This window comes from Choristoneura fumiferana, chromosome 2 (assembly GCF_025370935.1).
Source record: "Choristoneura fumiferana chromosome 2, NRCan_CFum_1, whole genome shotgun sequence".
In the NCBI taxonomy this organism is placed as follows: Eukaryota; Metazoa; Arthropoda; class Insecta; order Lepidoptera; family Tortricidae; genus Choristoneura; species Choristoneura fumiferana.
Genome location: NC_133473.1, coordinates 4664077 through 4736165, shown reverse-complemented (window position 1 = coordinate 4736165; position 72089 = coordinate 4664077). Strand labels below are relative to the sequence as shown.

At 37.9% G+C, this 72089-nt stretch overlaps 2 protein-coding genes across 2 annotated transcripts in view; both read right to left on the bottom strand.

Annotated features, from left to right (window-relative positions):
* LOC141445455 (nose resistant to fluoxetine protein 6-like) overlaps positions 1-10220 on the bottom strand; it is a gene marked incomplete at its 3' end in the record, with an annotated part of 36161 nt that extends 25941 nt beyond the window's left edge. The window contains 1 exon segment of the mRNA XM_074111300.1: positions 9664-10220. Coding sequence (XP_073967401.1) covers positions 9664-10174 — 511 coding nt within the window.
* A 7755-nt stretch (positions 10221-17975) lies between these two features.
* On the bottom strand, positions 17976-59510 carry LOC141441294 (uncharacterized). Its single transcript, XM_074105980.1, has 12 exons — positions 57713-59510; positions 46854-47092; positions 45064-45284; positions 41952-42124; positions 39960-40141; positions 37020-37165; positions 26923-27091; positions 24922-25115; positions 21063-21183; positions 20251-20440; positions 19146-19288; positions 17976-18595 (listed from the first exon to the last, which is right to left on the bottom strand). The coding sequence occupies exons 1-12, from the start codon at positions 59304-59306 to the stop codon at positions 18020-18022; spliced, it is 3948 nt and encodes a 1315-aa protein (XP_073962081.1). The 5' UTR covers positions 59307-59510; the 3' UTR covers positions 17976-18019.
* Positions 59511-72089: the final 12579 nt, after the last annotated feature.

Here is a 72089-nt window from a genome sequence, read left to right as displayed (position 1 = left end):
TAAACGAACTTTGAATTTTTTCTTCGAACGTAAAAAAGTTAAGTGACAAAAAATCGTTGACCATACAGCACAAATGTTTTTTAGAAATCGTTTAGGGTTCCGTAGCCAAAACGGTAAAACTGGAACCCTTATAACTACAAAAGGTGGCGAAACTTCGCCATGTCCATCTTTCCATCTGTTTCTGGCTTACTTTAAAGACCCTTAATACTATAAAACATTTCGCATGCGTATTGAAAAAAACCTTATAAAAGTTTCTGTAGACATCCCGTAGAAATATATATTATATTTTTTAATTGATAACACTGCCTCTTGTTTACTAGCCAGTTTTAATGTAAATCACTATTTACCTTCTGTGGTTGTCTTATTATTATCAAGATATTGTAGCGCCGTCTTTATACACATTTATTTATTTTTATTAAAAATACAAATTCGAAATTTAACAATAATCAAATGGCTAGCACAGTTAACATTAAATTAACGATCAACGTTAATTAATAACTTTTTAATTATTTGACTAACCTTGTATTTAGTATTACTACCTACGCTTTGTGCCTTTTAGCACAGTAACTAAACACAACAATTCTAATTATAATTACATTCTACGTCGTTACCAGCTAGATTTTCCTGAAAATCATCACTAGAAAAGTAAACTTCTATTCAATACATCCGAGAAGTTTGAAACTGGAAACGTCCTTTGTCTAGATCTTGTGCTTTGTATTTAGACGTCATCATTGGATTTCTATTGACTATTAATTAAGATAAGTCACAGAATTTCGTTTCATCAGGTGATTGCCTTTGATTTCCTATTTAAAATTAACCTTATCATTTCCAATTCATTAGAAATATAAGACATTTTGTCTTCGTTAGAATATACGAGTATAACTGCTCCAATTCTTAACGCCAATCTTTTTACATAAGACGTGTAGCCACATCAACACGTTTGTCTTAACTTTTCCTTAACACACTCATACACACGCACACAAACATCACGCCTATATTCAGTAGCAGAGCACACGAAACGTTACCGCTTCGGAGCCAATTTTAGCAATTTTAGGTTTTAAGTTTGACAAAAATGGTAGTATAATAGTGACAGGTTGCTACCCTGTCGCCCAAGGTATACCTTAACCTATACATATATATCCTCGGTCTTACGATATCCACGAAAGAAATCGAGAGGTGTATTTCTAACCCGACACCACACGGGTTTCCTTATCGGTTGGGCTTTAACATATCCTGAATAATATTTAAACTTCTCTTCCCCAAAATTCAAGGTCACAAATTCTTATGGTCAAAGATTTAAGCAACAGGTATGTATTTCATAATTAGAGCATTCAACAAAGCAGTTGGCCTTATCAATAAATCACCCGTCAATTCTAATTTAATAAATTAGGTTATGTAGTTGTCAAACCAACTTTGGAGGAGAAAAGTACAACTTACTAGCCTTGCGTTTATTTCAAATTCACTTTTGACCCCATTAAATCTAGCCATTTACGTTACTTATTTGCATATCTACCCATTTATTCTCTTGACAAAGTAGCCAGCCAATGACAATTCTAGCCAGCCAGTAAAATGTTAAAAAAACCTATCGAAGTATTGTTAAATATATTTGTAACTACTTTTTAAGTCGCGACGTTTCAAATAAAAAAACGAAGGACCTTTCGATTATTCCTTGCAAAAAAGTATCGAGTTTAGAAACTACAGTAAACTAAGTTTTTGTTAAAAAAATACATCTTGGACGCATTCGTGTCAACGCGTTAAATACTGACAAATTGGTAACGCCTTATTTGACACTATATTTAACACTAATTCTAACGTGTTCGGGACATTTATTTCGACAAAACTTACACTAATACTCTTACCACAAAGAACTAAAACATCCTCACCCTAATTAATACTATAAATGTAATTTAGTTGTTCGTTTGTTACACTTTAATGCTTCAAGTGCTCAACTGACCGCTTTGAAATTTGTTATGGGGACAATTTGAGACTCTGAAAAGGACATAGGATAGTTTGGAAAATCGGTAAGTTCTCGCGAATGTGCAGTAAACGAATTCTTCGCAGACCAAGTTGCTGGACACGGTCAGTCTTTACTTTGAAAGGAACTTTGGAAGGGTTCAGCCATTCATTGATAATGCAAGGTTACCGTATTTACAATATTTATCTTGTTGACATTTCTTCGTTAGCTTTAAAGGTCTGTGAAACATGTTCTTGTTGCATCACTTTGAACCAATTAAAGTCAAGACCAAAGTCAGCGTCCATACCTTTCTCATTGGGTCAGTTCATTACTCTACCTTGAAAGATTCGGCCAACAGGCGTATATCATTCTCGATTCTATCGGCCCACATACAACCTTGATCGCTGACTTGTTCACATCCTACTTCCGAATCGGAATAACTTTGTATATTATTGATGTGTTGTTTATATTTTAAACTATATTTATGTCACTTTATCATGGTTAGGTAGGTACTTACTAGGCCCGTGTATGTGTTGTGGGGTCAAGTTATCTGCGCTAATACACTATTGTTTGTAAAGGTGCAATAAATAATATGACTGTGTGAACTATACGTCAGAATAGGCAATGGAAGTAGTATTATGGCTTATGATGCATTTGGGTAAAAAGAAACGGAAGGCTGAAACCTCAGAATTAGATGGCTTGGGTGTAGTAAACTGCGAGTACTGCCAAATAATACTAACAACAAAATTATACTTCGTTTTACCGCGACTGTTTTTGTAACGATTAATACTATTTTACACCTATTGTAATTGTAACTTACTTACGTCACTATGTCACACATACGTATTTTAATATACTTTATACCTATCTATATGATATATGACAATGTACATCACATCTTATAATATAGGCATAATATACCGCATAACAACATTACGATGCGCGTAGACGCGTATTACGTAATATGTCTAGAATCTGGTTTCAAATTCCTGAGCTCGATTGAGACACAATTTGCACCATACCTAGATTAGATAGGGCTTACTGACCATTCTCTATAATCATAGCAATTTGAGTCACGTGGGGTAATTTTAAAAAGGAACCCTTTTAATTTCGGAATGTCCGCAATTCGCGACTCAGCTTAAAGACTCTTAGTACTAGAAAGGAGAAGGAGTCATCCATAAATTACATCACATACTTAGGGGTCAGGCGGTTTGAGAAACAGGAATAAAATAACTGCAATTTTCATAGCAATACATTTGATTGACAAGGGGGGAGGTTATATTAAAAATTATAAATATTGGTGTGACATACTTCACGTGTGGTAGTATACTATACTTCAGGCGTGGTATGGTATACATATTAATGACGCGGACAAAGTGGTAGAACCAAATTAAATAAGTATAAACAGCGTGTATTTTTGATACAACCTCAAACTTTAAGGGTAGTTAGTGAAGTTCCTAATAATCTCACTTTATTATGTTTTACAATACAATACAAATAATACAATACAATACAAAGACTCTTTATTGTACACCAGACGTAGTAAGCGATACAGAAAACAGACACGCAGAGAAAAAAAATTACAAGGTGAGCAATAGGCGACCTTATCGCTTAAGAGCGATCTCTTCCAGGCACCCTGTTTGTCTGTTGTTTGTTTGTTGTTGTGTCTGTTTTAGTGAAAAATTTAAACTTATTATTTTCCTTATAAAATAAAATAGCACGCAATGTATCTTTACGTGCTACTACTTTGTTTTTATACAAAACGTTGCACTTGTTGACTTGACAGCTGTCACAGAACGCTTCTCTCTCGTATCAAAAGTACGCATTACGTATTACGTTGCTGCTCGAAAAAAATTCAAAAGTTAATCACGCTCTGGTAGGTATGTTGTTAATTCTAAATGAATAATTTGTTTTAATATCGGTTCAACGCAGTTACGCCTGGTTATAATTTGAGGTTATATCAACAATTCATATTTTAAGGTACAACGTCTACATACAAAGCGAAGTCTAATTTTATATCTATCTCATATTTAGTGTGTGTGTGTGTGTGTGTGTGTGTGTGTGTGTGTGTGTGTGTGTGTTGTTTAACATGGCTGTTAAAAATGTAGTAACTCGGCTGAACACGCTGCTGCGTGTCTAGATACATGACAGGTTAAACTATGCCCGCTTACATTATTTACAAAATTATCTTTATATAAAATTATCTTTATATATTATAGTAATAAAATTATTAATCTCCTCGGATGCTATAAATTACATAAATTAAGGGCCACATAATAATTGCGGAAAAGCTAGTTTCAATCACGTTTCTACATTCGCAATTCGACAAATTCTGGAAATTATTAAAATGTGGCAATTAAATATTAAAACTATGATAATGTTACAATGAACATCACTCTTATTTGGCCCTAAACCTGCGGTGGTACTTAGAAGAGGACATTTTCATTAATTACTATGCATGAAACCATATCAGAAACCGAGTATAAAATATCAAGAACCAAAAAAAGTTCACCTCTTCATTTGTTATTACTATTTTTTAGGTCATAACACGAAGTAATAGTATTTTTATAATCTATAATATAGTAAAGATATAGTATATGTAGATAAATATTCAAGTTACTAAACTTTGGTTCCGTGGAGCCCGGACGCACACAAACTTAAATCAAAAAATATTTGAAATTACCAATGACCATAGGGCGTGCATTTCTTGTCTAACGCATTGGGATCACAATCCAGCGCGGAAATGCAGCCAGCCTTATGGGCACTTTTTCGAAGGGATAAGACGTGGGCGAATGTATAATATAGTATGTATGTAAACTCGTTATTGTACAAAAGAAAAGAAACAAAATACAATTGACATATATCGAAAATAAAAACTGAAATATAGATGCACAGAAAAACCAGAAAAATAAGACCAGCGCTGGGAATCGAACCCAGGTCCTCGGCATTCCGTGCCGTGTGCTATACCGCTACACCACCGCTGGACAATAAACATGCTGGTGCATCTATATTTCAGTTTGTATTTTCGATACAGGTTTTACGGGATGACCGTAAAAGTAACACAAAATTTTTGGAATCGAAATAAAAAATACAAAAAGATTCCAATAAAACAATCTTAATACAATTGACATACTTAGCTTACAGTTGCTGAAAATTGCTTTATATTCTTGAAGCTATAAGTAATCCAAAAGTGTAACTAACCAAGCGTCCACTATAAGCAGCTCGTATTGACATTCAAGTCGGTCCAAAAGTCAAGATTTATTTACATTAGAAAACTGACATGGCGTCCTCTAGATCTCTTTAAATACACGTTTTGCAAAATACTTCCTGAACGCGCCGACATTCGCAGCAATCTTTCTCATGAGCGATTTCCGAGGCTCGCGGCCAATGTCATAATTTTGTTTGATGTAATAAATAATTATTCAATATTTAATCACTGTACGTGGTTCGCGTTAATCTTTATTTTTGCATGATCAGATTTGGACCGCGGCTATGCAAATCAAGAAAAACTTTGGTGCTATGACCTTTGTCATAGTTTTTGAAACAACTCTTGTTTTGTAGCGTCTAATCGTATATTACAAAAGGAACCCTTATAGTTAAATCCTTTCCAATATCCTTTCGTTCGTCTGTGGGTTAGCTTAGAGATTGTTAATATTAAAAAGTTGTTATTTTGCATGAGTATTATGTTAACTATGCCGGCAAAGTAGTCAAATAAAACATACGTGGAGAGGGGATGAAATTTTCTTTTCTAAATCCATAGTGTGGGATATCGTTAAATAGATCTTTAAGAAACGTTATAACTTTCCATTTTGGGATGCGATCCAATCAGAAAAAATGAGGCAAAATCATGATGAGTCTACTCGTGACCACGGCCACTGTAATGTTGCCGAAACGTCGAGGTAAATATTACTGGTGTGTGTTAGCGTGATAAGTCCTGTGCGTGGTACTTTGACTATATATTATTATATATCACAGTTTAGTAGGCTTTACAAGTTAACAAGTAATAGTCCATCAAAACTTAACATTGAATGTTTTCCGCTTACTAGGTTCTTAACCCGTTTTCGACATGGTTTCTATAAATATATGAATAGAAATACATTTTAAAATAAAAGTTATTCATAACCCATATAATATAACCATAGTTGCAAGAAATAACCTGTAACACTGCTGCAACTATCTTTATATTATCTTATCGAATTATATCTTTAAAGAAAAAATACTTCGCTCTATCTAGCTTACTGGTTACTCAAACCTTGTTTAATCCTTTTGGCTCTTGGCACTTTGAGTAAACCAAAAAGTCAAGAATTTTCAAGGAGAATATAAATAAAAATGTATAGTGTTGACATGAAAATTAAATCAGTTTGGATAGTTTGCATTTGCAAACACTGGAAAACACATAAAAACATTATGACAATTTACGGATGAATATTTTTATAAAAACAAAAACGTTTACTGACGTATTTATGGCCAGGATTAAAGCTAAAAATAAATACATTTAAAATGCCCATAGGAAACACCAACCTTGCCAAATTGTCTGATTCATACTCGTAGTGACTTGTCGTTTATTTACTTAGGTGGGTATTCAAATCATAAATTATATCTGAATGATTCGTTTTCATTTTAATAGGCAGTTTGTGGTTTACAATTTGATACTTTTAGAATAATTAACATAGATTATGGGTTTTTTGATGACGACCAAAATATTGTTGTACAAATTTGAGCCATTGACATCAGAATTCTATGTTCCTTACGGCACTAGACCGGCTGTTTGGAACAAAACGCGCGGCGCATAAATCATCCATATTGCTTTGACACAACCCCTGTCACAGACGTCAATAAACTATAGTAAAGGTTTACAAATCTGCGCTGGATTCGATTTGTAGCAATCGAACATGGCGGATGTAGACAGTATCTAATTTTGGTATTTCTGATTTCTTTGGCTTCATTGCATGCATGCATTTCTGGCTTCAAGTATAATTTTGATAGTGTTTTATGCGGCGATTTACCTTAACAGTGAACAGTGATCACAAAATTATATATTGCTCTCGTGTCTGACATTATTTAATGCGCAAGTAGTCTCCACGTGTTTTCTGGAATTTTACTATCAAGTTGCAAAAACTACAATCACCGTACAATTTCCCTCTCAAAGAGTTTACTTTGACACTGGCTAAATTGTCCTATTAATTAGGACAGAAAAGCCTTATTTTAAAAGAGAAGAAGAAGAGTCCTGCATGATACCAAACGGGGTACAACTAAAGTTTTTCAATACAACTGTCGGTTTTTAAAATCTTAGATCAGTCAGGTGCACCAAGGTCTGCCTAGAAAATAGTAATGTGACTGACTGACTGGGCATGCACAGTCTAAATCACTGGAAGCACTTGGAAGATTTGAAATTTGGCAGACCTATTCGTTAAGAAACATGAAGGAGCTGAGAGACTTTTCTGAATTGCCACGCAACAGCGCTAGCTACCTTTTTAATTCACGAGTTTTAATATACTTGGTCACTATAACAATCTTATACAATGACACTTTGAGTCATCAACCGATCAGTTGGTTGCATTAAATCTTCCATATCAGCATTGATAGGTCATGTTCTATCAACGTCATCAATAAAATTATATATCTGTTTTAATTTTATCAAGGTAGGAATAGAGTTAAAAAGTGGTGATCTTCGTAGTATTTAGAATTAAGTAACTTCAGAGTCAGTTCCCAATATCCGACAGAACAAAGCGTGCATTTTTTTAGGGCATATTTTTAGGGCCGGTAGGACGTGTCAGATGTTTTCGCGCGCTCCGCTGTGGCAGATATTTATGCAGGTGACTGTACAAAGTATGTTTAATAAATAATCTACAGAAATGAAACAAGTTTTGAGCCAAACCTTACTACTTTCCTGTCTAAGGAAAGGAATGATACTTATATGATTCATACAAGTGTTTTTGGATAAGCTCAAGTGTTTTATGTGACTCGTTCTTGAAGGAAAGTTTGTACTAATTATTAGATGAAAGTGGATCAATGCCCCAGTTTTAGCAGTATGGTGATATGGCAATGAGTCTTAAGATTACAAAGACTCCTTGTAGAACTACGGAATCCTAAAAATCATTGTATGGGAACAGTGAAATCGATAATTCAACGTAATTCATCGTACTAATATCATAAGTAAATGCAAAAGTTTGTGAGTGCTTGTGTGTTTTATCCGGATTAGCACATAATAACCTGAAATAAAACATATGAAATTGTTATCCTGTTATTCCCACAGAATTGCGGTTTGTAAATAAACAGACCGCTAAAACAAGAGACATTACATTTTTCAAGGCTTTTTGCTTCAAACAGCCTTAACGAAGACCGTTTTGGAAATTCCCGTGGGAATTTTGTACAATTCCTCAATTTTAATTCACCTGCCAAATCTAATGTTTTATGCCAGTGAGTATAATCTAGTTCCTCAATATTTTAAACGTACTCATAGCAATAAACAACACGGAAATCCTTCCTTGGACCAAGTTGAATTAAATACTGTTTAGTCTCCATGACTCGACGTCGATTGACCTCTAATTTAGACGTTAAACATGGAGAATTATACACGATACAAACAAAGTGGTTTTGTTTACTTAACGTGTCACGTTTTGTTATTATTTTATTATATTTTTGCATGTCAATGAAACGTTGGCTGAACTAATTTTTGACAAATAAATAGGTAGAAGTTTTTTTGTGCAAGCCCTTAATATCTTGTTCGCTTTTGTTTAGTCTGCTGTTGCTGCTGTCTTTTTGAGTCTAAAAAAACAAATATTACTTTCTACTTCTGGGATCACTAAAGACAAATTATCGCATAATTTTATTGTCTTACAACTTAGTTTCTTTACTTTAGTTTCTTTATTCGTAGATATAACGGCGTCAGGTTATTTTCCGCAAATCGACGTCTTATAGCGCGTTTTTTGCTGGTTTGCGTAGATATACATAATTACTATGTATACCTCCTTCTTATTAAATATTTTTTTTCTGACATTAAATTAAGTATAACTTATTTTTAATGAGGTTTAATGTAATACATAGGTATTGTTTTGTTATAACTAGATGTCTACTACTACTTCACTTGCCTTATTGTCATTTAATAAACAATAAATTGCTTGATAAGCAATTTGAAATTTTCTGACATTCGTTTCGTACTTAATACCTACTTTATCGCACGTATGACTTACCGTTAGGTACTGTATTAATAAAAAAACGGCCAAGTGCGAATCGGACTCGCGCATCGAGAGTTCCGTACAAATTAGTAAAAATATTTTTATTATATGATGTAACTAAAAATGTACGCTTTTCGCAATTTTTCCTTTATCTTTGCTATAAGACGTTGCTTCGTACCAAATTTCAAGATTCTGAGTTCACGGGAACCTGTAGGTTTTGATTCCCTTGCGAGTGTCGAAAATTTGCAGCATAAATGGCTGTATCTTTTGATTGCGTTGGCTTAGAAGTTTGATTTTTTCATAGCTCCAAGACCTGAGTATTTGATATGAATTTCGGCTTGATACCTCCACGTGTTCCTGAGAAAAAGGGTCTTGACAGATAGACAGACAGACAGACAGCCGGACAAAAAGTGATCCTATAGGTAAGGGTTCCGTTTTTTCCTTTTTGAGGTACGGAACCCTAAAAATCACATAATTATGGCTCAATTTTGAGACATAATTTATAAAATACCTTAATATTTCAACACTTACTTCGTAGCGCCCATCGTTTGTTTAGAAGTAGTCCATCCAGAAACCGGTAGCCTTGCTCCCTGCAGATTTTCTCATTAACGCTAGACACAGCACTGGTAAGGGAGAGCAAATCGCTCGCTAGCACTACAGAAGACGCGTAATCAGGGGACACCTGAATAGGTCCAAGTTCCTCAGCCGTCCCTGCTTCATCCTCATAAACATTGTAAGAAGTATCCTTAGCATCTTCTGACAACCTGGTCAGAATACCAGACTGAACCGTATCGTTCTTCTTCAACAAATCGCTTAATTTATCAACTAGGCCTTTTTCTATGCCAAAATTTTGCGCGGTTTTGTTGAGTATCGCCAAATCTCTGCTATCGAGAGTTTTGTTAGTATCGAATAGGGAAGATAGTCTGTTGATGACCCTTTTGTCTATGTTTGTGGTATTGAGGATGTCGTCTTTGTATTCGGCGAAGGATTTGTCCGCCGACGCGAACGCGCACGCGAGCACGAATAGAGCTGCGAGCTGCATAACGAATACGTGCGCTCGCGCCGGTCCTAGGCACAACACTGTCTGAATCCGTCTGTCTTTGTCCAGACCACTACTGCCTTCCTCATTTAAATTCAGATGACATTTCGATCATAATAATCTGATTTGTATTGTTTCTAAGCTCGCGGTCAAGTTTGAAAAGTTTATGTTAATTTATTTAACTTTATCTTTGTCAAGCATTGTCATCGTGTCAGCCGAAAAACGTCCATTGCTGGACATAGGCCTCCCCCAAAGCATTCTCATAGACAGATAACAATATTTACTAAGGTATGGTTCCACAGTTGCCCAGGAACCAAATTATTAATTTTTAAATTTATGTTTGAAGAAACATTAAATATCAGTAATAATAAATGTTCCGAGTTGTGACCGGAGGGTGTGGTGTTCCGTCGTTTTATGGTAGCCACGTATATAGACAACATCCAAAAATCCTTAAATACTTTGTTTTATTTTTGTACTTACGTCTTTTTTGTGTTTTTATGTCTATTTTGCTTTTTTTGTATAATTTCTATTTTACAGCGCATTGGTTTTTAATGCTGTAATTTTTAAGTGACCAATAAATAAATAATAAATTAATAATGTCATATCTGCACAAAAGTGTTAGAGATGATAATGATGAAATGTAAAACTTTATTGCTAGAGCTTTTTATTCCTAAGAGTGAAGTATTTCTGTGATATGAAATAATTGGTCAACAATATCCGAAATTATAGACCCTAAGACTAAGAACTTTATAGCTCTATAATCATTCTAAAAAAAACTGTGTCATTGAAATTTGAATGGAGATACCTTGTGCTCACATTTATCACCTCGAGTGTCTTAAAAGTTGAAAAAATTGTTAGCAAATTACTGCTTCCACGCAGACAAAGTCGTGGGCAAAAGCAATGGGTGTTGTTTATTTGTAGACCATAGCATTGTAACTATACTGCGAGAGATCATGTCAATTTGATTATTTTGAAAATTAAATTGGTGTTTTCATCGTGCTAGAACAGGTACATACCACACATCACATAAATCACATAAGTAGTTTTAGTGTTTGCGCTAAAACTATGTGTTAGGCAAGTACATACAATTGTTATAAATTATAATTGAGAATTAATCGTATTTTGGATGACCCGATCTTGATCCTGGATCTAGTTTCCTCGACGACTCAGAGCGGTACGGGAACTTCACACTTACTGTTCAACTGTTTCGCACTTAAACTTCAAAACTAAGTTTCGGGGCCCATCACTAGGGATCTTTGAGCTGATCACGATTTTGGTTGGGTCCCGATTGTTGAAGTTTAAGCTTAAGGTTTACTTACTTAGCAGAGTTCTAGACTACTAAACTGGTTTTTTTTTAGTTTTAATTCAAAGACTAGCCAATACCCGCGACTCCGTCCGCGCAGAATTAGTTTGCCGCTATCCCGCGGGAACTATGCAGTTTTCCGGGATATAAACTATCCTATGTCCTTCTCCGAGACTCAAATATCGGTATACCGAATTTCATATAAATAGCTTCAGTAGTTTAGACGTGATGAAGTAACAAACAAACAAACAGACTTACAAACTTTCGCATTTATAATATTAGTGGGATTTTTATTTGTCAGTCAGGTGTTTTGAACTTTAATTTGATACCCATATTGCTGCAATTAAAAAAAAACTCCCTCCTTGTTTTTTTCATGGATGCAATTTTATAGTATTAGAACCTATTTATATTACCTATATTTTATAGTATTAGAACCTATTTATTATAGTATTATAGTATTAAAGCTATTAACCAATCTAGATAGATTGTTCGTCCTCAAAAGCCCCCACAAAGAAAAGTTCGTCAAAATCGTTAGAGCCGTTTCTGGCATCATCGATGTATTATGTCGGCGGCCGATCGTAAAATCCGCCAGATCACGAAATTCCTAGCATATCGTGAAACGCCGCCATTTCATGATATGCCTAAACGTTTGGCCAGGCATATCACGATTTGCCTGAGAAATAATACGGCAGATCGATTAGAGCAACGCATTCGTCGATATTCCTAGCTCTATACCGGGCACATCGTAAAATAGTTTCTATTTGGCCACTGGTGGCGCTGCTATGCAATGGCGGCCGTGACCAGCTGACCGCCCGTGTTTGTTTAGCGCTTGGAAAATGTCGGGTCGCAACAAAATGATCTTAAACCGAAAATTAGTGATTGAATTCAAATAGAAGTGCAAAAGAAGCTTTTGAACATCAGCTCCGTTCTTTTTATGTGAATCAAACGGATTCTGTGCACAATGTGAAAAAACCATGGACGTCTGCCCGTATTTTAGAGGTTAGAATTTTGTTGGTAAATAAAGTAAGTATTCACTAGTTGTTATTTATTTATATAGAAAAATGTAGGTAGACGACGAGCGAAGCGAGAGTGGTTAGTATAATTGTGATCACGACGCACGAGCGAGCGAGCGAAGCGAGCGAGGTGCCGCGGCAGCGGCCGGCGAAGTGCCAGAAACCGATATGGCGGCGTTTCATGATATGCCTAGGAATTTCATGATCTGCCTAAACTGGCCAAATCATGAAATGGCGCGCTTCATGATATATGCTACCTAAATTCATGATCTGCCTAAACGTCACTAGGCAAATCGCTAAAACGGTGAGTTATGAACGAATATGGCGGATGTCCCTTAGCCAATTCATGAAATGGCTGCATTTCACGAATGCCTAGGATTTCGTGATCTGGCGGATTTACGATCGGCCGCCGACATATATAAATAAATACAAGAATTGCTCGTTTAGTACTTTATCCTACGTCACTAAGACAGTTTTGATGAATCTAATGATACCTCTTACGTTGAAAATAATCCACCCGTTTATGCTACAGAGACATGACATACATACAAGACGCTCAAAAAACATAACCCTCCTTCGGACAATCGAGTGCACACAATTTTTAAGTTAAATTTTTCTCGTAAATACTGAAAAACTCCGCCGTGCGAGATAAGCTTGAAACCCACCAACCACTGGAGGGCAGACCGCATGAGTCAGATTTACTATGGCATGTCATCTACTCTTATCCAATGTTGGAGTCAAGTACCCAATCATACATCTCTATAGACGACCAGATGGTCCCGGGTTCGATTCCCGTGTCGGGGCAGATATTTGTATGAAAAATACGAATGTTTGTTCTGGGGTCTTGGGTATGTGTGTATCAATCAATATATTTATAATTATCCGTTGCGAGTACCCATAACACAAGCTTTGCTAAGCTTACTTTGGGACTAGGTCAATGGGTGTGTATTGTCCCGTGATATTTATTTATTTATTTCTGGCGTAACGCAAAATCAAAGCTCCTGGCACTTACGCAATTAGAGGAAACAGTAGCTCAGTTAAAACCGCACGCCTCCACGAGTGTGAAATGCATGCTTAATTATTCATCGCTCCAAAAAGCACGAAACCTCAGTACTGCCTTATTTTAACACTCCATAAACGTTTCGCATTTCGGGGCAAGCGCTAAGTCACATGTTAATACACACTTTTGGTTACAATCATCAATATTAGCATACTCGTATCAGACAGCGGGATGTCTGCTATGTTTAACAATTTTTATAGTCTTATTAAAAATTCTAATTCTAATAAAATTTCAATTTTATCTTCCTATATATACGATCGTCGATCACATCTTAGGTTGCTCAGTAAATATTTTAGAATATACTCGACAGCGCTGGTTTTTTTTTGAGCAGTTTCAAGCTTGTTCATTTCAACTGTCAAAATCCTGATACACAACACAACTACGATCTGTCTTAATATTGACAATGTGATCCGTAGAAAAAAATGCTATACTCGTACTTACTATTATTTCACTTATAGCAAATAAGTATTTTTGTACGGTTCACTTTGTCAATATTTGATGCGATGTTTTACAGTCTCAGGATTTAATTCTAAACTGCCATTGGCTGTAGTTCTTGTTTCCTCTTGTTAGACATGAACACTGTCATTTTATTTCCTCCGCCAATTTTCTTTTAAATCTTTTTTTTATTTTCTGTCGTCTATTATCACACATTGCAGTGGCAGCGGTGTACTCGTAACCACAGCCACTGCAATGTGACCAAAGCGCCATAATACTACGTTTTATTAGGCGTGATAAGTCTCGGGTATTGTAATGGTTAAGTACGACTGAAAATCACGAAACTTTAAAAGTTAATTTTTATGTCAGTAACAACAACAACACCACTGGACAACTGTTACTCGCGTCCGCAGGATTTACCTACCACAGCCCTGCACGTGTCCCCTGGGTGGTGCTAAAGAGTGACAAAACTTAAGGCGAATTGAACGTTCTTATAAATAGAGAAACGCATAATTATGAGCGGTATCCACATGAAAGGAAATGTTGTTCTGGGAATCCTGTTCGGGAACCCTGACTAGAGATGTTGGACCATCAGTTCGCATCCTGCAAATCAATATTGAAGGCATTAGCTCAGACAAAAGTGACTACCTGCAAAGGCTCCTGCATGAGAATGAACATTGACGTAGTCCACATTCAGGAAACCCACACGAAGGATGACTCTGATCTCGAAAGGAGGGGCAAATGCCCGGGTACACCTTAGTTAAAGCTGTGCACCACCCTAAGTATGGTATAGCCACTTACGCGAGGTCAAGCCTGAACGACATCCAGTTGATAGACTCCAGCGATGTTGATCTCATTTTCACAGTCACGATCCAAGTCAATAATCTCACAGTAACTAACGTGTACAAGCCGCCGAAAGTGAAATGGCCACCGGGTGTTTTACCTAACTTTCAACATCCTTTACATGGAGATTTTAACAGCCATCACACAATCTGGCGCTATCGAGACATAGACGAGAATGGAGAAGCGCTTGCTCTTTGGGCGGACCTCTGTGATCTCCACTGTTGTTTGATGCCAAAGACAAGGGTAGCTTTCGCTCTGCAAGATGGAACAGGGACTATAATCCCGACTTGACCTTTGTCTCCAGAGACCACCTTGACCAGCCTCTACCTGCAACCTGTACAGTGCTCGGCAATTTTCCAAATAGCCAACATAGACCGATCGTCACAGATATAGGCCTCAAAATACCTCTAGCTAATTCGATGCCTGTGCCTAGTGGAATTTTGGTCGCGCGGACTGGGATGGTTTCCGGGTGAGCTTGGACACAGAACTTGCAGCAGCAAACTTAGAACCTATCGCCTCGAACTACAGTAAATTTGTTGAACTAGTCATCAAAGCAGCTAAAGTTAACATACCTAGGGGCTATAGGAAAGAATATGTACCTGGCTGGAATTCAGATAGCGAAAAGTTATACCACGAATACCAGGAATCGGAGGATCAGAGTGCTGGAGCAGCATTGCTTCATTCTTTGGACCGAAGCAGGAAGGAAAAGTGGAGTCTGCGGTTGGCAACATGGATTTCAAGAGGTCAAGCAAAAAAGCCTGGAAAGTCTTGCACCGCCTGTCAGGGAAACAACACCCGCAAAAACTTAGCCTGAAAGTCAACCCTGATGCTATTGCCAACCGAATGGTAGACGTAACCAGAGCAAAAGAGGGATAAGATGTTTTACTAAACGAGTAAAACAAGCGCTGAGAACTGACAGAAGGAGTGCTCCGACTGGGCAGCATCTCTCAAGACCCTTTAGTATTGGTGAAGTCGTGGATGGCATTAAGCTTTTAAAATACGCAAAGCAGCGGGGCCAGACAACATCTTTAATGAATTCATTCGAGCCATGGGCCCGGTGAGCGTAGGCTGGCTTGCTGCGCTTTTTGACTATATTCTACTTAACAACCGGTTGCCTAAGGAATTCAAGCTGGCAAAGGTCATAGCGGTACTGAAGCCTGGCAAGAGACGACCGACCTGAAAATTTCCGCCCCATCTCCCTCCTCAGCTGCATCTATAAGCTTCTGGAACGCCTTATCCTGCTAGAATAACTCCATACGTAGAGGCTGTCATACCACTCGAGCAGGCTGGTTTCAGGGGTGGCAGAAGTTGTACGGATCAGGTCCTAGCCCTAACCACACATATCGAAGCTGGGTTTCAGAGGCAACTAAAATCCACTGCAGTCTTCGTGGACTTAACTGCTGCTTATGATACGGTATGGAAACAAGGGCTGCTATTTAAAATTATTAAAACGATCCAAGCAGGGAAATAGCAGATATCATCATGAGCATGCTTAGTGAGAGGGAGTTTGAGGTCTACCTGGTAACGCCAAAAGCCGCAAGAGAAAACTTAATAATGGCCTGCACAGGGCTCTGTACTTGCCCGACTCTTTTCAATCTATATATCCACGACTTACCACCACTGAGGCCACCAAATTCTTTATGCTGAGATATAGCACTTGTATTTCAAGGTAGAGACTTCAAGTCTGGCGAGGAAGTTTTATCATCCGACTTATCAAGGCTCAATGAATATTTTGTTCCTGGCGTGCTGATACAAGCCAAGCAAGACAGAAGTGGCGTGCTTCCACCTTAATAACCGTATGGCAAACTACCAACCAGCTGTCTCTTTCAAAGGGGAATTACTTAAGTACAATCCCTGCCCAAAATACATTGGAGTGACACTGGATAGGACTCTGACGTACAAGGAGCACCTCCAAAAGGTATCCTTGAAGGTTGCCTCACGGAACAACATCCTCCATAAACTCTGTGGCACTACCTGGGGTGCCTCCGCTGATTGCCTGCGTACGTCAGCTGCAGCGCTCGTCTTTTCGGCAGCCGAATACTGTGCTCCGGTATGGCTTGAGAGTGCGCACGTACAAAAAGTGGACACTAAATTGAATGAGGCCATGCGATGTGTCTCGGGCACAATCAAGTCTACTCCCCTCACTGGCTCCCAGTTCTCAGCCATATTGCTCCGCCACATCTCCGCAGGATGCAAGCGCTAAAAAGAGAAGCGGAAAAAATACAGGCGGACCAGTCTCTGCCTGTTCACCAGCCTTTCTGTCACCCTCCACCCCAACGGCTTAAATCTCGGCACCCTGCTTGTGTAACAGCCCAACCTAGGGGATTTTGACATCAAACAGAGGTGGAAGGACGAGTGGAATGCACAAACTACTGGAACTGCCCTGCAAACTATAGACCCCACGGTTAAACAGATGGTTTCAGTCTACCACGCAAGCTCTGGTGCCGCTTAAACAGACTGAGAACAGGACACGGACGCTGTCACTACTTTCGGTACAAGTGGGTTGGCGGGACTCGGCCCTCTGCGAATGCGGCGAGGAGGCTCAACTATGGAGCACATTGTACAGCGCTGCCCTCTACACTCATACTCGGGCTCCCCTGGAGATCTGTTACAATCTGACACCTGACTTAATGTCGTGGCTTGGGACCCTGAATGTGGATTTATAGCTAGTTTGTAATTTGCTTTCTTTAGTGTAATTGTTTAATGTTTTACGCCATAACGATTAAATAAATATGTCAGTAACCATCTCAAATGACCCAACACAACACTGCGTTCATTTTGCTTAGGAGATGGGCTCTGCTAACACTTACCTACAATTTTGTAAGAAACTTTCAATGCACGAGTCCGACACGCACTTGGCCGGTGTTCTTAGTCAAATCTTCATCATGGTTAAACTATAGTGGAAACACAATCTCGTCACAGGGATTCCAAAAAAACATCATAGTTTTTAGTCACAAATACCGTTCACAACTACATATTGACAGACAAAACCGTGACTTGTAGAAATTACGCGGATGTGTGTCCTCTTTATGTCATAGACGAAGTATAGACTTTTTTATAATTATCTTCCTAGTAATATGAATCACGTTTCTTCCGGTTTCTTACAGTCAATTTACTTTATGATACATTTTGGCCTTCCAATGAAACAAATTTGGCGAATTCGTTTGATTTAATTTACATAAAGGTTAAAATTGTTATCTGGTGTATCGGTAGTGTTGAGCTCCATTTCGACTTCCGTTTGCCGTCCACTCCCACTCGTCTATATCTCCATCATCATTATCTTCTGGATACGCTCTTCGTGGGACATAATCTTCGTCTCTGCCTCCCCAAAAATCATCCTCGCCTCCCTGTTCTTCCTCAATCACTTCCATATCTTCCTCATCAAGATGATTTCCTCTAACGTCTTCATCTTCCCCATCTTCTTCCTCTTCCTCTAAAATTTCTTCTAAGCCTTCAATTTTCTCCCGCTGCGATTCATATTCAATTTCAACTTCAGGTATTTCTTCCAACGTTTCTCTGTGTGCTACGAGAACTTGCCTACTTTTAACTTGCGGAATTTCTATTTCTTCTTCTTCAATATCATTAGGTGTGATATCTGAATCTTTATGATTTTCTACGGTTGATTTCTCTACTGTTTCTGTTTTTTCCTCTTCCTTGTCTGAACTCGAAGAGAAAGTGAACACTTTATGAAGCGATTGCATTGGTATAATTAATGTCAGCGTAAGTATAGTAGATGAGAGAATTATAAGTGACATTTCTTGTAAATCAATCTGAAAACAAAACAAAATGTATATTTTACCATTACTTAAAATTGAGGGTTTTCACAGAGGCGAAATATCGCTAGATGGCGTTAGTATCGTGAGGTCCATTTGTCGTTTGCTCGTGATTGGTTAAATAAATAATTAAATGAGCCAATCGCAAGCAAACGTCAAACGTCAAATGGACCTCACGATGCTAACGCTTTCTAGCAATATTTCACCTCTGTGAAAACCCTCATTACATAAAAAAAATTCATAAGACATCAACTGGGGAATAAAACAAGAAATATTGATTAAAAGACGAAATTATTGTGCATCTTCAGTATCAGGAGTAAAATAGAGAAAATATGCCTACCCTCCTGGGGTTCAAAGTGATAATACTAGTACATATTGTTAACAAAATATTTTTTTGAAAAAGGAATAAAGTGTCATTTTCTCTGTATCATTCAAATTAACAAAAATATAAATTCAACTTTATCTATGAGACATTAAGATTTAAATTTCGATGTTAATTTTTGTTGTATGGTGGGTTGCGAAGGCTATAAAAAGTAACATTCCCTACCAAAGACATTAAGCTGAATTCACTGGTAGTCCGAACAGTAGCAGCAGTTGTGAGGAACACAATGAACTGGCAAAGATAGAGAGCGTAGGATAGTCGACTTATCAGCACTAAGGGACGGCAACACAGAAAATTGTTCAGGAACTCTGAAACAAAATAAGTTAATTAAAATTTTCATTTTGGTATAAACTTATGGCGTACGTTCAGATTATTTAATTCAGTGGTAAGTCATAGTACTTTGTGAGCTCTACATTTTGAGATTAAAATCTCAATTTAAAAAATGGTGACGACATGTTCTTTCCGTGAACCCTTCACATGATGTCTAATAAATAAATCTTTCTATCTATCTAACCAATCGCACTAGTCATATCCATATTAAACTTGTAATCGCTACTTCAAATCCGCTCTCTACTGATCATTGTAGGAAGGTGATACTCGTACCTACATAAAAATAACTTTTAATTACTACAATTATTTTGGTTAACTTGTATCGAGATTAAGAAAAAAAAATTGCTTCGTGGAATCCAATGACGCAGATATTGGCGGTTAGCTAAAGCTTTGTTATTAAACGTTCAGTACTTTTCCTATAATTTTTCTATTATATTGAAGCGGATGTAAAATATTTACCAAAGCTTGTCATTTATGGGAGAACTGTAAAAGGAACTTCATTTGATTAGAATGTCTGAGTTTGCCTATTAGAGTAATAAATAATGCAGATGAGTGCGTATAAACAATTTACTAGTCTAGTATGCACAATATTAGTATTAGTTACTATTTACTAACTTTAACCCGTGGCTTCACTTGCGTGAACCAATTGAATTTAAATTCCCGCATTTCGCAAAAAATCCGTGGGGATTGCCAAACATTTAGTGGTCTTCATTTACATTGTATGAAAATAACATTAGCAAATGGTCAACCTAGCTATTAAAATTTTGGGATTTTATCTCAATTTTAGCGTGAAGAAGTAACGAACACACATACGCGCACAAGAGGTATGTACCCAAGACCTCTAGCTCCGTAGTCAGGGTCACTAATCTCTAAGCTGTCCTGTCTTCCCTATCGTCGAACCGTCTGTGTATAGGTAGTATGGATCTTACTGTAAACTCACCGCTATGTCCATTGTGTATAGCATAGATAGCCCAAGCTATAGCCACTGCAGCGGCTATGGGTGCTAACGCAGCATATTGGGCAGCAAAGGTGACGTTATATCGGTACTGTATGTGACCTGAGTCCATGCCTGCCCACAACACCAGACCCCATAGCGCAATGCTGGCCACCCAGCCCAGGGTTAGAAGGATCTATGGATAGATAAAAACATGACATGTATTATGATACACTTCAATTAACACACATTACTTCATGGGGAGGTGCGAGTTGGATAATATTCTCGTGTGCTTGGCCGTTACCTGTTCCCTTCTGCCAGAGAACTTTAAGGGGGAAGAGTAGAGTTTAGATAGTATCCTGGACAACAGCGGCTACAAATTTATATTCAAATAGTTTATGCCTGCGACTTTGTTCGCGTAGGTAGTAAAATTAACGATTACAATAAAGTAAATGGTTGATACCATTAATCAACAATCCTGAGACACGACTCTAGTAAAAAAATCCAAGTCCATGACGGGCCAGAGTCAAAAATAATAATCCCTTTTATTCCCTTTCCATGAAAGAAGTTCGAGAAATCCTCTTCTTAGAGCACATTTATGACCCTCAAGGAATATATCTGCCAAATTTCAAGTATCTAGACTAGAGCCAGTGATTTGGCGTGTGCTGAATCTGTTTTTCAGTCAGTCGCATCACTCTTTTGTTTAATGCTCTCTGAAAAACACCGTAGGTACTATAGTCGGTATATTATACAAAAGATCTCTGTTGGTCGTAGTGTATCCCTAGATTTAAGATAATATGATAGGATTATTTAAATACCTTATTGAGCTGTGAACGCTTTTGTAAAACGAGTCCTAGACCGAGTCCAATGATGTATGGAGTGCAGCGGTGGTAAGCCGACGTGTAGCTCAAGCGTGCTGTTCTGTAGAGCTGGCTGACACTAGAAAGAGACAATTGGGTATCTAATGAACACGTCATGAAATTAAAATCACTTTTGAGTTCAATCATTTAAAATTTTGTCTAAACGGGCTAATATGTATATGTAATGTACCACTTTTTAGAGTACGCCAAAGTGACAAACCAAAGGTTCTATTGTCTAACTAACGCGTCTCTTCTACTCATATATTTTTTATCGTTTGACGGAACGAAGAAGGAAAAGGTTGGAAAACCCCCAACTTAGTCACTTCAAAGTTCAATATCTCAAAAACAGCTAACCCGATTTTGAAATGAAATGAAATGAAATATATTTATTTGAAATAACATATTATATTTTGATGAAACATATCTAAGAACCATCGCTAGAGAACCTGTTTTCAAATAAAAATACCGCATTCTAATCGGTCCACCCGTTTATGAGCTACGGTGCCACAGACAGACACACTCAGTGGTCAAACTTATTACACCCCCCTTATTGCGTCGGGGGTTAAAAATGGATTGTGATTTCGGGCGCATTAATATTTTCTGATAATCTACGGACTAAGTATTTAAATTATTTTAGGAAACTATCCCATGGACGATCACAAATCATCCAGAATAATGTCTCGTGCCAAAAACTAATAAAGTAAGTAAATAGTTACTTGACCAATCACATAAATGAGTCACACGAAACAGTCATAGTAAAACCCCAAAAATGCGGATGACTGATATGTGTGTATCCAATTAAAAAAACCACATATGACCCATACAAAAAACCTTTAGACACGACACTGACTTTTGGGAATTCATAAAGGCCCGATAAATACATAGATTTTTTTTATTTCTGCCTTTATAAATACCTACATCACAATATTATTGTCTTACGAAACTTGAAAAACTGGACGCAAAATAATTTCGTTAAAATTATGCAATCATAAAAAAATATATGGAAATGACATTCCTGTCTGATAGTACCAGCCTTGAGATCCACTTGGTAATAACAAAATTCACAATTAGCTAATAAACTAGCTTGTATCCATCCACGTCTTCATCCGTATTAACGCATTAACTGCCACCAGACTTCCACTGGTGCCACCGACGCACGTGTGCGTTCAAAATGTATGAATAAGACAGCGGCACTGGGCGAAGTTCCTAAACGCATATGTGCGTCGGTGGCAGTGAATGTGTTAACACTTGCGTTGCGTTACGTTGATTTTACAGAATTCTCAAAGGAATACCCGAAAATTACACCGTCATCTTTATTTATCTTGGATAAAGAACACCCTATGAAAAATGTAATATTTCTGAACTTAATAGTTTTGGTTCAAAGTCAAAGTCAAAGTCAAAATATCTTTATTCAATTTAGGCTATAACAAGCACTTATGAATGTCAAAAAAAATCTACCACCGGTTCGGAAAAACCTCTGCTGAGAATATGTCAACGAGGTATATATTTTTTTAAACAGATTTACAAGTTATTTAACATCACAAGTATTTAACACAACTTTATTTTTAGGATTTTACCCCGGAATATCGAGATAAAAAGTAGCTTAATGCATTATTCCAGAGGTCTTCATCAACCATCCACATTCTTTTATATCGTCACTAGGTACTTAAAAAAAATCTAATACTCAAATCAATACTTTGAAATAATGTTCATAAAGTTCACGACTGAAAGAATAAAAAGAGAGGCTTTTGCCTAGCAGTGGGACATACTATAACCTAAGTAAAAAAAAAGTTTACTCAAAAAACAATTTTGAGTAAAAGTATCAATTTTGAGCCAATCTTTCAACTACACACGCAACACACAAACATCACGCCTGTATTCCCATATATGGGGTAGGCAGAGCACACGAAACGTTACCTACCGCTTCGCTTTTAGGTTAGGTTTTAAGTTTGACAAAAATGTTACAATAGTGACAAGTTGCTAGCCTGTCCCCTACGGTATACCTTAACCTATATCCTCAGTCGCCTCTTACGACATCCACGGAAGAAATGGAGGGGTGCAATTCTAACCCGACACCACACGGATAAACCCCGCCCACTTTCTATTACGGTATTAATATGAAACTTTGCATTTACTCGTATGTTTAATGTTTGTTTGGGCTAAAAACGGTACAATATAAAAATAAAAGAAATAAACTTAATAAACAGCAAATATTTAATTAAATATTTTTGATGTCAATACAATAATAATCTTACCGTTTTATTGAATTCATCATTAATCAAAAAAACTCACAAAAAACCTCATGTTTGAGCTTGTTAGAATAGTCTTCTACTTAGGGCTATTTCTTGAACAAGTAACAAACACATACACACAATGACGCATACACTCGCAAACTCGCATTTATTTATTAGTATGACACAAGAACTTTTTCAACAGGTTCTCGGCTGATGTGATGACCCTGGTCCTTGCCTTTATCATAAATTATCGACACCTGCGATCTATTGGGACGCTTATAGGGTTGTCACAACCGGATTTTTGCCGTAACATATTCGAGAATTGAAATTCGTTCACCTGTAACGCTGTGTTCACATAGGTTAAAAAAAAGAGTGAGTATTTATATATTATCAATGTTGTGTATTGAAGAGGGACGTCGAAATCATAGCAACCGCTGAATATCTATTTGTTTTATTAACCGACTTCAAAAAAAGGAGGTTCTATGTTCCAATGTTTGTATTTTTTATGTATGTTCACTTCAGTCAATTGTGGACCGATTTTCAAAATTCTTTTTTAAATTCGAAAGAGTACTCTTCTGATGTGGTTCCATGGTCACCAAGTCAAGATCTTACGATGGGATCCCAGGGGAAATCGAGGGCAAACCTCAAATTTTATAGGCACACCTATGGCGATTTTGGCATTTTTAGCATTAAGATAAAGCAGTTACATTCAGAAAGTATAATTTGGTAAACTGGGCCTGATGAAGAAGACCGTAGATGACCAATGGAACTCGTCAAAGCTAAGTAGGTAATGCTCGCTCGTCTATAAACCATCATTTTTTTTCGGTCTCATGTCTGGCCGCTGTCAGCTTATAATGTGAGTTTAAATGAAACTGGAAGTGGCTGATTCTTAATAACATTCATTATAAATATTGTTTTACCTATCAAACACGTTTTGTTACCTTTGGACTAATCTATGTTTTAGAATATCAGAATATCATAAATCACAGTAAAGGCCCGTTTATAACGAGAATCAATTTAAAAATAATTAACAAAAAATAAAACCGACTCCAAAAAAATAAAAAAATAACAGAAAATGGAACCGACTACAAAACCCTGCTGGCTCGTGCAGAGTCACCGACTTCGAGCTAGTAGGTACCTAGAAAAATATTTTCAAGGGTTTTGTAGTCGGTTCCATTTTTTGTTTTTTTTGGAGTCGGTTTTACTTTTTGTTATTTTTTTTTTAATTTATTCTCGTTATAAACGGGCTTTTACTGTGATTTATGGTATTCTGATATCAACGAGTGGACCTCACATGGACCTCGCGTGGTCATTGAGTGGACCTCACGTGGTCATTGAGTGTACCTCACGTGGTTAACGAGTGGACCTCACCTGGTTCACGAATTTTCATGTAGGCTACAGTAAAGGGTGAGTGAGGAGAGCTGCATCGAGCCTTGTAGCGAGCGAGGGTATCCGGTGTATAGTTGACGTAGTGAGCGCATGCCCATACAAATCCATATGAAGAATAGGTACTAACCGCTAGAGACGAGGCAGTGTGGGTCAGGTGCCGAGTGATTTTAATGAGCCCTTAAACTTCAGCCTACCTGACACCGTGATACGCCAGCAGCGTCAGACGGTGTTCGGCTACAGTTGAGTATCTTGAGTACGCTGACAGGCCAAGGATAGTTGGCAGGAGGAGCTTGGAGAGCCCTGGCTTGACTTGCATGGCCCAGACTATCATACCGCCTACGATAGTCAGCTGCATGTCCAAAGCCAGCTGGTGTGTTTGGGGTGCACACTGCAATAAAGATATGAAATTGAATGCTTAAGCCGTCACGGGTCGGCCTCTCTCACAAAAATTGGCTCTCAGATGACCCCATATGAACAAAAAATCTTCATTTTTTCGCAGACAATATGGCGGTGTAAAAAAGTTAGAGAATTCTTTAGGTTTCAGAACGGGCAGTGTTGCCAGATCGGATTTTTGGAAATCCTTAGGCGTAGCAAAAAAAATCCGAAGAAATCCGTATTTTGTCGCTGTAAAAATCTGTAGATTTACGGATTTTTAAACAGGTTTATTTGGCAGTTTCTGAACCTTACGTTGTTTATAGTTAGTAGAAAAATGCCGAACAAATGAAGTTTACCACGATTTATAAGTATCTATTAACTGTCTGTCTACTTCAAATCTTGATTTTCTAACCAACACACAGTTGGCCCCGCATTGCATCAATCATTCGACAATTTTGACATAAATTTACGACTCCGTTTGACCGTTCCATTTTACTTACTTTTTCTTGCCCACCCCAGTATGGTCTAGTGCCCGCCCCAAGATGTAGAGCTACTGATTCGAAATTCTATTTTACTTCTATCTATTTTGATATCGTCACACAAAAATCTAATGCGGGTCTACACATTGGTAATCTGAGAGACGCGTACTGTACACCTAATCTATTTTGTTAATGTCGTTCAGAACTCGAAACTAAAGGTTGTTTTTTTTCTTTCTTCTTTAAATCTACAGGATTATAAAGAAAACGGACGAGTCCACAATTTAAAAGTACACGACGCATAGATTCTCCTTAAGACAGTCCAAGGGACTCTATTCAACTGAACAACACAATAACACCAAAGCGAAAACCAAATTCACCATTTCATTCTTACAAGTATCACACGTAATGCTTAGAAACGAGATAGAAGAAAAATAACGCTGCTTTCGGTCTCTTAGAAGTGCTGAATACTGTTTCAAGTTATCGTAGATAGCCTTTACATTATTACCCCAGCACAATTTGCAACACTTCAAGTCTAAAGGAATGATAAATGTTTATGTCTATTAACTGATTCACAATGAACGCCCACTTCCCGATGTGCGCAAATGACCTATTCTATAGGTTTTATGATCCATTGGAATAGGTAGTAAACAAACCAAGTGTTATGTTTTTTTCGCTTATTTGTCTAAACGATTGAGTCAAACCGATTCTGAACTTACAATATACGTAAATAATCTAATGCTGAGTTGAAACTGGTAATGTTGCAAGACATGCATGCATTTCGTAGTTTTATTCCGAAATTCGTTGTCAACAACCGCTAAATATTTAAAACTGATAGTATCTTCTACAATCTAGTAGGAATGGATAAGGCTTTATCTTCAAAAATTTGATTGAAATTGTATTAAAGTTTATTGTCAATAATTTTTTATAGTTTTTCAAAGATACGTTTCAGTTTCCCTGACAGTTTGTCCGCTTTAATATCTTAATACATGTTCTGTTACCAGCCTATATACGTCCCACTGCTGGGCACAGGCCTCCTCTCAGAACAAGAGGGCTTGAGCCATAGTTCCCACGCGGGCCCAGTGCGGATTGGGAACTTCGCACGCACCATTGAATTGCGTCGCAGGTTTGTCCAGGTTTCCTCACGATGTTTTCCTTCGCCGCAAAGCTCGTGGTAATTATTTCAAATGTTCTGATAGTCATTAATTAATTGCAGTAAAGCCAGGCGTGAGTTCATGCAGCCACTTAGAGTTGAAGCGTCCATATTACTAAGCTGGAAGTTGAAGAAGTAGGGAAGAGATCACATTGTTCCTGCGGTGGCACTCCTTGAAAATCCAAACTCACCATGTCCTCAAAGCCGAACCAGTTCTGCACATAAAGAAGGTTCCACCACCATCCCTCCTGGCACACCTCGGCGTTCTTAGTGACCAGGGTCCCCCACATGGGCCCGGTGGACAGCTGGTCCCAGATAAAGGCATAGAAGAGAACCACGGCTAGAAGGGCAGGCGTCAGTCTGCAAAAGAAGAAATAAATAGTAGGTACCTAGTACAGTAATTGGGATTGATCACTTTTTTACAATGTAGTCTAATTCCAAAACCATTTCGAGGAATAGGTTTATTAAATCATTTTATAACATTTTTGTAAAAAAATACTAATTGATCGTTATATATTTGCAAAATAACGTTTGACCTTTGTTTGACTTTCATCGTAAATAAACGTTATATAACTAATCCGCCTAATTCTAACACTGCCAGGTGACAGAAGATACTATTTTTTTTTAATAATTGTGATGTGCAACGAATAACGTAGTTTTTAACGCCGTGGCAACTATGGTTAGCTATAATTCCGGTAACTTCTAAATAGGGTAAAAAATTTAAAACGCAACTAAAGCCAAAAAATTTCAAATAGGTATCTTAAATTCGCCTATTTTATTAAAAAATAAATTAACATTTTTTTTTTGAGACCAATGCCAATTATTTACCTATAACTTTTTAATGTAGCAATTTTCATGATTTTATAACATCTCCATTTTAAATTTTAACAACGGGATCCTGGTTTCACCCTAATGTTTTTAGTATTCCATTGGCCCGCACGAAGCAGTTCGCTTAACTTTCAAAATGCGAACTGCTAAGGAATGCAATTCGCTCCCTTCGTCTGTATTTCCGCATAGTTACAGCTCTTCCTATTAGTTACTCTTCAACGCTAGAGTCAATATAATGTTGCCGAATCATCGCGATACACCTTTGTCCTCATCTCCACTTTTCATTAAGTAAGATAGGGGCATTGACATCTATGTACCTTACGGCACTGGACTGGCTGTTTGGGACAAAACGCGCGGCGCATCAATCATCAATATACAGGGTGTCCCAAAAAGTAGTGATATACTAAAGCCGGGAGATAGAGGACCTAGAGGGCTAACTGAATCACCCCCATGTATGTTCCGCGATTTTTCGTATTTTCGGAGTTATGACTTTTTTTTTAATTTTTCACCTATCGCCGATACGATAGTACGATGAAATTTTTATTTATGGTGACGTGAATTATTGCGGTAGATGTTTGATTTTTTTTGTGTGCTAAGCTGATAGATAGGCCATTTCAGTATGGTAACATTTACTATCGTTACTTTGACACAACCCCTGTCACGGACGACTTCAAAAAACTATAGTGAAAGCTCACAAATCCGCGGTTTGAACAAATTTTGTGCGCCGTTCTGATGTAAGAGACATGCAGTCTCTACAAAATAGATATCGATGGATAGGGGGCATTGTTCTTTCCAGGATTGAACACGCCTCTTTTGACTCTCCGTGTCGAGGTACCATTACACTAAAGTAGGTACTCCTCTGGTCAAGTTTTCCGAATAACTTGATCGCTTGTATCACCACTAGTGGCATGAAGGCTACTAATATTAGTAAAGTTAGAGTTTGTAAGAGCATACGTGTGTTTAATCTTTCACGCTAAATGTGATTTATATAAAAATTTGTCAAACAAACTTCACGATATAAAGCCGGGTTTAGACTTGCAAGAAAAATCGTGCAAGTTGCATTACATTGAGAGACCGTAAAGCCAACGAGTTTGTAGTGGTCAATCGAGCGCCGCAGTGCTTGCACGATTTTTCTTGCAGAGGTCTAAAACTGGGCTTTAATCCGAGTTTAGACTTGCAAGAAAGTGCATGTTGCATTACATAGCGGCGCTCGATCGACCACCGACAACTCGTTGGCTTTACGGCCTCGCAATGTAATGCAACTTGCACAATTTTTCTCGCAAGTCCAAACCAGACTTTAGAGCCAACTAAAACCGAAACCCACATTGACGTAATTTATTCAACAAACCGGAATTTTAAGCATACCTTTTAAAACCATAGCATTTGGTTTATTACTATTAGACAGGTCAAGCAGGTATTTATGGTGAACTTTTAATAATTTTAAACTTACGTGACGCTCGCTACGTCAATTATATTTCGCCAACTTACTAACACGTCATTTCTAAATCTGCCTCTAGTTACCAGGTAAATAAGACAAATTGAGATATTTGTAGACCCAAGCATGCTGCTTGTTTGCCTGCATCTAGAGGGTTTTATACTGCGACTTCGCTCCCGTGGAGTAATTAAATTTAGCTAGGTCTCTATCCCGCTGGAATTTTAAAATCCTTTCTTTGTGCACCTCTATGATCGACGATCGTAAATGAATAATTTGAAATCTTTAGCTAAAACGGTTTAGGCTATACGTTGTCTGTCTGTTCCTTTTTAACCCCCGACGCAAAAAGAGGGGTCTTATAAGTTTGACCGCTGCGTGTGTCTGTCTGTCTGTCTGTGGCACCACAGCTCTTAAACGGGTAGACCGATTTGAATGCAGTTTTTTTATTTGAAATCTGGTTTTTAGCGATGTTTCTTAGACATGTTTCATCAAAATCGGTGCAGCCATTTTTGAGATATTGAACTTTGAAGTGACAAGTTCGGGGGTTTTCCAACTTTTGTTATGTTACATAGCTTAGGTTATTTCACATAGCTTTTTAGGGTTCCGTACCTCAAAAGAAAAAACGGAACCATTTTATCAATACTTTATTTTCCATCTGTCCGTCTGTCAAGACTTTTTCTCAGGACCAAGTAGAGATAATATTATCATGCAGAAATTAATATCAAATACCTAGGTACTCTAGTTTGCTAACCCTTGAAGCATTAAAAAAATTAAACCTTTAAGTTAACGCAATTAAAAGATACAGTCATTAAAAAACTGGCCAAGTAAGAATTGGACTCGCGTACGAAGGGTTCCGTACCATTATCTATACAGCATTAGACATTTAGCAAAAAACGCCAAAAAAATCGCGTTTATTGTAGGGAGCCCCTGTTCAATATTTATTTTCTTTTAATTTAATTAGGTATTTATTTTTAAAGTGAATATACAGCTAAATATTGTGTGAATATTTTAAGCGTCTACCTGTTGTTCTTCATATCGAGCAAGTTATAGCGGCAACAGAAATAAATACATCATCTGTGAAAATTTCAACTGCTAGACATCACGGTTCACGAGATACAGCCTGGTGACAGACAGAGGGACGGTCAGTGACGTCTTAGTAATAGGGTCCTGTTTTTACCCTTTGTGTAAGAAACCCTAAAAAGGTGTTTCCGTACAAATCGCCGTAACCGAAAAACATATAGGGTACTTCCGATTGTCCTAGAAGCTTGAAATTTGGTAGCTCTCGATGTCAAAGCATAAAGAATAAAAAGTCTGAAAATCATTATTACCTATCTAGATCTGTCTGTCTACGTCAATAACCATCTAAAACGACCCCACAATGCGTATATTTTCTTTAGAAGCAAGGTTCTGCTAACACAAGATTTTTATAGATACCTACGGCCGTTTATGGCACAAATTAAGATGTAAGTACTTACAAATTTGTACGGATCCAAAATCCGACTCACGCTTGGCCAGTTTTTTTATCATCGTGAACATTAAATTAAAAACTATTAATAGCGTTAACTATATAATTTAAAATACTTCACAAAAAAAAATTAAACGGCTTCTTAAAATTGCGTTAAGTTCTTGTGCAAAATATTAACATTTGAAATTATCACTTTGGTTTAGGTAATGACGTAATATTTATTTGAAGTTCTATTAGAAACTATTCGCTGGGTGCGAAGTACTAGGTGGGCGTAGGTACCTAATGAAATCTATCGCAGCGCTCATAGTGGCCAAAAGTAGAAATAATATAGGCTCGGTCATCTGTCATACTCATATGAATCTGTCATTAACAAAGCAATTTGTATAGACTTAACTACCTAATATTAGTAATAGACGTTTGTGTTATGATGCGAGCTTAAATTATTGAACACAGTCCCTGTTTTGTTCTTAATTCCTCTACGTCCCGGACATGTCCAGCAGATACCAACAATTTTCCTTATGAAACGGTTTGTGGTTGAAATTTTATATTGAGTGATACTCACAAAACCAGTCTTCAAAATAATACTCATTTTGATCTGAAAACGATATTTAATTTATTACCAGCGATATAAGAACAATTATATGATTTTACTATTATTTAAATATAGCTTTATCTTTTTGTTTTACAGTAAAAGTACAACTAAACACGAAGTAAGCAAACCCTGACATAACCAAAATAAAAACCACTTTTTGAATAAATTTTACTTACCTACCTCATTTAATTTTAATGTCCAAAAAAGAATTCAAAACCTTTTGTCCATCCAAATCACGGTATCACGGTAATTTTGTATTATAAATTAATACGTGATAGGTTTGATTTTTGTCACAATGTCGCGATGAAATTTCAAAACGTCAGAGCATCAGAGCCAACAAAGTTGCGGACGCTAGGTGCCGTGCTGAGATGTCGTGCACAGAGCCAAAAGGCTAAAAATAAGTACAGCGGTTTCAAAAGAAATTGTATAGATTCAACAAAATTACTAATTTTAAAAACATTTTTAAAGACAAGCTTTGATTTATGCTCTAAAACAAGAAAATAAACATTATATACTACACCGAACTAATCAATGTAATTACAATTTCCTTTAGTTTAACATCCACACTACCCAATCAAAATTAATTCAAGTGAGTATTGGCGAATCAGATTTACTGAAGGCAGCTCATCTGCGACCATTTAAGTACGAGTACTTTGTTCTCGAAGCTCAAACAAAAGGAATTAATAGATAATTTAATTCGTAAAACAAATTAGAAGCACGTAATTAGTTTTGAAACCTTTGCAGGGTCACAGTGTAGCAAGTTTTCAGTAGTACTACCAGGTATAGATTTAGAAGTTTATATACGCCCTTATGCTACTGCTACACATGCTAGTTACTAACACGAAAGCACGGTACTATTGGCCTACTAGCATGTGTGTATAGGACACGTGCTACTATTAAGCATGTTTTTTTAGTGGCATACTGATACTTCAGATACTAGAATGCTTATAAGTATGCTTATTAGCATGCTAGTAACGAGCATATGTGTAAGGCGGCCTTTACCATACTTTGACCGCGCCAAAAGATACGAAATAGTACATTGTGTCTTAAGGGCGGTAAACAAGGAATTACGAACGAGAGTCTATTAGAAGCCCGAAGTCGAAGACTGAGGGCTTTAATGAGTCGATGTTCGTAATTCTAGTACCGCCCGTGCGACATACAATATTTTTCATCACATTTGCGAGTAAAATTGTATATTTGTAAAAGAAAAACTAAGATTTTTCCAAAAAATGCCGATACCGCTGACTACGCTCTTGGCAGCGCCAGCCTCCGAGCCGCCCCACCCCACGCAGCGTGTGCCCGACCTGCGCGCGCCGCGCTGCACCACACCATGCAGTATCACACTCATTTACCGACCTTGGGCTTCATGACATGCAAATTAGTACGCGCAATGACACATTTACAGACCACGGGCTTCATGACAAGCACATTAAGGTCGAGGGTTTTATTTGGGGGGTTGCAACCAAGGTAGCCTGCATGTTTCGACGCTGTTTACGAGCAAGTGTGATGAAAAGATAATTTATTGAATAATTTGCAGTACAAGATAACAAGATACAATATTTATATTGTACTAGGTGTTGCCCGCGACTCCGTCCGCGTAGAAGTATGAATAATAGTTTACGTCCTATTCTCAGACATACCGTATTGGCTCTGTGCACGACATCAGCGCCACCTAGCGTCCGCAACTTTTTTGGCTCTGATGCTCTGACGTTTTGAAATTTCATCGCGACATTGTGACAAAAATCAAACCTATAACGTATTAATTTATAATACTAAATTACTGTGATACCGTGATTTGGGTGGACAAAAGGTTGTAAATTCATTTTTGGTCATAAAATTAAATGAGGTAAGTAAAATTTATTCAAAAAGTGTGTTTTATTTCCATTATGCCAGGGTTTGGTTACTTCATGTTTAGTTGTACTTTTACTGTATATGGGGCCACCCCCGGCCTCCTTCCAATAAAAAAAGAATTATCAAAATCGGACTACTCGGTCAAAAGTTATGCGTAGACATACATAAAAAAAGAAAAAATATTCGCGTTGACTTGAGAACCTCCTCCGTTTTTTTCGTGGGTTAAAGAAACACTGTGTAGACAGACCTATTAGAAAGGCAACTTTTAAAGAAAATATCGTAAAATTTACCGGAGCCTCAACGACTCGAACTTTGAAGCAGTGTTACTGTTGCATATTTAACTCTGACGTTTCAGGAGGAAAATATTCTTTTCACGTTTACTTTATTCCCAACTTCTATCTAATTACCTGCCGGGCTTTTGATGTTAAATTAATTTTGACTTTCAATATGACAAATTAGAAGGGCCCTTGACAATTTAGAGTTTCGGATAAAAATAGGCTACTGTTTGAATGTGTTTATTACGTATTCGAAGTCTATATCTATCTATTGCAGCCCTTATATTTCGCGCCCGTTATTAGCATAGGCTCCTCTGTACTTTTCCAGTCTTGCCTGTCCACTGCCACTCGCATCCAGTTTACGCCGGCTTGCTGCCGGATATCGTCTGTCCATCTTTTTGGTGGTCGTCCTCTAGCACGGGGTCTCCACTCCAGAACTCTCTTCACCCAACGCCTGTGGTCCATTCTAGCAATGTGTCTGTCCATTTCCACTTTCTGCGTTCTATTTCTCTTTTATTACGTCTTCGAAGTATGCGTAAGTGTATTAAATCATCGTCAAAATAAGATAATGTTACACTAGATGGCCGGTATGACGATGGAGGAACTTCAGAAGGTATGTACATTAAAATTTTCGGAAGAGTTTAAACTATAAACTAAACTAACTGTCTTAGTCAAATGTGTTATACTTATACTTTATTGTATAGGTACTTTTATTTATTAGTCATTATTACCGACACACCTTTCCTTATTCAATATATTTCTAAACAATCAGGTGTAAACAGCCACAAACAAACAAGTTTTTACATATCTTTTTAATAACTTTTATAATTTATATAAAACTGAAAATCAATCCAAATAAGTCAATAAAACTAAAAATTAATAATTATAATAGTAATGCGTGAACAATAAAAGGTAGATAGTAAGTGAACAATTGCTTCCACTGTTTCTATTTCATTTCCTCGCCATCGAAGTGAAAAGCAGAGTGCAGTCTATCTATATGAAAGGCTTGGGTAAAATGGCTCGTTTTATGCTCTTGTTGCACAATCTACTATTAGATAATGAACACAGTTCCAAAAGTCTTGAAAAAAATGTCTTGTTTACTTATCTTCTCTGTTTAAAAAGCTATGAGCACTCGTGGCTCGTAATAAAACATTAATTCATTTAGTTCTAAATTAAATTGTTCAATAACTAACTGCTGCCTGCAACTCCGTCTGCAAATAATTCGTTTATCGCTATCCCGTGGGAACTATGTAATTTTCCGAAAGGAAATTCAAGTCCTTCTCAGTATGTCAAACTTTAAAAACAAAGTATTTAAAAAGTGGCCAAGGAGTTCAATGCTGTAGGTACTGTATTACTTGATGCTAGCAAATAAAAATCATACGTTTATCTCCTGAGTTTATTTCGATCCGTCTACTTTGGCTGCCAGAATACAAGTCACCTAGACACCCTTGCGTCCGTTCGCTATTTTTTAAATTTAAATATTAAAATAGAACTGGGTTGCCAGTTCTAAAGCGAACAAGCACAAAAGAGTACATTGTTACAGTACCATAGGGGGAAGCCTATGTCCAACAGTGGACGTCCTAAGGCTGATATGATGATGATGATGATGATGCATGTACTCTGCCCAATTGACCAATGTGAAAACTAACCGTAGATGTGATAGAAATAAATAACTTTGTACAAGTGCAGTATTCATTTTATCTACCAACCCCTCAGAAACACTCCAAACTTCTTTAAATTTAAAGGATTTCTCCAAAAACATTCGTCTTATTTTGTCCCGAATACGTTAAACAAAGTGATACGTGGAACTAGAAGCCGCACTCGGTCCCTGCCCTCGTAAAATCTAAATTCACTGTCAAAAATTCAACACCAATTCACTTTGGCGCAAAAAATGTGTCCCCTGGATTTTTCAGTACAGTTGCAACGAGATTAGAGTTGATATTATATCGTCTTTCAAACATATTTTGGCTAAGTGATAAACGAGTCCGAGCTTTTAAATATATCGGGTGTAATTTAATAATTGTATATGTCATGTAGAATTAAATCAAAATATACCACCACACCACAGTTATGTCAGTTGATTAGTTAGGTACGGTCAACCAATTTGATTCCATCCGGCCACCATGGAACCTTATCTTCGTAAACGTAATAATGCTCATCGAATGACGCAAATGTCATAACGACAAGGTTCTATTGACTGTACCTACATGATTTTTCAAGTGCCTGCGCGAGCAAGCGCTTTCAATGTATTCTAGACATTTGTCGTTTGTAAGACACCATATTACGAGAACTAAAATGTCCCTAAAATTAAATAAAATGTTTACAAGTCCATGTCGATTCGTGGCACATTAATTTATTTACTTACGAGAATTGCTCTTTTTGTAGCATGTGATAGGTTAACTACTAACTACGAACGCAAACATAACCCTCCTTCTTCGCAGTCGGGTAAAAACCCAAAACCCAACGTCAAGAACTAAACGCCTTCAATATTTTTAATAGCAAAGACGTGTCCATGAAAATTATGTATGTGCAGGTGGTAGGGCCTTGTGCATGGTCCGCCCGGATTGCTACCACCATCTTGCTCGCTAATCCTGCCGTGAAGCAGCAGTGCTTGCACTGTTGTGTTTCGGCGTGGAGAGTAAGACAGCCGGTGAAATTACTGGCACTTGAGGTATCCCATCTTAGGCCTTTAGGTTAGCAACGCATCTGCAATCCCCCTGGTGTTGCGAGTGTCTATGGGCAGTGGTGATCTCTTACCATCAGGAGACCCACTTGCTCGTTTGCCATCCAGTCGAATAAAAAAATAAATAAACACTGCGTAAAGTTGGAAGATAATTCTCTAGCAGCATGACTCACGAAAGCACTATTGTGTTAATAAATATAATCAGTAGTTAGTTTGCAGGGGTTTATAACCGTAAACAATAACCTTGCTAATCCACGACCACATGTCTTTTTTTTAATCTTTCCGGCACACACACGGCGTGACGTCACGCAGAACTTTATCTTCATTATATATTATCTTCATTTGGTTTAATTGACAAAAAAACGTGTCCAATATTTTCTCATAATGTAATCAACGGACTAATTAAAATTGTTTAGGGCACTAGACTACCTACTACAATGTAGGTACCTACGAGTATATCACTTTTAAATATGCAATAATTATAAATATTATTATTATTATAAATTTTCACTATTATTATATTTCGTTTATTACTCTTTTTGACGACCGGATGGCCAAGTGGTTAGAGAACCTGACTACGAAGCTTAAGGTCCTGGGTTCGATTACCGGCAGGGGCAGATATTTGTATGAAAAATACATACAAATATCTGCCCCTGTAAGTTCTCGGGTCTTGGGTATTTAATATGTATTTAAGTATGTATTTATCTATATAATGTATGTTTATCCGTTGCCTAGTACAGGCTTTGCTTAGTTTGGGACTAGGTAAATTGGTGTCAAGTGTCCCATGATATTTATTTATTTTAAACTTCATTCATTTTGACAGGTTGCTATTAAGAATACCTACGATACGAAACAGTTCTTCAAAACTTCTTTCCTCGCACGACGCAGATCTGAAATCAGCTTACAGCGGCAACATTCCCGGAGCGTTACAACTTAGGGATCTTTAAAAAACGAGCCTACCAATTTCTTAAAGGGTCGGCAATGCACCTGTGATTCCCCTCGTGTTGCGGGTGTCCATGGGCGACGGTGATCGCTCTCAATCAGGTGACCCGGCTGCTCGTTTTCCCCCTCGTTTTTTTTAAAAAAATAGTTCGTTTCCACCACATTTTGACAGCAAAATGACAAATCATTTACTTGCTTATTCATGCTATCTATAACTTACCTCAGGTATCGCGAGAAAAGCCTCCTCGGTGCGCCGGCGTCGCTCGCCGACATGCGGTGGGCGGTCAGCACACCACTTAGCAGGAGGAAGCAGTCCGTATACATCCAGCCGGCGCGGCACCATGACCAGAGAGGGGAGCTGACCGTCTGAAATTACATCCATCATCATCATCATCATCATCATCAGCCGGAAGACGTCCACTACTGAACAAAGGACTCTCCCTAGAGCGCCACAGTGACCGACTCTCAAGCATAGAATCGTGGGTTCTAATTCGGTCTCGCACTTCGGAGCTTCGAAATTCTTATGCGAAATACATTTGAAAGTTGCGATGAGCTATACAATTAATCAAAACGTCGTGAAGAAATCTGCACAAACCTACGAAGCAATTCAATGGTGTGTATGAAGTTCCCAATCGGCATTTTACCCGCGGGGAAAATACAGGCCAAGCTTTCTTATTGTGAGCGGAGGCCAGTGCCCTGCAGTTTTACGGAGGTATATACTAGGTCGAGACACAAGATAGGCATTAAAGAAGCATTTCCACCAACAATGTGCGAGGATGTGTTGCAAGGGATGTGTTTTTCAATAACCAATAGAAACGCTTAATTCACAAGTCCTCATACAGCACATCTCTGGTGGAAACAGCTGAGCGTAGCGAGGCAAATGAAGCGTTTCTATTGGTTAATGAAAAACATAATTATTCCTCGCAATACATTCTCGCACATCTCTGGTGGAAACGCTGCTTTAGAGTATCGTAAGATTGCCTTTGCCTCCAAGCTAAGGCTGCGTGCCTGCGATTGAACGCATCTGCAGTCCCCCTGGTGTTGCAGGTGTCTAATGGGCGGTGGTGATCTCTTACCATCAGGAGACCCACTTGCTCGTTTGCCATGCAATCGAATAAAAAAAAAAGAAAAAAAAACTAGACATGTGCGACGCTGCGTTGCAAGGAATGTATTTCTCATCAACCAATAGAAATACTTCATTTACCTACTTATCCACGCTCCGCTCAACTGTTTCCACCAGAGCTGTGATGTGCGAGGATAGGTAAACGAAGCGATTCTATTGGTTCATGAAAAAGAAATTCCTCGCAACTCACCCTCGGACATCTCTGGTGGAGCCTTATTGTTTTATGCACTAGGCATTGGTCGTTACGTGATTTGAGCGAAACGAAACGAAACTGGTGACAAGAATCACGTCACTGGTTACTAAAACCAGTGATTTTAGTAACCAGTTTCTTTCATTGTACGTACGCGGTGCGGTGACGCGTTTTGTGACTGTCACTGTTTCTGAGTATTTAACGTAATTAGTAATAAGCTATTGAGCTATGACGTTATTTATCACAAGCGTGATTTTTGGCTGTAGTTATATCAATTCAACCTAATTTATACCTTACTGCAATACAAATAATATTTAAATTCATATTAGGCGCCAACCAAACTCTTACAGCGGTAAGGGTAAGCGGCTAAATTTTTTACTCCGTTTCATGCCATTCGTTCCGTTCGTTACGTCTATAATGTTGAAACGAAAATCGCATCACCACAAACAAAGTAGCTCGTTATAAAAATCACCACTTGTCGCTTGAGTGAAACGTGAAACCATGCCATTCGTTTTGTTCCGTTCGTGACGTCTTTGACGTTGAAACGAAACTCGCATCACCACAAAAGAAGCTCGTTACAAAAATCACCACTTTGTCGCTTGACGTGAAACCAGTGATTTGGTGACTCGTCACGTCACTTAAATAATGTCCACCTCTATTATGCACCACTTATAAATAAGTCATCACTATTCGTTTAGTATGCAAGTGCAGGTGAACGAACGTGACATAAATCGAACGCTAATTATAAAAAAACACATTGTGTTTATCACAATAGCATTAGCAATTAAAAATGTGTCGCCGTTGAATCACCACGGAATTCGCATGGCCGAGTGCCAGTTCGGCTAGCCCTTGTTGCTGAGACTCAGTTTGTCGCTGCGTCTCTTTTAAATTATCTTCAGCGTCTTAAGGCCTACGCTAACTGGCGCGGGTGCACATAGCGGGCGGTCTGCGGGTGCAGGTATGCAGTGCCCTTAGTGTAAGTTTCGGTTACAAAATACGTCTCGACCGCGTTCGCGTTAAAATCTCAATTTGTATTGAAACACGAACATCGCAAACGTTCCACTAGATGCGCTGTTCTTGTTTCCATATAAATTGAGATTTTAACGCGGTACGCGATCAAGACGTATTTTGGAACCGAAAACTTACACTAAGGGTACTGATAAATAAAATACGTCGCACGCGACGCGTGCAATTAGCGCTGCTCATAGTACTATTTCTCAATAGGTGTCGCTCAAACCGCGTCAGCTAGCGTAGGCAAGGGCCTAAGGAGACGCCGGACGCACGAAAAATGTTCAGCTGCGTTAGGCGTAACAAAGTACCTAAAAGAAAAACACATAGCAACAACGCAAGGGCTTCAGGCGGCGCTCAGTAGGTACATTAGATGACGAACGGTCTTTCTATACTTAGGTACTTAAAAAAAAAAAGTGATGGAAGGCACAATTTTAGTGCTAAAAATTTGGAACAGTATATCATTGTTAACGTGTACTGGATCGGATGCATAGATTAAAAAATATCAGATGTTGATACCTTGGTTAAAAAAAAAAAAAAAACGAAAGACAGACACACAAAATGATAGCTTTCAAGGATATTTCGAGCATTTATCATGCATATTTGCACGCATATATTACCAGTTGATTATTTATTATTATTATTTACATTGCACATGCCCTGACGCAAATTAATCGAAACAAACAATGCCAGTAATGTTACCAGTGATTATTTATTATTATAAATTGAAATAGTCCATTATTTTTAGTTAGCACGCTGTTGATTTGGGAGTGCGATATTATGTATAGGTAACTATCTGATCTCTGCTTATCATTAACTATTGAAACCAATACACGTACCTCAGTAATCTTCAACCGATTGTTGTATGGTGTGACGGCAACTGGAAGAAACTTGTGGGCGATGAGCAGCGCTATGGTCGCCAAGCCTCTGATGCCGTGGATGCATGATATGTCATCGTTGGAGCCGGGTGCAGTGAGCTGGCTGATTGTGCGGTACAGCGAAAACGAACTTAGGAATCCGTCTGAGGAAGAATTTCACAATTAAGGTCTCTACCCATTACAGGCATAAATATATTCCTTGTATTGAAAAGTATGAGCTACGCCCACTAGCACGTTTCCTAAACAAACGTCGCCCGCCGCGTGTCATGTATGCGCTTGATATAATTCCGTTCCTGACATAATACGGTGTAGTGGGTAGAGACCTTAATTAAAAGAACTAAAAAATCAGTGCGTATTATCACAATTTTTGGTACATTCGACTACAAAGATCTTGATATGGCCAAAGTTACAGTTACAGTTACTACGGTCAAGGGCATAAATATGTAAAAATAAAAATAAATAAATATCATGGGACATTTGACACCAATTGACCTAGTCCCAAACTAAACAAAGCTTGTACTATGGATAGGTACTAGGCAACGGAAAAACATACTTTTATAGATAAATACATACTTAAATACATATTAAACACGTTTGTATACGTTACAAAGGCTATACATAAGGTCAATGTATACATGTTTTGACGCTATGGCTGTATATTTAGTTTTGCATTCGACTGTTTGGTTATTTGTTTGTTTGACATACAAATATTGCTTTGAAATGGTCAAGGGTCTATTTCAAAACAGAATTTATATGTACCATTTATATATGTCGTATATTTTTTTGCAAAGGGAATGTTCAAATTTAAGTAGAATGACCCAATTCTGAAGCTGAAGCTGTGGTGGCCTACTGGTATGGCCTATGGCCTCTCAAACAGAGGGGTCGTGGGTTCGATCCCGGGCTCGCACTTCTGAGATTATCAGAATTTGTGTGCGAAATTACATTCAAAATTTACCACGAGCTTTACGGAGAAGGTAAACATAGTGAGGAAACCGGCGAAGAAATTTAATGGTGTGTGTAAAATTCCCGATCCGCACTGGGCCCGCGTGGGAACTACGACCCAAGCCCTCTCGTTCTGAGAGGAGGCCTGCGCCCTGCAGCGGGACTTACATAGGCTGAGATGATGAAGACCCAATTATATATCATGCTGCCTCTATGTAAATCAATCTTATTATTCCCGAACCAGAGCTCATCTGGCCTTGACCTAGAGAAAACGTTACGTTGCAATGCAACGTGCATTGCAGATGTACGCGCAATATGTTGCAATGGCTTGCAAGGCTCACCCTGACAAGAGAGAGAGAGGTGCAGGCAAAATTTGATAAGTTAATTTATGGTGTTTTAATGGGGCGACATTTGTGGAAAAGTGAACGTCTTCTGGCTGATAAAAATGATGACAATTTCTGAGTACTTCTGTGTGAGCGTTTTTAATGTGTCTACTCCAAATATTATTCGTGATTGACTTTTATATTCTTTAAAAACGAATTAATTATTATTGGTATCATCATCATCCCAGCCTATATACGTCCCACTGCAGGGCACAGGCCTCCCCTCAGAATGAGAGGGATTGGGCAGTAGTTCCCACGCGGGCCCAGTGCGGATTGGGAACTTCACACACACCATTGAAATGCTTCGCAGGTTTGTGCAGGTTTCCTCACGATGTTTTCCTTCACCGCAAAGCTCGTGGTAAATTTCAAATGTAACTCCGCACATCTCCGCGCATCGTGAGGAAACCTGCACAAACCTGCGAAGCAATTCAATGGTGTGTGTGAAGTTTCCAATCCGCACTGGGCCCGCGTGGGAACTATGACCCAAGCTCTCTTGTTCTGAGAGGAGGCCTGTGCCCAGCAGTGGGACGTATATAGGCTAAATGATGATGATGATGATCCAATTCACGAAACAAGCAAAAGTGAGGCAAATAATCAAGCTACTATAACCACCTAGTTTGGTAGGTACCTGCAGATATTTTCGATCCAGTTTTTTCTTTATCTTCTTCTTCAACTTCTTTCTGATCACACTCGGCGTTGTCATCACCATCTTCTGTCTGAGTGTCTTCGGCCGAGCTACTTGATAGATAATCCTGAACTGTCGCTATTAACACTAACAGAATGATGGTACCATAAAACGACCTGCGGACAAACATGTGAATTTTACCATAAATAAGTTTTTACTAAAAATTTAATTTTTAATACAAGCTTTTTACGCTGACTGTACTTTTTGTCGACTTCACTTGGATTGTCACCGAAAATACGTTTGCATACCAAATTTCAAGTGGATGCCATTAGCCGTTGAAGAGTTTCGTCCTACGGAGACGACCCTGGCCGGACTACCAGGATGTCACTATCAGATTATTGTATTGTAACGCAATTTAGAATAAGTATTCCAAATTTCAAGGCAATCTGGCTACTGGAAGTTGGTCAAATTTAACTTGCAAGATTTGATTACAGACATACAGACAGACAGACAACGGGACAGGGGAAACCAAATAAAAGCTTGTAAAAAATCATTATGTGTTACTATGTATGTAAATAGATAAGTAAATTTCTACTCATATAAGGAAATTGTTTATGAGGATATTAAAAATAAATAAGTAAATAAACTATACCAGATGCAAGGTGTAAATGATTTAGCAGATGTAGGTTTTAACCTACAGCTTTTCAGAATCAATAAAGCTGTAGCACAGAATAAGTACTGCTGTAGTTTACTTCAATCATGACAATAGGAATTTTAAAGAATTTTGTTAAAATTGTGATCTGATTAGATTCACCATCATCGCGGCCTATATACGTCCCACCCAGTACCCCTGTAGTGTATCCCAGGCCTCCTCACAGAATGAGAAGGCTTGGGCCGTATTCCAACCGCGCCCAGTGCGGATTAGTAACTTTGCGCACACCAATTATACGTAATAGATATCATTTTAAAATAATGTGGTTCAATGCGCCTGTACCTAGAGGTAAGTGATTCATAACTCTCGTCTCCAACTCATGGATATAAGGTGTGAACAAAGTGTGAATCCGCCAAATTTTATCCCACAGCTTTTCTGAGGAATCAAGATGCGTCACAGTCGTATTTCATTGAACAGAATTATATCACGGCATGCCACATACGTTATTTTTATCGTAACTTATGAATTCAGAAGGAAACGCTTCGCTGAAGTTTCAACTAAAGTAGGTATGGTTAAAACCACTAGTTTTAGTGATTCACTTTATTGTATTCAAAATAGAAAAAAACCCTTGCCGTGGTGAAACTGATTGACGTGTCAAGCACGGTCATTAAACTCATATGAAGTAGCACTTGCACTCTTGCACTTATGCACTTTTAGACAGGAAGGAAAAAAATATACTTAAACAAGATTGACATGATGAAAATCATGCAGGTCCGAACAGTGAGGAATATTATAAGTGCGAAAATTGTAAAACACATGTACATACATTTGCTCGTGCATCTGTACGATTGTTAGGTACTCTTCCACGCTAAGACGGCTGGTTGGATTTGGATAAAATTTATTTAGTATGTACAGCTGAATGTCTGGAATAACACATATATGTATATAAACCACTTATTTCAGATATTCCCATTTATATGTTTTTTTTGGTATAGGGGGAAAACGAGCAGAGGGATCGGCCGATGGTAAGCGATTACCGTCGCCCATGGACACCTGCAACACCAGAAGAGTCACAAGTGCGTTGCCGGCCTTTAAGGTACGCTCTTTTCTTGAAAGCTTGAAGGACAGGTGGACAGGTATGTTAAGTTCCCAATCCGTACTGGGCCCGCATTAAATATGGCCCGAGCGAGCCCTCTCATTTTGAGAGTGCCTGTGCCCAACATTAGGACGTATTTAGACTGGTATGATGATGATTCCCTCCGATCCTTGTAACATCCTAAAATCTTAACCGCTGTGTGCTGAGCCATGGAATTTTGCACAGATCACACACAACACACACAAACATCACGCCTGTATTCCCAAATGGGGAAGGCAGAGCACACGAAATGTTACCGCTTCGGAGCCACTTTTAGTAATTTTAGGTTAAGTTAAACGGTACAATAGTGACAGGTTGCTAGCCTGTCGCCTACGGTATACCTTAACCTATATCCTCAGTCGCCTCTTACGACATCCACGGGAGAGATGGAGAGGTGTGTTATTCTAACCCGAAACCACAAGGGTACATTTTGCACAGATTTTCATCATAAAACGTAGATGAAGACTACAATGTACATAATTTCGGGAGTTCTTATGGGAATTTTGTCACATCTCGGAATTTTTTCTCAAGTATTAGTCGAGGATCCTACGCGGTTAAAGCCTGAGGTCGTATTGTCTGACGCACTCAGAATTACAGTCAACTTCACCACTTTTTTCCATCAAACAGTACATAGTGACGGCAGAAAGAAATATTTAATTACACGTTTTAATATAGCGCATTTTTTTGGGTTGAGCTGCCTTATGAGCTAAAGATACTAACTAGATCCTTGCTTTTTGCAAGCTTTTATTTAGTTTCACCTGTCCCGTTGTCTGTCTGTAATCAAATCTTGCAAGTTAAATTGGACCAACTTCCAGTAGTTGGATTGTCTTAAAATTTGGCATACTTATGTAAATTGCGTGACAATACAATTATCCATTCGTGACATTCTGGTGGTCCAGCCAGGATCGTCTCCGCAGGACGGAACTATTCAACGATTAATGGCATCGACTTGAAATTTGGTATGCGCAAATGTAGTTTGGGTGACAAGGCAAAAACTAATATTAAATTGATTTTAGTTTTAAAATTTTATAAGGTGCTTTAATTTAACGCGTTACACAATGCGCAATTAGATTTGAAATTTACCACGAGCTTTACGGTGAAGGAAAACATCGTGAAGAAACCTGCACAAACCTGCAAAGCAATTCAATGGTGTGTGTGAAGTTCCCAATCCGCACTGGGCCCGCGTGGGAACTACGGCCCAAGCCCTCTCATTCCGAGAGGAGGCCTGTGCCCAGCAATGGGACGTATATAGGCTGGGATGATGATGATGAGAAAATGCGACCTCCCAGCTGTTTGCTGCTTACGGACACCTCATACATGATACTAACAAGGTCAACACAGTTGGTAGCTCCAGCCAATCGTCCCAGCTGTTGTCATCGCGGGTGTGGCAATCCCTCTCATCGATCTTGACCCTGACCACCAATCCGCTGGTGTGCTGGTAGTGCTTTATCGAGTCCTTGACGACCACTTCTGCATCCTCAGGTTGGCAGGGAGAGGGCACGCAGACCCCCCAGCTCAACGTTGAAAAACGTGGCACGAAGTGACCTGGCTGAACAAATTATAAAACGGCTTAAGATCTGTACTAATTGTGAGTTGGATTCAATCGATGTACAGTTTTGTACAAAGCCAGTAAAACATGACTTATAGGAACCTACTCATTTACTCGTATTTGTAATTGAAATTGATGACGAAAACGCCACGAATCCAAGTCACATATTGCATGGTAACTCTATGGAGAGAAAATTGTCTATGCTCTCGGAACACTTTTCAAGCTACGACTCGTTAGATATTGCTCTCATGTATAAAATTAATTCAGTGCCTTTATTGATTATAATACTGTATTTGAAGGGACCACGGAAAGAAGATGCCTAGTCACCTTTTTTTAAAATTGAGATTTTAATCTCAAAATGTAGAGCTCACAAAGTACTATGACTTACCACTGAATTAAATAATCTGAAAACAATATAAAATCTATTTTTTTATCTTTTAAATAAATGGTAACCATAGTAATTGTTCGTGATGACTAACTTTCAAACTGCTATAACTCAAAAAGTTGCTTAGGTGACTAGACGCGTTCTTTTCGTGGACCCTTCATTTACTATTGTATATGTACCTAGTGTAATTATTGGTCTACTGTTCAACGAGTATACGCCTTTGAAGAATAACCATCTTTTCGTTCCCGACACATCACGACCCATATATGTATTAATTTTGTGTCTGCTAGTGTATGCTCCAATGGACAGATTATCTGCGACTCAGACTTGTAACAACTTCACAAATGTGAATACCACTCAAATCATACATTATCCATTCACCCTGTACCGGAAAACGTCCACTGCTGAACAAAGGCCTCCCCCTCAGAATGCTACACCTCGCAACAACTCGCCACTTGCATCCACAGGTTGCCTGCAACTCTCACGATGTAGTCTGTGTCTGTACATCTAGTGGGAGGCATGCCAACGCTAATCATACAAATACGATTATTTATATTTCTTTCTACGTCGTATTTCTATGAAAAGTAAAGTTATTTTTGCGGGGCAGTGATTTTTGGAAGCGTTCTTTTTCTTCTCTTGTGTTATACTATTATGCCTTACTTCTAGCGAAATTTTGTAATTCTAAGTATCGGCGGGTAATAACTCGTCAGTTAAGCAGCGATCGTGACATATCGAGAGCTCGTAAGAGGTGATCCGGTCTGCACTCTGCATCCCGTTACAAATATACCTATTTAATCTAAATAACCATGAATAATTAAAAACTGTTATAAAACTGTTACTGGATCATTGTTCAACCGTTTATTTTTTGATTTATGTGGGGACATTTTTGTTGACATAGTAGAAGATTATCTTACAGTTTCCAGGTTATCTAATAGCATAATTACAGCGTAGTTATCTAAAAACTAATCGAAAATGTCCTCAAATTCTACAGCTCATTCATAAAAATGTGACCACGAAAGTTGAGGCGATTGAAACCCTACTGCCGCAACATTTACTTTTAAAACAGAAATATCACATGCCGTCTCAGACGTGATAACACTTTGTATCGAAACCTGTGCAATATAAGGAATTATAGGAGATTGCATTGTTTCCGTGAACGTGCTAATATACCTAGTACAACTCACATCATCTAGCCTACTCCTGATGAGGTTCCTGGCTTGCGCCAAATGCACTGGCACCTCCAGCTCTTGGTGTTCCGCCTTCACGTCGAGCCGAGCCAAGCAGTACTTTCCCTGCAGCTTCACCACACTTCCCGTCTCCAACTGGACGCGGGCACGGCTCCCCAGACATTGGTCGAAGTCCCCCAACTGGATCCCGTTGCCTTGAAGGATCCCCGAGGGAATCTTCGCTGAGGCGTCGAGCACTGGAAATAAAAATGCCACTCGTACACGAGCCCTTTGGGAATTCAGTCACGTAGAGGCTAGTCTATTGTAAACAGTTGTTGTTGGTTAAAGCTGTACATGCGATGTAAATGGACGATTACAAAAAAAAACTCGACTCACAATATAAAAAAATAATAGTAATTCTAACTATGTACCTGCGTTAAGGTGTGCAACTTTTTGGTTTTCACCAATAGCAAAGACGGGTGAAATTAACGCTGAAAGGGAATAATTGTACACACGACGATATTTCTATTCCTTTTATTTATAGTTCTGTGGAATAGACTGACGTGGACACAATGAATCGAATACTAAGAAAACTCAGATAAATCCTAACATTAAACACAAAAATAATGATTTGTCTCTTCTCGCAATTACACCTCTTAACGACTTTGAATTGCAGCAAAATTTTCAACGCCATAAACGTGTACGGCATAAATAAAAATAATTGGGAAACCCAGAAACGCTAAACAAGATAATCAACATATTATGTTTATTGTTTTAAACATTACTTCGTTCTCATCTTCATAAAGAGGATTTACGACTGCATTCACAGATAATAACTAAGCAATGATAAAAGAAATAAAATGTATTTCATATTTATCTTATACAAACAATAATATACCTAATGCATTTAAAATTTACACGTTTAAAATTTTAACTGTATCTATCCCGACCGGGAATCAAAACTGGGACCTCAAACTTCGTAATCGAATTATCTAACCACCAGCATGCTTCCCGGGCTAGTCTAGATTAGGATAATAGTTTCAAAGTAAGTTTTTTAGTGCTTGTACTAACAATGGAACTGTAAGGTTAAGGTGAAAGACGTCCACTGCTGGACATAGGCCTCTTCCAGGGCTCTCCACTCAGACAGGTCTTGTGATTTCCGCGTCCACCGCGACCCCGCGATTTTAACCAGGTTGTCGCTTCATCTTATTGGAGGCCTGCCGACAGCTCGTTTCCCGGTCCCGGACGCCATTTGAGAACCTTCTGACTCCATCAGCCATCAGTCCTGCGAGCAATGTGCCCCGCACACTGCCACGTCAGTTTCGCAATTCTTCAGGCTATGTCGGTAACCTTAGTGCTACCGCGTATATCATCATTTCTGATTCTATCCCGCAGAGAAACCCCGAGCATTGCCCTCTCCATAGCCCTCTGAGTGACTTTGAGCTTCCTCATGAGGCCCATCGTTAGCGCCCACGTCTCAGATCCGTATGTCATCACTGGACACACACTGGTCAAAGACTTTTGACTTCAAACACTGCGTTAACCTTAGTAGCAGTTGCAGGGAAACCTTATACACTTGAGCAGTCACTTGTAATGAACATTCTAGCGAATATTACATTAAGTTAAAAGGTATAGGCTAAACACTACAGGTAAAAACTAAACAGGAGCGTTTTGACGAGCATTCTAGAGAGCTTCATAGCGAGCATTTAAGCGAAGCGACGGTAAATTTGCTACGAGGTTTTTGGCGAGCATATGTCCGACGTCATCACAAATAATGAAATTTTTAAGGAGGTCCATATCATCATCATCATCATCATCATCATCATTTCAGCCTATATACGTCCCACTGCAGGGCACAGGCCAAGTGCGGAATTACATTTACCACGAGCTTTACGGTGAAGGAAAACATCGTGAGGAAACCTGCACAACAAACCTGCGAAGCAATTCAACGGTGAGTGTGAAGTTCCCAATCCGCACTGGGCCCGCGTGGGAACTACTGCCCAAGCCCTCTCATTCCGAGAGGTCCATATCAATGAACTAAAACAAAAAAAATAACTAATAATCACACAAACCCATCTATCACCACCACCACACTACACTGACGCGTTTCGATCTCAACCAGAGCTCATCTTCAGAGCAACGCAACCGTACACCATGCTACCAGATGTTAGACTAGCAAACCGAAACAAACGTTTTAATTTGTCACTGTTCCCTCAGTACCCGCCTGTATTTTTCTCAAACAAAATATGATATTATACTATTTTATTATATATTTTTTTCGCTTATCTGCATAAACGTAGCTATCATAAGCAAAGTAATTGTTTAGGTTCAATAACACTTTTGACGAGCATTTTACTAGAGTGTTAATTCCCTAGAATGATCTTTTAACGGTTTATTGCAATGTTTGACTCTAGAAGGTGCTAACAAATTTACAGCAGATAGTACATGTCTCTAGGAGTAGACCTAAGTATAAAATATTTAAAAGTTTATTTTACTTTTTGGATATAATTAGAGAATCAACTTTGGTGCGTCAAAACACCCTGTTAATGAGATAATTAATATAATAGCCAGTGATTAAAACTTCTTTGGAAGTCTTAACTGTCACGAGTAAACTGGCCACTTCAGTTAGAAAAATAAATGTCAAAGTCAAATAATATATTATAATATTATAAATGCGAAAGTAACTTCTGTAAAACCACTGAACCGATTTGATTAAATTTGGTATATAGATAGTTTGATCAACATATATAGGAGTAACCTAGATCAATTTAGTGTGTTAATCGTTGAATAATATCTTGTCACGCAAATGCACAGGCTAATGAGAAGTGAGTGATTAAATGGACTCGTCTTAAGTCACGAGTAAGAAAAAGTTCATAAATTATATATTATATAGATAAAATGCGCGTCTGTTGTCGCTTTCTGTCGAAACCACTGAACCGATTTTGATTAAATTTGGTATATAGACAGTTTGAACCCCAAGGATCAACATATATAGGATACCTTTTATTCCTGTAACCAAGATCCACGCAGACGAAGTCGCGGGCATAAACTAGTGCTTACTAATAGTTAGTTTTCCCGCCAATCGTTGACGTTTATTCAATGTTGCACGCAAATGCACAGGCTGATTATGTTTTGGCGGAATAACAATTTATTTATTTTGTTCAGGAAATTAAAACAAAAATATCGTATAAAAACTTTTCTTAATTTATATTGAATGTTTATTGCTTTGATCTTATTTAACATCTCTTTAAATATTGGTACTTAATTTGTTAGCACCTTATATACTTGGCTCCGTTCGTTGTTCAGTTTGACTTTAAAAACCGGCCAAGAGCATGTTTGGACCGCCCGAAATACGGTTCCGTAGCCATTACGAAAACATTAAGTAATATTTTTCTAAGGATTTCGTATTTTACACGGAATCTTCCATAGTTTAGGTATATTTTATACCTTGGGCTGCTATTTACTCTTAAACTAGTAATAATTCTCAAGTAATCTTAACCGTTATAGTTTTCCTTGAAAGTTTGATATACTTAATACCATCCTGAATTTTTTCAATTTTTTCCACCCACCGGTTTAGATTTTAGAGGGCGAGACGCTCGATTTTAATGAAAATTTGCACTTTAAAGTTGAATATTTCGCAAAAAATCACTGAATCGAAAAATCATCTTAGCAAACCCCTAATGGTTTTAAAAGACCTATCCAACGATACCCCATACTATAGGGTTGGATGAGAAAAAAAAATCACCCCCACTTTACGTCAATGGGAGGTAAAAATTTGTTTTTAACTTTTTATTGTTCCATTTTGTCGGCGTAGTTTACATATATATCCGTGCAAAATTACAGCTTTCTAGCATTGATAGTCCCTGAGCAAAACCGCGGACGAACGGACAGACAGACAGACATGGCGAAACTATAAGGGTTCCTTTTTTGCCATTTTGGCTCCGGAACCCTAAAAACGGTGAATTCTCGATATGTTATAAGTGAATTCTCAAGATTATCAGTACCATTATGCTATATAATTATGTACACCTATACTTCCGACTGCAAGAGCCTAAATTTTGACAAGAGCAATCCCGAGCTTAGCTATCCTAGACAGATATTTGACAACTATTAGCAGGTGGAGAACGCCTCGGGGAACCTTTCGATCCGATAAGGTTTATTATTCCATGGAGACTAAATAAGTCATGTCATGAGGACCTCTAAAAGTTATATAATATTCATAATCAACTGTCACAAGCCCGACTGTCCCACTAATATTATAAATGCGAACGTTTGTAAGTCTGTTTGTTTGTTACTTCATCAAGTCTAAACTACTGAACCGATTTGAATGAAATACTTTTAACATAGAATACTTTTTATCCCAGAAAATTGCATAGATCCCATGGGATTGCTATAAACAAATTTTGCGCACACGGAGTCGCGGGTAACGGCTAGGGATAAATATGGTCGTTTATGACTAAATTAAAAAAAAACGAAAAGGTCAAGAACTTCAAACGTTTTACGAGGTACTAATAGAAGAGGCACGAATCCGGACTCGCACTCGCGATGCTCTACTTGAAAGGCCCGGCCAAACCTGTAGGGCTGCTACGAAACTCGAAAAATCGAAGTTCGTATCGTACCGTCCCTCTCGCTCTCGTATTAAATAGTATAAGTGTCAGAGGGACCGCACGACACCAACTTCGAGTTTCGAGTTTCGTAGTAGCCCTGCTGGACAAGGCTATCACGGCTAATCAAAGCTATATTAGTCATAGAGAAATTATAATGTTGTGCGTCTTCAGCACATATATATTTATGTGACAGTTTTGAATTGATATGAGTTTGTGGAACGCATTTTTAATACAAAAAAAAAGCCATGGTGGCCTAGTGGTTTGACCTATCGCCTCTCAAACAGAGGGTCGTGGGTTCAAACCCCGGCTCGCACCTCTGAGTTTTTCGAAATTCATGTGCGGAGTTACATTTGAAATTTACCACGAGCTTTGCGGTGAAGGAAAACATCTTGAGGAAACCTGCACAAACCTGCGAAGCAATTCAATAGTACGTGTGAAGTTCCCAATCCGCACTGGGCCCGCGTGGGAACTATGGCTCAAGCCCTCTTGTTCTGAGAGGAGGCCTGTGCCCAGCAGTGGGACGTATATAGGCTGGGATGATGATGATGGTGATGATTTTTTTTACATATAGCTAAGTTATATGTGCTACACGTATTTAACTCCCCCTTCATTAAACCTGTGCTAGAATGTTTCGTGCATGATATTCTATGGCATATGAACGCAAACCTATGGTTTGTATGAAATGCCTCTTTCGTTTACACATACCTAATTAATTAATTATATTTCGACGTATACAGTGTGTTGCCGGCAGCCAGGCTTTTTTAAGGGAGGTTAAAGTAACGTGTTTCTGTAACTCAACCATGACATTAGATTAAGAACTAAAATTTAACAAAGTCTGAATAAAACTCACTTTGTTAACTTTCTAACAAAATTATAATTGCCAGCAATGTACAGCAAAGTAAATTGACAAGTAATAATCAAAGTATCTGTCGGCTGTCATTTACACTTACTTGTCAATTTACTTTACTGTACATTGCTGGCAATTATAATTTTGGTTAGAAAGTTAACAGTTTAAATTTTACTTTTTTAATTAAATTAATGTTTTTGTTAATTTACAGAAATACGTTACTTTAACCTCCCTCAAAGACCGCCGCCGCTGCCGGTAACACGCTGTATAGCTTCAGGTTAAAATACACAATAGATAAACGCATCAAAAAATACCCCAATTATTAGTGTACCTACATAACTATTATAGTGCAAATAAGTTTTATACGATGCAAGCGTAGCGAACAACTTACTTATAAAGAATACAAATAGCTATCTCATCGTTGTAGATCATTTCATACATTAGAAGAAATCATATCACGTCCGACCGCTGTCCAACGTGCATCTAAGCTTGTCATAATAATATGACTGCTTGTTACTAAGGAGATATTTTTTGCGCATCAGTAATTCGTGTTTTTAGTTTTTAATGGTGCTATAATAAAGCCTTGCCAAATTAGTAAAGTAAAATAGCTTTAAGTAACCGTTTTATAGTACCCTTTAGTACTGTACAATATATTTTTTTGTATTTCATTCCTAGTAAAACAGCAAAGAATATCTTATATTTATTCACATAAATACTGCTACTACTAATGATTTAAGCATTAAATGTACGCACTAACCAAAATACTTATTATTCTTATTATAACTATTTAAAATAAAAATAATGGGTGATTTGAGAGACGCGAGCAGGACCAACCCTACACCCTCAGTAATTGATAATGGATCATTCACAATCATAATGTAAGTAAGTAAAACCCCCACCGTGCACTTAATAAATAATTTAATTTTCAATATAAAACAAATATCTCACAAATACTAGTCTGATATAGTAGTCTTAGCTAACTGAATCCAGTAGGGTTGGTACTGCTCACGTCTCCCGAATAACACTATATTATAAAATATATGATTATATTATAACTTGGTATAAACTACACTAAAACTAAAAAGTGAAAACGTTGTCAATATTTTCTGCCCTAGGACACTGGTCGCATTATCTCTCTGAAATCCTAGTTGAATCCCACTGATTATGTAGGACAATTTCAAAAGATTTGTGTCTTTTGGTTGCTTGAACTATGTAAATCAATTTCAAAGGTTTGTATCTTTTGGTTGCTTGAACTAAGTATCTCAATTTTACTGCCTACGGTTCCAAGGTTCAGGCTCAATTATTAAATTTCAGTTAAAAATAGCGAAGCAAGCGAGTTATTCGTTCCTTTTTTTCTTTTCTGGGACAAAAACTTAAAATATGTTTTCTTTCATTTTAACATGTAGAATAGAATGTAGAGTAGAATAGAATAAAATAGTTTATTAAATTACAAAAATTATATAAAATACCTACCTTATTTATTAAAATCAGATGAGTAGTCTAGATGCTAAGGTGGCAATACGAACCTAAATACAGACATACATACACTGCTAAAATCATTACTTTTCCTTTTGCCTTTACCGTAGTCGAGTAAAAATGGATTCCTTATGGCCTTTATAAATTAATTTAGACATTTAATTGAATGATATTTCTACGAACACTAAGGATCGTGGTAGTTCAGTTTACGAGTTAGGATGGACCTTGAAACTGACTGCGGCACGTTTATTTACGATTTTTCCCCGCGCAACATCTGCCACCGATACAGTCGAACAGTGCCACTATAAATAAATATCCCCGCTGTAATCTTCTGTGCAAGCATGACGAGAAATCGCAAACTTTACAATAGTTGTTTCAAGCATATTTGAACAAAGCGATTCTCACAAAGTGCTGGAATTAGAGCTAAAAGAATGAGGGCTATCGTTTTTTGTCTCACTAGATGGCGCACTGTTGCGTGAGGTTTATGAGTATGGTTTTGAGAGTCTGTTATTACGGGCGTGAAAACTAAGTTTAGATTAAAATCATATTTAATACACCTTAAAACCGTACCATATAAATATCGAGCATGCCACAGTGTTGCATAGTCCCCGTTTTGTTCGGAAAAAAGAGAGGACAAAGGTTTCCGAAAGACAAAACTGTCTCAAAACACAGACATTCATTGCCCCGGAACGCATATTTGCCATAATTAATTTCAGATATTGCAAAATATTCACAAAATTATTCTAATTATAAATAAACCCGCGTAGCTCACCCAAAAACTATGAGATTTGACATTTCGGAGACCTCACGCTACACTAGCGCCTCTAGTGGCGAATTCATACGCGATAGCCCTCATTTGATTTTTATAATGTTCACTGTGTAGATAGTAGTTTAGCAGCAGCATATAGATAGCAGTAGGTTAGTTATGCGAGTATAATCGACACTTGAATTTAAAACCCCATGGTCAGTCAGAGACACCCTGTACCGCGTGTGGCCTGTAACACAGGCAAAAAATTGAAACATAGCTCGTACTCGTCAAACTGAACAACATTACTTCAGCGACTTTTAAAAATAATTAGTTTAATTTATTACACTTTAAAGTTTATTCCAAGAAGCAATGTAAAGTAAATTTTTGATATTTGTAGCGCGACAGGCGACTTCGGTTGGGTTCTAGAATGGCAAACATTGAATTTACGATTAATTTTGTTAGAAAAAAAAAGTTAAGTTTTGATTTTAATTAAGCGGAACCATTATGATCTAATTACCGGTGACTTATAGAGCCTCTGCGTTTAATATTATCCCCGGTGCTGGACCACACACTGTATATACACAATAAACTTAAATAATAACTTTAATAATAAACTTAGATAATATAATGTTTTTTAAAATGCATTGAAACCCTATTTTTCGCCTATTTGATTTTTGTTTTTATTGGTTACCTTACAAAATAATTTAGTTATATAGTTACTTTTACTTTTATTACTGTAAGGTGGGTAGTACTGATGGAACCAAAATAAATCTTTCTTTCAAATTGACATTAGTAAAAGTGAGAACTTTTTTGATACCTACTTTTAAAAAGATCGAGTTGATAGCATAGTGGTTTTACCTGTGAGTTCTTAATCAGAGGACCGTGGGTTTGATTTGATATTAGTTAGAATATTTTTCTTAATAGGATTAAATTTTGAATGCCGGAAACATGAACGTAACCATTAGTTTAACCTCGTCGCATCTTTTAACCTGCATAAGTTAAGAAGTGATTATTAACCACTTGAACAGCAGCGGCATAATTGTCATTAATTCTTCTTTAATAAAAAGCTGCACAAAACAAATAATAAGAAATGTAGACGTCAAATCCAGAAAATTCTGCATGCGAAAACAAGTACTAAAGTGGTTATTTTACACTACAGTGTGGAAAGTGGGCAATTCCCAATGAAAGACTGCCTGGAGTAGGGTTATGTTTTTCGAAAATATAACACCACTTTTAAGCTTCCATTTTCACATGAAAATTAAAAAATAATGTAATAAAAAACAAAGAACCCGATTGCCTTATAATTTGTTCCATACATATTAATAATACACAATAAAAATTCACGTTATACCGTAATTTTTTTAATAGTATTTCTGCAAAAGTAAATTAAAAAAAAGCCTGTTTCGTTTGAGTTGTATTAATAATTATTTTTAGATTGGAAACAAATTTTATAAAGGGTATAGCCGGGTAAGCATCGAGTTGACAACTTTCAAAAAAAAATACGTGCGATATTGCAACAGTTACCTAATTTACATATTTTATGTAGAATTTAATAATGTTTAACATACATTTATTTTAATAACTAAAATTGGGATTAACAGTGTGAAAAATTTGAATTAGTGACATCCCATACATTCTTTTCAAACAAAGTAACTTCTACGTATTACACTATGAAGTTATATTCCCAACGCATTTTGAATTTAGAACGCGACTTATTTTACTGAGTGCGGACCTTAAAATCCGTGGCTGTATGCGGCTAGGGCTTACGGCATTCAGACAATTAAAAAAAAAACAAAAAGGCGGGAATGGTAGAATGGCACGAATTTTATACTGAGCGCTAACGATTGTGAGATGTCTGTTCCTTCATTGAATAAATATGAAGCTTTGAAAAAACTTTTTTCGAAAAAATACGTCGTTACTTCTTAGCGGAAAATGTAAGTAATTAAGTATGTAATTAGTGTTTTTACTTTAAACTAAGCAATTGTTTGTGATTAAGCAGCATTCGTAGCAATTATATACTGCCGTTTAACTGGTTTATAATAGTACAGTCTCTACAAAAAATGCGTACCCCGTAGCCGTATATTATAGCCACAAAAGCAATTTATAGTGCAAAACGTCACATTCTAAATTCAAATTCGTTAAGATAGCGTTCAAAATATACTTCATTCATTTATTGTCAACTTTGTTTTGCTTGTATGAAGAGAAAGTTTTAAAAGATTTTTCAAACTGTTAATACCGATTTTAGCTATTGAAAAAAATATATGTTAAACATCATTAAATTCTACATAAAATATGTAAATTTGGAAATCGTCGCAATGTCGCACGTTTTTTTTATTTTTTTGAAAATTGTTAACTCGATTTTTTTTTATTTTTTCAAGAGAATTCAATATTTTTTTTTTAGAAAGCGACCTTAATTGTTTGTACAACATATCCAAATTACAAAGAAATCGGATTAGTACTTTGGCTAAAATAAAATAAAAATGTTATATCTTTTTATGCGGTTTTGTTTTAAACCTGAAGTCAAATACTTCATTTGGCTTAATTTTTGGTGAAAGCGCTACATAATATATGTAAAGGTTAATAACCCAGTAAAAGGAAATTATTTTTTTCGCTAAGGGCAGTTTCGCCATGCTTACCCACCCGGCTATACCCTTACAAATTGCTTAGTTAATTTGTTAAAGCTTAATTCAGTTTACTTAATAGACAGTGTTTTTTGCAAAAAAGTTCATGCTTTTTTCGTCTGTGCATTTGACCCGCAGTTGTCATAATGCAAATGAAGCGAATGGCAAATTATCTATGTAGATGATTCGTGCTGTCATCGTTCATGCAACATTAGTTCTCATATTTCGTATTCTAGAACTTTTCAAAATACACGAGACACTGGCAAAAGTTTCCTCTGACGGACAGTCATATAATTTGTTTTTAATACAAAAACTTCTTAAAATATATTATATCTTGTGTGAGTGTAATGAACATGAAATGTGTTTTAGAAAAACAGACAAGATTCTATTCAGGATCAGAGATGATTAAATCTTAAATTTTAAGATTGTTCTGTGCAAATATTCGCAGGGTAAGATACGGTCATCTCATCACTTTTGGAAACTAGTTTGATTTACTTAGGTATGTTATTTTTATGTAGTACGAGTGTAGTGAGAGTTTGTTTGTCTTTACTTTTAAAGTAAAATAATTAAGTACTTACTGTTCAAAGCCCATAGTTTCGTTCCGCGCAGTTGTCTTAACAAAATTTGCCCATGCCGTCTACATTCAGGATTGTGAATTCGAGAAAAATTTGGAGCAAATGTCGGTAGGAATGCGTAGAGATCTTCGAATTCACTTATGAGCATATTTCGTCTGTACAACATATCTGTCAGGTGATCCATGTGACTTTCACTCTTGATCTCCTTACTGTCAAGTGCTTTGTGCTTTTCTTTTTTTCCGCTTTTTTCCTTTTTCTGCTCGGTTTCACCAGACCCTTTAGTATCTTTAGACTTTGATATTACAGTCTTGGTATCTTTTATTGGTACTTGAGCAGGTTTCTTTTCAACTTTTTTTACCTCTTCCCCTTTTTGTTTTAAATCAGGAACTAGTTTCGCTTTTTCTGATTCCTTTTCTGGCTCTATGTGTTTTTTCGGCACTTCTGCTTTACTTTTGGGCGCAGGTTGATCTTTTTTTTCTTCTTTTTTCATCGGTGGACTAGTTGCTGGTTTTTCTTTGGGCAGTTCTGGCTTCTTAACTACACTGTCTACCACTTTAGATTTTGGCTCGGCGGGTTTAATTTCTTTGATGACGGGTGTCTTGCTTTCTGCGGTTTTTACTTGGGTTGGTTTTGGCTTTGAGTTTAATTTAGTTTCTTTGGTGTCTACATCATGTTTTTTGGCGTCTTTAGCTGCGTTGTCTGGTATATCCTTCTTTAATACAGTATTCTTGACAGGTTGTTTAATATTTTTCTTCAATACCTCTTTATCATCGTCATCGTCATCATCGTCGTCATCGTCGTCGTTGTCGTCATCATCACCATCGTCGTCATCACTGTCATTTTCTCTTTTAACATTTTTATCTTGTTTAATTTGCTTTACATTATTTTTAGAATTTAAACTTTTTGAATCTGATTTCGGGGCTTGTGCTTTCCGGGCATTATCATTTTTTTCAGTTTTTCTAGAATATTTCGAATCCTCGTCATCATCATCCTCGTCATCGTCATCAACGAAAAGTGGCGTAATAGGTTTACTTTTTTCTTTGGATACTATTTTTTTCTGTTGCTGGAGAGTTTCAGGTTCGATTTTCTTTTTATTTTCCTCAGCTTTCACTTTACGATTTTTGTTATTGACATCAACATCATCATCGTCATCATCGTCGTCGTCGTCGTCGTCGTCGTCGTCATCGTCGTCGTCATCTTTTCTTGGAATTTTCATTTTTTTTGCTTCTGATGCTATTTCAATATTGCTCAATTTACTTTTGTCTTTAACTTTATCACTATTCTTACTTTTAAAAACATCCAATTCATCACCATCGTCATCGTCACCACTTTCACTGTCAATTTTAAATAAAAACCCCGATTTCAACTCATCTGCCTTCTGATTAATCAGCTGTTGCTTTTCGCGAACAGCTTTCTTCAATTCCTCGTAGTTTCTAGCACTTTCAGTTTTCACACTATGTTTTTGCCCTATCTTGTGTTCTGTAGCACTTTCAACTGCACTTTTAGGTAAATCGCGTACACGGAATGCGGTTATCACTGTCGCTAGGATAGGCAGGCAGACTATAATTAGAGCTAGCGTCCATTGGTATCGCGCCATGGCCGGCGAGAGACGCTCACCGCGCCATCGTCGAAACTGAGCTCAAACTAAACTCTCAAGTTTATTTCTATCACACTATCTAATCTAAACGCGAACATTTCTAATTAAATACACAAGTGAATCAATCTTAGAATTTAGATGGGGTATTTAGTGAATTTTAAGAGATATTTAATAGGAATAGGAGCGTTTTGCCTCGGGATTGTGTGCGAGTTGTGGCGCGAGGGCAAGCTTCATGGCATGCGTCCAAAATTTACGTAAAAATAGTGATGCAGGGACGATCGTCCGTCGCTTGATTGCGATGGATTGACTGCAGCGACACATTGTCCTCTTATTGCCTTATAATTATTTAATATTGTTTTCACATCCAACTTCTATGACAAAAGAATAAATCAACTATTATGACAAAAGTAGAGTAGCTTTCTAACACTCGCCTTTTAAATCTTCGTTGTAAAACTTCGAAAATAGTACATTGTGTCTTACCGCCCGGTAAATAAGGAATTACGAACGAGAGTCTCTTAGAAGCCCGAAGTCGAAGACTGAGGGCTTTAATGAGTCGATGTTCGTAATTCTAGTACCGCCCGTGCGCCACGCGCAGCACCATCAGTACGGGCATTGACTCATTTACCGACCTTGGGCTTCATGGCAAGAAAATGTGTCCGCGCAATGACTCATTTACCGACCACGGGTTTCATGACAAGCACATTAAGGTCGAGGGTTTTATTTGGGGGGTTGCAACCAAGGTAGCCTGCATGTTACGACACTGTTTACGAGCAAGTGTGATGAAAAAAATATTACAGGCTGGTATGGTTTTTTTTTAATCAATGAAATCACAAAGTTATTAATATATCGCACTCCCATATCAAAGGTAGGTCAACTTAATTTAGACATTCTAGAAGTTGAATTCAGTCTAAATAAAAAGGAAATGAATGAATTTATTACATTATTTTATTGACTTGATTCGCTCTTGTTCCAGGAGTGCGATATATTGATTGAATTATAACTTGAATGTCTATTTTGTGCAAATTTTAGAAGCTTGGAATATTATTATTTTTTTATTTTAAGCCTACAAGCGATAGACCTCCGTCGCACTTGATGATAAGGACAGACGAGGCTAAACAAGTATTGCACTGGTTCAGTAACAGTCGACTCGGAAAAACAGTCGACGGAAACGAACTAACGTCGAGATAAATATTACTCGTGTGTCCCAAGAGAGTGTATTACTCGTGTCGGAAGAGAATCCCATTTTTATGCCAAGCGGGCCACTCTTAGAAGCTTGGCGAGCCGCAGGTTGAGCGTAACTGGTCTAAACCATTATTTTGATTGCCGGTTTTTGTTTTAGTAAAAACCCAGTATATTTTACTTCTTAGCAGAGTCCTATCATTACCTACCTAGAACTAATGACCACTTGCTGAGAAAGAAAAATCTCGATTTTATGTGTTGAATGAACTAGTGTCAAAATGTCTAGCTTATCACCCTTTACCCTTAAACCAGTTCTGATGGCTATACATATTTAGTTTTTTGTTTCTGCAAGATGGCCATTGGTTAAATTTTGTATACGAATCCCCAATTAAGTAGTACATTTCAATAAAAAAAAAATACTTGATTATATTATCTAATGAGTACCTAATACGTCACTATTATTAGAAGTTTTAAGTCAAATAACGTCACGTATTACTACTTAGGTAAGTACATCATTTTATTGTCTTAATAACTCATACTCATTTTCTCAGTGGAGATCTTTATCATTTAACTGGACGTGTTTAAGAGGTAAGGTGTGACCTTCCGTCCTATGTTTAAGTCAATTATTATTTTATAATTTCCACCTACGTTAACTATCTATTATGGTGGTTTAAATTAACATTTATGTGACATTCTGCGAAGTATTAAGGAATGTTGTGTTGTATGGGCAAAGTTAAATTTTAAATGTTTCATCATCATCATCAGCCCACAGCAGTCCACTGCTGGACATAGGCCTCTTCCATGGCGCGCCACAACACTGTCTTCAGCCCCTCGCATCCATCCGCCGCCAGCGACCCTCTTAAGGTCGTCCGTCCACCGTGCCCCAGGACGCCCTACACTACGTTTCCCCGTCCGTGGTCTCCATTCGAGGACCCGTCTGCTCCACCGTTCATCGGTCCTGCGACAGACGTGGCCAGCCCAGCGCCACTTCGGCGAACTAATTCTCTGAGCAACGTCGGTGACTTTACAACTCGTAAACCTAATAAGAAGCACAATTTTTTATTTTTTTATTTGACTGGATGGCAAACGAGCAAATGGTTAATGGTTAATGGTTATTGGTGGTTGGTTAATGGTTATGGTATGGTTTAATTATGGTTTATTAGGAGCTTTGCTTGCCGTGTTGACCAATAAGTAGTACCAAAGTGCCCGCAACGTACCTGTTATACGCCTCGTATTGCGTTTGTCCATGGGCGGCAACAATTGCAACCCATCAGGTGACTAAATTTGAGAAAAATAAAAAAAATAAAAATTTTCACTTGTTTTAAACAACGACTTAAGCGCTTGGTTGTTTTATGCGATAAATGCAGCGTTGAACGCAATGCGCTTGACGCACATCGATTTGCATCAAATAATCTAATTTAATTACCAAACATTTTACGCGGTGAGCGCAGCGGCAGCGGCAAGCGCATGTTTGGTAATTAAGTAATTAGAATATCTGATACAGTCGAGTTCATTTACACGTGCTATCAAAAATATAATGAACACACGCCCTAAACCTCTAACAATAGAGTCGTGTTCAAATATTTTTGATAGCGTAAGTGTGCACATGTAAATGAACTCAACTGTACAAATTGATGTGCGTCAAACACACTTTAATAGTTCTTAAAAAAAATACATAAAAAATTTAAAAAACCCCCGACACAAAAAAGGCAGCAAATATAAAAAAAAAACCGAATAAAAACGCCGCCAAAAAAGCACTAAGTACCAAGCTGTTGCCCGCGACTTCATCTGCGAAGAATTCATTTGAATCCCGCGGGGACTATGCTGATTTCCCGCAAAATTAGCCTAAGTTAATTTAGTATAAGTACCTAGTATTTTTTTTATCTAGTGTTCTGCATATCCTGGCTGCAGCATCAGGCCGAGAATTCCATAATCTTGCAGTTATATAGAATACATGGGTGTTTCAAATTTTAGGTCCCAAATATGTTTGAAAGTAAAGTAAATACCCATTATGCGTCTAAGATTCCTACCGCAGCGAACAAAAGAGCTGATGATCTTGAAACGGCTGAAACGATTTTGATAGAACATGTCTAAGAACCATCGCTAGAAAACCTGCTTTCAAATAAAAAAACCGCATTCAAATCGGTCCACCCGTTTAAGAGCTACGGTGCCACAGACAGACACACACACACACACACATAGTGGTCAAACTTATAACACCCCTCTTTTTGCGTCGGGGGTTAAAAAAATGGATGCCAACGCGCTGGCCGCTCCGCTACTCGCTGGCTTCCAGTTCACGGCTTTAGACTGCCTGTCCACTGGAGCGGAGTGAGGCAGCAACACGAGGCAGCGGAGCGGAGCAAGGGGGTAATGCGGAGCGGAGTTGCGGACTGTGTCTGTCCGTAGGTGTAGTGCTAGATAGCGAAGCGAATGAGAATGTAATGTGGAGCGGACTTGCGGAGCCTCGGAGCTAGATAATAGTGCGTAGTGAGAAAGTAATGGGGAGCGAAGTTGCAGACTGTTATTCCAATCGCGGAGCTTCTCCGGTTCTCCACTCGTGCTCGTTTCTCCGCTCCGCTTCCCCGCTTCTCTTCCTCGCTTCGATCGCCGGTTTAGTACGAATATTTAAGCAACTTTCCAACTCCCTATCCGTTGAAGAGGGGAAGAGATTTTACGAGTATAAAATAGTTCTATTGGTAGATTTTTATCACGCTCATCGCTCCACTGCCTCGCTCCGTTGCAGTGGACAGGCAGCCTTATAGCCGTTCGTTCTCAAAGTACTCAGAAGTCACACACAAACACACAAGGAATATAAATAAGCTTAGCAACAGACTAAATTGTTTCTTTACCTTCGCACTTTGAATATTAGAGGTAGGATACCGGAACTTGTTCGTTTTATTGTCATACCATTCACAATTTTAATATTTAATAGCACGGGTTTTAGTCACGTGTTTGATTAAATTTTAGGGTTCTATAAACAATAAATATACCCTTAGGCACTTGTCCCGCCGCTGACGATGAGCGAGAAGCGAGTAGAGCGAGTAACTAGAAACGTGTGGGCGAGCAGCGAGAAGCGAGTGTAGTTTTGTCGCTCGGCTGTAAGCGAGTGTTCGAGTGCGACGGACGATTACTCGCTCCGCTCGCTCGAGCGGGGCGGCTGCCAAGCTAACTTTAAATTTTCAAGATTTCAATCATTGTAGAATTGCCGAGTGTCAAGGTGGAGATAATCATACTGTACAATGATGACTGTAGAGATCCCTTGAAGGGATAGGTTTACTTTTGCACGTATGTCTCAACATTTGTCAATTTGTGTGTGTTTCTTAATTTTTGTACGATAATTTAATTAATTTACATACATATCTACATAGCTACATGCAATAATTATAGTAGCCCGCCGCTAAGAAGTCAATCCTGACACCTGTCATCCTGGTACTAAATACGTCAATGTTTTTGTTTTTGACGTACTCCACTCCCATACGGACACGTATCAGGGTTGCCTTTTAAACGGCGGGCTACTATAATGTACGAAACCCTCGGTGGGCGAGATCAATTTTCACTTGTCCAGTATTTAACTGATGTGTAAGCTTTAATGACCGTAAAACCGGTTAGGGCGTGTTAACATGAATAACTCTGTGTTATATCTAGTGTCAGAAACTGCTTTAATATTTCTTGATCATCGTTCTAATAGCTTTGATCAGGGCCCGATTGCATAACAAAGTACAAGCTAATATTATTAGCGATTTTGTATTGAAATTCACTAATACTATTAGCTTGTACTTTATTATGCAATTGGGCCCAGAAGAACCGTTAACGTCGGTGCATACCAACGCATCAAGTAACTACAGATGCGGTGAAATAGAATAATCCGTTCCCAAAAATTCGAAACCGTTCCCATCGTAAAAAATACAGTCTCGCTCACTCTCGCATTTAATACTATTAGCGTGAGAGACAGCATGGTCAGAAATTGAAACTTTTAAGTTGTATAGGGCCCGGTCGGGTCACGTCTGCCGCGTTCCGAATGAGTACGTGTGGGCCAAGGTCATCGTGGGAACCCAAAACAGAAGCAGAATACTTGTACTCGTAAGCAAAAGTAGGTAAGGTGACATTTAATGAAAGTGGACGTAATTATTTAAGATGAAGTCGTCTGAAACCAACCAATTATTGTTTGACTTTGTATATTAAAATTTTTTGCTCGGGTAAACATACAATGTTGTAATAAGCGTTCTGGTTATATAATGATTTTAATGATTCGTAACCAACAAAAGTTGGAAACCCCGACATTGTCATTTCAAAGTTCAATCCGATTTTGATAAAACATGTCTAAGAACCATCGCTAGAAAATCTGCTTTCAAATAAAAAAAAACGCATTCAAATCGGTCCATCTGTTTAAGAGCTACGGTGCCACAGACAGACACACGATACACAAAGCGGTCGAACTTATAACACCCCTCTTTTTTCGTCGCTACTGTATCTGTCCGTCCGCCCACCCGTCCTTCGGTAGGTACGTCACAGTGCTGTATCTTAAGAACTTGATAGAATAATATTTAAGCTGAAATTTTATACAAAACTACCTAGCTATTGCACAGCACTCGCGACTCCATCAGCAGGGCTATTACGAAACTCAAAACTCGATGTTCGTATCGTACCGTCCCTCTCGCTCTCGTATTAAATAGTATAATTGTCAGAGGGACCGTACGACACGAACTTCGAGTTTCGACTTTCTTAGTAGCCCTGCAGCAGCCGCAGCACGCTGACATGCACGTGGCGCGACTACAGCTGGAACACCCTCAGCGCGTGTCCGCTCTTCCAGCGGAAGTATTCCAGCACATCTGCAACTGCGACGGTGTGATGCAGACACGACACAATATTATGGAGTGTATTGAGTAGGCAGCATGGTAGGCAGCTCTAGTACAGGTAGAGTCATTCACGATGACGCGTGCCGTGGTTCTTATTACAATATCATTAATGGCTAATTTTGTCAAAATCACGCGTCTTCGTGGATGGCACTAGATATACTGCTAGCGCGCGCAGGGCCGGATTGAGAGGTCTGGAGGCCTTGGGGCAACAAAGGAGTGGAGGCCCTTCCCCCGCCCGCAAATATTCTTATTAATTAGCGCCACGCTTACAACATCATTGGGATCTTTTATCGGGGGTTAAAAATAGGTTTTTCACTTCTCATGCTCGTAAAGTTCGTATTTATGCTAGATCTAGGCGACATAAAATGACTTTTTATGCTCTAGTGCATAAAGTAAAATCTTCGTCTAAGACCGACGCAATGAGGTGTAAACAGCCACAAACAAAGAAGTTTCTACATATTTTTTAAAATAATTTTTAATTTATAATTAAACTTAAAATCAATCAAATCAGGTCAATAAAGCTAAAAATTTATAATAATAATAATAATAGTAATGTGTGAACAATAAAAGGTACATAGTAAAGTAAGCGAACAATTGTTTCCACTGCTGCTATTTCATTTCCTCGCCATCGAAGTGAGAAGCAGAGTGTAAAACTCTGCTTCTCACTTCGATGTCTTTATCCACCCTCGCCGTACCGGCTCGGGCGGCTATACGAACGTCTTGGGTAAAATGGCTCGTTTTATGCTCTTGTTGTACAATCTACTATTTTAACACACCTTATCTAGCATTTCGTAAAATATAGTTCAGTTATAGGCCCTCAACAGGTACTCAGGTATCTGAGCCCAATCTTATAGGAGAGACCAAGGCGTCCAGACTCCTCTGGCTTGGGCACGTAGAAGCGTAGGGAGAGGATCGAGCCGTAAGAGAGCGTACTTGGGACGACCGAGTGGACGTAAGGTTGATCGTCCCAGGTACCGCTGGAGGGACGAGGTCCTGAAAGACCTTTAGGACCTCAGGGTTGAAAGCTGACAAGAGCTAGCTCAAGATCGCATAGCGTGGCGTAATCAGGTGTTGGAGGCCAAGACCCACTTTGAGTCACTGCGCCTTGGTAGTAAGTAAGTAAGTGTTCCATCGACGCATCTAGATACACTTGATAATTCAATAACATTCCGTGGTGACGCGGTTTTCTTTTATTCGAATATGATGCAATGTAATAGTGGTTAATTCAATTAGTTTACACCATACAAGTCAAAGTCACTATTTGTTAATTATTTATAACCGCAGTCTATCAATCTTACATATATAATTAGTTTTTCACATCCTAGTGCGAAATATTTTTTAGTTTATTTTCTCGGGGGTTTTGATCATTGTTTATATTTGACTTTAGATTTAAGTGTCATGGTTAGTGATTTTTCTCGAAAATTGAACGTTGAGTAATCAAATGATCAATGTCCATTTGTCCGCCGTCGTCTAGCAACAAAACGACTCACCAATTAATTATCACCCAATATATCAACAGTTTTTTTTTTGTGTTTAAAAACTAAATTCATTCGTTTTATTTTGACTGTTCTTGATATTTTTTTTGGCGCTGAGTCATACAGTGATACTATTTCCAAATATTGGACTCTTTATAAGAGATCATTTTACCCGTTTTACTGGTATTTATTTTTTACTGGTTTTATTGGTATTTTTGTAACACTGTATACTGTCACGCATAAATTGTCCTTTACAAATAAAATAATAGTTGCCTGGTTTGAATTAAAACATCACGAATACTGCGTTAAAAGGTTTCCTTAGACAATAGCATGTAATTTAGCAAATCGTTTCTGACACGAAGATGTTTTACATAATGATATGTATGTATTGTAGCCTGAGGTTGAATTTGTCAACCATATTAAACAATATACTATACTGCTATGCTGTATTATTATACTGCCTACTTGCAACTAGGGAAACCAACACAACGTAACCCGACACGTTCTTGGCTGATTTTGAAACGGCAAAGAAATCCCATGATTATTTTTAATACATTAGAACAAGATTAGAACTTAAATATGAATACCTAGGGGCGTGAATCGGTTTTAGCCAGGTGTACACGTATGAAGGCTTGGGTCGAGTTTTTCTGAGTTGACGTTTGGCGTCAAGATCTTCAAGTGGTGGTCTCTTATCATCAGGAGACCCACTTGCTCGTTTGCCATCCAGTTGAAAAAAAAAAAGAAGTCGGGTTTTCTCAAAAACTTCTAGTCCCGCTTTGACAGCAGTACGCCACTTTGTCTTCTTGTCGCAAGCTCTTCCCAGGAGTCATCAGAGACGCCGATTGCACTGAGATGTCAGAAATCAGAAATCAGAAATGTTTATTTGCTAGAACACAGTTACAAAGATGTTATGTTGTAGTTTCTTATCCAATGTATTCATCCTGCATGCAGGCGTGCGAATTATTGAGAGTAGGTACAGTTTCAATTTTTTATTATTAACAATACCATATAATCAAAGCAATGTCAAAGAAAAATGACAATGGAAATATTCTTAATTTTCAATAATAACAATTGACAATAATAATAATAATAGATAATGACAGTATAGTAAGAAATAGAGGGGGTCCTTAGAATAAACAACAAAAATTATACAAATTATGTCAATTGTCGAGATACATTTTAACGCTATAAAAACACTTAACTAAGAGCCAGGTTGTGAGGCATCGTCTAAAAGCATTACCATTCATGTCGTTTTATGACATCCTTTATAACGTAAATATTGTCCCCCCCCCTGTTTGCGTTTACCCAATGCAAGCTCAGAATAAAATACTTGTTTAGGGAATATGGAGGAATCCATGCGGATAAGGTGCCCACACCAACGCAGTTGTCCTTCCATCAAGAGACTCCATACCACACAACTGCGTCCGTCGCAGAAGCTCAGAGTTTGGCACACAATCCTGCCACCGCAGTCCCAGAATGGACCGTAGACACTTCATATGTAACATGTCTAGGCGTTTGATGTCATCTTTGTAAAGACACCAGGTTTCAGGGACGTAGAGCAATAGAGGTAGGATGAATGGCTCTATAGACGGAAATTTTCGTGTGGTGTTTTTGTTTTTGTTTTTGATTGTGTGGAAGTGCACAGTAATTATGTTGCGACATACCGAGTTCGCAAGTTGAACAATGAGGTATCGGCGGGTCAATGTTATGATCAAAATAAGAGTTAATGCGTAATACTCGTAAAGTCGTTTTTTGTGTACATTTTACGACATAAATATTTTCAATAAATACCTTGTTTATTGTTTTTATTACGAAACTTACTGACCTTTATGCGGCTTCTGTTCAGAGCTTTTAGGTGTAATTTAGTTTAACTTTTAACTAACGTCATCATCATCATCATCATCATCAGTCGGAAGACGTCCACTGCTGAACAAATACCTCCCCATATCGAAAATACAAACTGAAATATAGATGCATAGAAAAACCAGAAAAATAAGACCAGCGCTGGGAATCGTACCCCCTCGGCATTCCGTGCCGCGTGCTATACCGCTACACCACCGCTGGACAGTGATACAGACACGAATTTCTCCTATGCACCACATATCTCAGCTTGTATGTTTTCTTATTTAGTCACTTAAGCAGCGACACTAGCGACATCTATTATGTAGCCCTCATCACTGTCCAGCGGTGGTGTATCGGTATAGCACGCGGCACGGAATGCCGAGGACCTGGGTTCAATACCCAGCGCTGGTCTTATTTTTCTTGTTTTTCTATGCATCGTACTTTCGATGTGGGTTTTACGGGATGACCGTAAAAGTAACAAAAATTTGGAATTTAAATAAAAAGTACAAAAAGATTCCAAAAAACCAATCTTAAATACCTCCCCCTTAGGCTGCGTTTTCACCAGATATGTGCGAGGATGTGTTTCGAGAAATGTGTTTTCATGAACCAATGGAATCGCTTCATTTAGCTATCCTCGCTCCGCTCAGCTGTTTCCACCAGAGCTGTGCTGTGCGAGGATAGGTAAATGAAGCGATTCTATTGATTCATGAAAAACGCATTCCTCGTACATCCCAGCAGGCGAGTACTGCCTTTTCGCAACGTTTCATTTCGCAAACTCTAAAACTGTAAACATTTCAGGATTTATTTCAGGGCCATCGTGTAGAACCCTTTGGGTAAGGTTAGGTTAGTTTTATAAAAATCCTGAAATATTTACAGTTAAATATTAAACAGTTGGGAAATTAAAAGTTGCGAAATGAAACAGGTTGCCAAATGTTATTCGCCGAAACATTAGTAAACCCCCAGCAGGGCTACTACGAAACTCGAAACTCGAAGTTCGTATCGTACCGTCCCTCTCGCTCTCGTATTAAATAGTATAAGTGTCAGAGGGACCGCACGACACGAACTTCGAGTTTCGAGTTTCGTAGTAGCCCTGCTGGTTGAAACGCAGCCTTATGGTGGCACTTCACATGGCGTTGTGTATTTGTGTTGCGCTATTGACATCTCCATCGCTCACGCTACAAATGATATAGTGCATCTCTTTCACACACGCAAATATTTCGGTGAATACGCCAAGTGAAGTGCCACTATTAGATCGCCACTTGCATTCCCAGTTAACGCAACTCTCACGATGTCGTCAGTCCACCTAGTGGGAGGGCTGCCAACGCTTCGTCTTCCAGATCGTGGTCGCCAATCGAGGACTTTTCTCCCCCACTGTACTTGGGGTTTGAATAACGTTTTTAGTAGTTAGGATTTATTGTTCAGGATCAAATATATATTTCTTTAATAAGCATTTGATCTTTGATATAAAAAAAAATCTAACATTAATTTTATTTTATTATCAATTTTAATGTGACACGAAAACACGAACGAAATTTTATTTAATTTTCTAATTATAATAATATCTTTATTGTATGATTATGGTATACACGTTGAAGTTGTTACAAGTTTGATAGCGAGTCGCACATACTCGTAATCTGACCCATTGGAGCATACAATAGCAGACACAAAATTAATACATGCTTAATTTCAATGTCAAATAAATAAGTGATTGCTTGGTCATGTTATAGAATAGATAATAGTACAAGTGCAAGTACAATAATAGTACAGTAGTACAATTTATCTCCGGACATCGCTTTTATATGTTGAGGTAGGAGGTTGTAAATTTTTATGCTATTGTACATTCCTTTGCGATGATGTCTAAAATCTTTGAATGTAGTTTTATTTATTTTTAATAATAAAAGAATGTTTCCTTCGAGTAAAATGGTTAAGCAGTTTCCCTCCAAGGTTCATATTTTTCTTCCACCCTGCATATTACTTTGCTCTTACCAGCAGGACGTTTATTAACAGTATAGCGACAGCCACAGGAGGTGCGGGTTCGAATCCCGTCCGGGAAACTAATTTTTTTTTCGTTTAAAAAAAGTCCATATTTTTAGAAAATAAATGTCTTATTTTTTTACAGCGAGGAAATGCTGCCAGCATCTTTGGGGCCATGCCGCGGGGGAATACTTTTACATTTTTTATTGTTATAGTTTAGTTATTTATTACTTTTAGTAATAATTTTAAATAAAGATCTTTTAATAAGGGTAGTTTTTTTGTTCCTATCTAAATTACTCAAAATCCTGTAGGTAATCAACCATAAATAAAGGGTATGCTGTGCACCTGATTGGGCCACCATTTGAAGTGTGATATTTGTACAGATGGATTACATTTAATTTCGTTAATAAATAATTTAAAAAAACAGTTATACAATAAAAAAAATACAAATGTCAAAAATCAAAGAAAAAAGAATAAATTATATAATAAAGTAAAATAAGAAATAAAAACTACTCCATACCCTACCCTATTTTAAATTAGTTTAATTAAGTTGTTACATTAATTGTTTATTTTAACATACGTTTTGTTCATGTGTGTAAATAAATACTATACTTATTAGAATGGATTTAAATGTATTTTTGAGTATTAGTCAATGATTTCACTTATTTAGTATAAAAGCACCTCAACCTCAAACAAAATTTAAAAACTAAAAACAAGTAAACAAAAGCAAGGAGCAAGTGTCTTTTGCGACACAACCCCCAAAAAATTTTTCAGTAAGATTATGTAGGTATTTAAAGGTAAAGGACAGTACCATACGGTATATGAGCCGTATCGGTACCGATGCGAGCATTTTTTTTATTCGACTTGATGGCAAACGAGCAAGTGGGTCTCCTGATGGTAAGATATCACCACCGCCCATAAACATCTGCAACACCGGGGGTATTGCAGATGCGTTGCCAACCTAGAGAGGCCTAAGATGGGATACCTCAAGTGCCAGTAATTTCACCGACTTTCTTACTCTCCACGCCGAAACACAACAGTGCTAGCACTGCTGCTTCCCAGCAGAATTAGCGAGCAAGATGGTGGTAGCAATCCGGGCGGACCTTGCCCAAGGCCCTACCACCTGAAAAAATTTTAAGCAACGTATTGTCCAAGTAGGAACATCCGAAGGTAAACACAGTTCGTGTCAACTTGTTCAAGTCAAACCTACACTTACCCGGCCTTGCTGTGTTGCGACAAGTACACAATGAATATATTTAAAGCATTGTGTTTTATATTAAGTCTTAGTATTGTTTAAAACTAAGGGTTCAGGGGTCACGGATGTATTTCATATTATTGTGAAACTATTTCCGAATGATTTTTCAGTGTCCAGTATAAAATGTTTTTTTACTGCAAAAAAGTTACTCTCTTGAGTAATGATGAGGTTCTTTACTCACTTAAGTAAAAATCCTCATGCG

Excerpts from the sequence above, each read along its gene's own strand:
- LOC141441294 (XM_074105980.1), bottom strand. The coding sequence starts at position 59,306 with ATGGCGCGATACCAATGGACGCTAGCTCTAATTATAGTCTGCCTGCCT. Across the intron at positions 45,285-46,853 it reads TCAGGAGTAGGCTAGATGAT|CCAGGTCACTTCGTGCCACG; the intron begins GTGAGTTGTACT and ends TAATTTGTTCAG. Across the intron at positions 27,092-37,019 it reads CTTTTCTCGCGATACCTGAG|ACTGACGCCTGCCCTTCTAG; the intron begins GTAAGTTATAGA and ends CTTCTTTTGCAG.